The 70,495-nt window shown below is 37.8% G+C and overlaps 8 protein-coding genes and 1 long non-coding RNA gene across 17 annotated transcripts in view; 6 read left to right on the top strand and 3 right to left on the bottom strand.

Annotated features, from left to right (window-relative positions):
- LOC137953245 (pentatricopeptide repeat-containing protein At1g09220, mitochondrial-like) overlaps positions 1-3,342 on the top strand; it is a 7,388-nt gene extending 4,046 nt beyond the window's left edge. For 2 of the 5 annotated variants that reach the window (XM_068800538.1, XM_068800539.1), the window contains exons 6-9: positions 624-901; positions 1,008-1,092; positions 2,359-2,473; positions 2,554-2,817. The gene's annotated coding sequence lies outside the window, so the exon portion shown is untranslated. Of the gene's footprint in view, positions 1-568; positions 902-1,007; positions 1,093-1,231; positions 1,301-2,358; positions 2,474-2,553; positions 2,818-2,915 lie in introns of those variants that run through there. The other 3 variants (XR_011112353.1, XR_011112354.1, XM_068800540.1) reach the window with 3 other exon arrangements.
- Positions 3,343-7,798: 4,456 nt separating this feature from the next.
- LOC137953450 (uncharacterized) lies at positions 7,799-13,420 on the top strand. Its single transcript, XM_068800867.1, has 2 exons — positions 7,799-8,031; positions 12,904-13,420. Exons 1-2 carry the CDS (start codon positions 7,834-7,836, stop codon positions 13,279-13,281), a joined length of 576 nt encoding a protein of 191 aa, XP_068656968.1. The 5' UTR covers positions 7,799-7,833; the 3' UTR covers positions 13,282-13,420.
- Positions 13,421-22,948: 9,528 nt separating this feature from the next.
- LOC137953659 (protein IRX15-LIKE-like) lies at positions 22,949-24,320 on the top strand. Its single transcript, XM_068801117.1, has one exon. The coding sequence runs from the start codon at positions 23,264-23,266 to the stop codon at positions 24,158-24,160; it is 897 nt and encodes a 298-aa protein (XP_068657218.1). The 5' UTR covers positions 22,949-23,263; the 3' UTR covers positions 24,161-24,320.
- Positions 24,321-30,723: 6,403 nt separating this feature from the next.
- On the top strand, positions 30,724-32,156 carry LOC137953658 (uncharacterized protein At4g06744-like). The gene is made up of 2 exons (XM_068801116.1): positions 30,724-30,778; positions 30,848-32,156. The coding sequence occupies exons 1-2, from the start codon at positions 30,724-30,726 to the stop codon at positions 32,059-32,061; spliced, it is 1,269 nt and encodes a 422-aa protein (XP_068657217.1). The 3' UTR covers positions 32,062-32,156.
- A 4,656-nt stretch (positions 32,157-36,812) lies between these two features.
- Positions 36,813-38,266, top strand: LOC137953904 (uncharacterized protein At4g06744-like). The gene has a single exon (XM_068801453.1). It carries the CDS (start codon positions 36,842-36,844, stop codon positions 38,129-38,131), a length of 1,290 nt encoding a protein of 429 aa, XP_068657554.1. The 5' UTR covers positions 36,813-36,841; the 3' UTR covers positions 38,132-38,266.
- A 2,690-nt stretch (positions 38,267-40,956) lies between these two features.
- On the bottom strand, positions 40,957-41,628 carry LOC137952813 (uncharacterized). The gene is made up of 3 exons (XR_011112321.1): positions 41,598-41,628; positions 41,435-41,459; positions 40,957-41,285 (listed from the first exon to the last, which is right to left on the bottom strand). It is a non-coding gene; the product is annotated as an uncharacterized lncRNA (long non-coding RNA).
- A 388-nt stretch (positions 41,629-42,016) lies between these two features.
- Positions 42,017-44,656, bottom strand: LOC137953616 (uncharacterized). The gene is made up of 3 exons (XM_068801058.1): positions 44,241-44,656; positions 44,073-44,156; positions 42,017-43,985 (listed from the first exon to the last, which is right to left on the bottom strand). Exons 1-3 carry the CDS (start codon positions 44,654-44,656, stop codon positions 42,017-42,019), a joined length of 2,469 nt encoding a protein of 822 aa, XP_068657159.1.
- Positions 44,657-48,599: 3,943 nt separating this feature from the next.
- Positions 48,600-51,286, top strand: LOC137953860 (probable inactive receptor kinase At5g67200). Its single transcript, XM_068801391.1, has 2 exons — positions 48,600-50,095; positions 50,473-51,286. Exons 1-2 carry the CDS (start codon positions 48,697-48,699, stop codon positions 50,988-50,990), a joined length of 1,917 nt encoding a protein of 638 aa, XP_068657492.1. The 5' UTR covers positions 48,600-48,696; the 3' UTR covers positions 50,991-51,286.
- Positions 51,287-51,492: 206 nt separating this feature from the next.
- Positions 51,493-59,665, bottom strand: LOC137953862 (probable beta-1,4-xylosyltransferase IRX14H). Of its 5 annotated transcripts, XM_068801392.1 has the most exons (4): positions 58,645-59,665; positions 57,953-58,501; positions 52,046-52,313; positions 51,493-51,968 (listed from the first exon to the last, which is right to left on the bottom strand). In XM_068801392.1, the coding sequence occupies exons 1-3, from the start codon at positions 59,367-59,369 to the stop codon at positions 52,079-52,081; spliced, it is 1,509 nt and encodes a 502-aa protein (XP_068657493.1). In that variant the 5' UTR covers positions 59,370-59,665; the 3' UTR covers positions 51,493-51,968; positions 52,046-52,078. The 5 variants fall into 5 exon arrangements, with proteins under 5 accessions (XP_068657493.1, XP_068657495.1, XP_068657494.1 ...); XM_068801394.1 differs by lacking the exons at positions 51,493-51,968; positions 52,046-52,313 and adding an exon at positions 54,016-54,826; XM_068801393.1 differs by lacking the exons at positions 51,493-51,968; positions 52,046-52,313 and adding an exon at positions 54,879-55,121.
- Positions 59,666-70,495: the final 10,830 nt, after the last annotated feature.

Here is a 70,495-nt window from a genome sequence, read left to right as displayed (position 1 = left end):
TTATCTTTAAACCAGTTTTACAATAAATTGTACATAAAATGCTCTAGTAATATTAAGACATAAATAAGTAGTTGGCTTTCTTTGAGTCATTTGTTCTTTTTTGGTAGTAATCTGTGGAAATAGTAGAACTATTATGATAGGTAATATCTCAATATTCATGTTTTATAAATAGTGCATATGAGATGATTTAGAAATGAAAAATCTGCAATTTTTATTTCTATTTATTTCCCTTTTAGACTGTATCAGTCTAGTGGATATTAATGCAGAGGAACTATTGAATACTTCTAAATATGATAATTGTCCGGGAAATATTTAAATTAGCCTATTGCAAGCTTTCACTTTTGCAATATCTGGCTCCTTTCTTTCTTTTCTTTTCACATGCTTTGTTTTTATAGTTTTGTTTAGTTTTTGTAATTTTTTTTTTACTTTTACTTGTTCATATTTTTCTAACTCCTTTTGCTGTTTGCCCTTGGGCTTTAATGGAAAACACTCTTTCTTCAAACAACTACTCCTTTGAGGTTGAGATTTTTCACATGCTTGGTGCTTTCTTCCTTGTGGTTTTATGTCTTCTCATTTGAATTGAAACCCTATTTAAAATGTCCGAGTAACTTGAGTATTTGCAGGCTGAATTACTTAGTGCTCGAGGGGGAGCTTGATCAGATGAAATACAGGTACTGCAGAGTTGCAGTATTAAAAAATAATGAAACTTGAGCCAGAGGATTGCTGACTTGAGTTTACTTTACGGCTTATTTTTATTACACAAAGTTGGGCTGCTTGTAAACTAGTCAGGTTAACAAAAAGAAAACTTCTTGGATTTTTTCGGTTGATGAAGAAATGGGAGAGACTGCAATCCAATTCCTGATGCAAAGGGAAAAGAATTGGAAAACTATTGTTACTAAAGGTATTGATGTTTAAGTAAATAAGATTCAATTTTGCTTTATTTATGGAGAGGAACTTAGTGAGTTCATATGGTCATGATTAAGTGTCATATGGATGTGGCTGTCTAGGTTCTCAAAAACAGAATGTTTTGGATTTTTACAAGAATACTGCAGAAAAGCTGGTCCAATTGACCAAAGTGATGCAGATTGTGAAGTATGTTAGTTGCCATTCTTCTTTTGATCCTTTTCTGCTACTTTAGTTTCAGTTGTACTATTTAAATACTTATATTAATTTGGTTATGAATATATGGCAAAATGATCCTGAGAAGAACAGTTTACTGTCCATATATCAGGAGGGTAGCCTAAGAGGAATGCATCAAATCATCAAATTGGTTTGTTAAGGAATCATCCCACATGGATTAGTAAGTACAAAGATCTTGAGTTTATTAGTTGGGAAAGAGGTTTCATAAGTTGGCTAGTCATTTTGGGACAGACTTTAGACTCAACTTAACATGGTATCAGAGCAGGTACTCATATGTGGGCCTACACCTAAACTATCCACTTATAGAGCCACAAAAGAGGGCCTACACTTAAAATTATCCACTTGTAGAGCCACAAAAGAGGGCCTACACCTAAACTATCCACTTGTAGAATCACAAAAACGGGTCTGCACGTAAGGGGGAGTGTTAAGGAATTGTCCCACATGGATTAATGAGTACAAAGATCTTGAGTTTATTTGTTGGGAAAGATGTTTCCTAAGTTGGCTAGTCATTTTGGGATGGTCCTTGGACCCAACTTAATATGGTTAATATGTATTCATCAGATCATCAAATTGGTCAAATTGGCACATCGCTATACCGTAAATCTAAATTTGATTTTTTGGAACTGGGCTTTCAATTGATTTCTTGGCTAAATAGGATAAGTCCTACCATGTGAACAGGTATATGTTGCATATTTGTTCAACCTTCTGAAATGAAAAAACAGATCATTTGACCCTCCAAGCGGACTTAACCATTATGGAAAACTATTGCTTGACAAAAATAACACTCGTGGTATTGTGAAAGTTAAAATATCTGAGATTGAGACATCATTATTTCTTAAAGGGTTTTATTTGGTTCAAGGAATAACATTTGATGTGTGGTGTTTACACACTTCCCTGCTGGTGGGATATGTAATCCACTAGACAGGTGCTTAGTTGATAATTTCATTCCTTGAAGTCTTAACTGATTGCAAGAACTACTCAATGAGATTTCAAGGTGTATAGAGTTTCACCTTTTTTTTTTTTTTTGGGATGTTCCCTACATTTTTAATCTTTAGTTGCATGGTAAATGAAGCTGAGTTGTGGTATGCCATTATTTGTATTTTATAACATTTATGCTCTTAACTATAGTAGTTGAAACCTGGAAAAATGATCTTCATGTTGTTCTTGCCTACTTGGTAATTATCTCTTTTTCATTCCTATATTCAAATTACCCATCAGGTGTAATGCATAAGGAAATTGACGAGGAGGTTGCAACAGAGTGAGAGCATGCAAGTTTACAGAACACAATGGACAAAGAGTTGAATGAGCTTAATAAAAAACTTGAGCAAAAGAGGTAAAGGGAACTTGTCAGTTTTGTTCTTCCATGAAGTATTTCATGTTGTCTCAGAAAACATGTCATTTTCAATTCTTCAGACAGAAAAAGCCTTGTTACTGTCGCATTGAACCAGTATTGTGGGAAGAAGATTATGGACGCTTGAGGATGAGAAGAGGATGAAGAAGATTAGTTCTCTACATATGTTTACATACCCAGTTCTCTTCATTTTTTTCAATTGACCAGACAGGAGCAAAAGCTTTACTGCGTGTTAGCTGAAGTTGAAAGCCATGCAGCTACTGATGAGCAAACTACAAAAGATGCAGGAAAGTCACTTACAGGAACTAATAGCCTTAGAAGCCCAGGTAAATTTGCAATCTATATTCAGTATAAGCAGTGAAAAAACATGGTGACCTTGCCTGTATTATAACTTTCTTTTCTTCCTTGGATATTGGACCTCAAGAAGAAACAGGAAAATGGGTTCGACTCCCTAAGCAGAAGCAGAGAAGTGATCAAGCTAGCAAAAGAGCTGCAAGAAGAAATAAACTTATCAAACAGCAGAGCAACGGATCATTTTTGGGTGTACAGTGTTTTACCGTTTTTAATCTCTTTTCTTCACCGGTTCCGGGAACTCTATTGCTATTACAAAAAGTACAGAGGAATTACTGACAGAAAGAAAGAAGAAACTGTATGTTATATACCCCAGAAGTAATTCATTTTTCAGAATTTTCTCTAGTTTGTAAAGCCATCTTGGTCAATTTTACTGACAACCTCAACTATGAGACTTGATGGAATTTAGTCTCTTGCTTCATATGGTCAAACAATGGGAGAACAAATTCGACATTCTTTCTTTAAAAGGGGAGGGCCCTGAACCCTTGTGTTCGGGCTGGTTCCAGTATTTTCTTCTTTAGAAAATTTTTTTTATTTACAAGAAAGTAATTATTTTAATATATTTACAATAATGCTTCTATGACCGTTTTATCATAAAATTGATAGAAATAAGAAAATCTTAAATAAACATCAACATAAATTTCACCCGTCTTTTTTAATATTTTTCATTATTGGATTTTTTAAATTTCATGGACATGGTTAATACTTAATTGTAATAGATTTTTGGCAGATAAACGAGTTGCTAATTTTTCCAGTACGCGGTCAAGTGCGTCTGACCCAGAGCCCCTCGTGTACCTGAACCCCTTGCCTTGAAGTTTTAACCTTACGGTCTCTCCTGCACTGCTGCCGCCATTTGCTGCTATTGTTCATCTGCGTCGCCGCTCGTTTTCTCAATTGTAAGCAATGGTTCTGTAATAGTACTGTTTCTTTCTATCTCTGATTATTGCCCTAACTGGAGATGATCTCTCTTTTGGTTAATGCCATGTCTCCATGGTACAGGTAATGGCTATTTTCTGCCAGTCCATTTCAAGGTCTGTCGCTATTCGATCAAGAATTCTAAGGTCTGAAAACCTAGCTTCTAAATGTACAGCTTTTTCTCTTCCTCATGCGAAGAGATCGACCCCTTGCTTATCTCGGTAATGTAATGAGTATACCTCTTTTATAATTTTCTATTGCGTGTTGTTCTTTCTGACTTTAGTTATTGGAATTTTGTTTTTGCATTTTTAGTATGGCAACTGTGGCTCTCGGACACTTGGAATCGTTGATGCCATTGCACAGTGCCATTGCTTCAGCTCGTCTTAAATCCATCATTGGTGTTAGCTCCACCTCCTGGAGTTGTCTTTCCCAAGGTATTTAGTGACTCTATCGTCCTGAATCTAGATGCATGTTGATGATGTGGTGAGCATATCAGAAATAGTTGCATTTTTACTTTTATTTTTATTTTTATTTATATTTTTAGTGCTCTGGCCACAAGTTTGATGTTAAGGTTTTACTCAAGCTTCGTACTTGACTAAGTGAGGAAAAACCTTATATTTAAGGAACAGATAAAATATTTCCTCCATTAGAAAGAGCCACCGATGTCATCTATATAGAATCTTATATGCTGTTATATTGAAATTGTTGTAACATAGTGGAAAAGTAATGCTTGTTAACTTTCAAAACAAAAAAAATCCTAAACAATCAATTTTCACTGTGGAGGATCAAATAACTAATGCTTGCAAAGACCAGATGAAAATTTTTAATATGTTGGGTTTAGCATGAAGTTTTGAATTTCTGCAGGGAATCCAATAAGGACTTTTTATGGTGAGCTAGTTGTTTGTATCAACATCTATTATTATTACTTAAACATTTCCAATCCATGGGCTCCTTCTGCATTGTTTCAATATAATTGTTCAGTTTTGAGAGCATTTATTTCTAGCAATAACCATTATGTGCATGATGAAGATTAGGTTGGTTTGTCTTTAATTACTTGATGGGGGTGCCTTAACTAAGACATTACACATACCAAATTTTTTGATTAAGGTCGCCATTCCAAAGAGTAATGATTTAGAATGAGTGTGCTTCACTAGGTGAGAGAAATAAATGCATAGCAAGAGATCACCATTTTGTGTTAAGTGGTGTGTTCCATTTGCATCTATTGATTGCATGATGTGTACATACTTGATTCAGGTGCTTTTTTTAGTCAATAATCTGAAAAGAAGAATGAGCCAGATGTGGTGTAGCTTCTTGCTGCCACATACTAGTCCCTGGAGAGGCATAATTTTCTTGTTTTTTATCTCAAGTTTGAGACTGAAGTTAGAATTTGCATTCTGCTCTTGGATTACTCTGCAAATTATTTATGGTTAAAAAATGTTCTATTTAATATTTCAACAAAAAGTTGTTCTATTTTTCTATTTTGTAAAAAGGTCAAGTTAAATTGGTGCCAGAAATGTAGCAAAGCAATCAACAATTTTAAGAAAGTTGGTGCCAGAGAAAAATTGGGGATTTAGAGGAGTTTAGTTTGTTTCTTCTTACTATTTCTTTCTGTAGCTGGATGTGGATTGAGTTTGAAAATTGTTGTATGTAGTAAAAATGGAAAATTAAATTTGGAGTTAGAGAAAAACAGAGGATTTAGTAGGAGTTGGCATTTGCTTTTTAGGCAGGGGATGGATTTCTGTATTTGTCTGGAACCAAGTTAAGCATGATATAAAGTACTGAAAAAAATTGATTATGAGAAGGGCGAATATGTCATTAAAATTCCTGATGAGTATTGGGTGCTGAATCGGTTGAACCAACCAACCCAGCCTGGTCATTCGGGTTTTATGCATTTGTGACCAAACAAGCTACCAGGACCATTTGAATCCGGTTCAACTGGCTGGCATGGTCTAGGTTTTTATAACATTGTGTATATGATATATTTTTCACAGTAGTATTTTTTTTCTTTTGTGGCTTGCACAATGATCTTGGCCTAAAGAGTTGTACAAACTGATTGCTTAAAAGATTAAATCAGTTTGCTTTTTCTTCAGCTGATCACTTTTTTCATGTTGATTCTTGATCTAGAATGAATCTGAATGTATCCTGACCCTTTATGTCCTAAATCCTTATTATTTTCCTACTTCATTATATAGGAGTTGCTATACCATTGTGACGAAGGATTCTGAATCTAGCCAGCACAAGCAACCCTGGGATGTCATTTTCCTGCTTTGGAAAGTAAAAATGGTCTTTTAAGTGAGGAATTCTTGGCCTTTTGGATGAAGTTTTTGTTAGATGTGCTTAACTGATGCCTTTTAACTATTTCCCATTTTCTGGGATTTAAGTGCACCATGGATTCTGTCCACCATGTTGTGATTTCCTTTTCACTGGTGCAAATTCTCTTGACTTTCAAGTTATTGCAGGTGTCATCAGTTTCGCGACCCTGACTGCTATTTTTGTCAGTTTCCGAATTTAGTTTCGTGACCCTAAATTCCTCTTGTTGTACTTACAAAATTAGTTAAATAATTTTTAGCTATATTAAATCCCAACATTCTTATAATACGGAAATTTGTTTAATGTTGCCATTTACTCATTAATAATTGTTTCATATATTTGTCTTGTTTGGAGTAGGGGCTTATGTGGGTCAGGTTAAATAGGAAACACACACTCGACTTGACCGGTATTCCGACCTGATTTTGGTAGGAACAAGGTTTTCTCCTTAGGGATGGGTTAGTGGAAAAATCCATGGATGTTGGGGGCAGGGGTGGAAGTAAAAACCCTGTGGAGCTCAATTTCTTTTTAGTCTTTGTTTCCTCTAGTTCTTAACTGTTTTTGTTGGAACGCTTTGTTAGAGATCCCCACCCATGAACCTACTTTGTTATCTAGTTCTGCATGGACTGTAGGAGAGACTAGATGGAAACTTTCCTGCCCTGAGACTGGGTTGACCATGTAAGACACAGGCCTGCTCCAACAAGGTTACTCTTTCCGCATCCTGGGGTGCTCCCTCTTTTTCAACCATTCCAACTGGGTTGGGATAACTGACGCTGTCCCTGAGGGCCATTGGGGGTCGGGTTGGGGTTAGGTGTCCTTGTAGAAGGACAAGAAAATAGGGAGCAACCCTAGACCCCTCTCCTTCCCTCCGATCATGCAATAGATTCACATTTAAGGAAATACTTTGCATGACTTTCAAAGCCTGGACTCGGAAAATCTGCTTGATGGACTATCTTCCTGCCCCTTTCTTGTTCCCTTTTTAACTACAAGATGAGCGGGCATGATTTCTTTATTAGTATAAAATAAAAATGATAAAAATTGTTGAGTTATTTTGATCTAAGGATATAATTTCATATAAAAGATGTATCAATATCTTTTTTTTTCTTTCATAACATAATGACTTTTATATATGTCACCATGTTTATGAAGTTCCTTTTCCTTTTAATGTCAGAAAAAAGAATTTGGTTGTCTGCCATTTCCTTTGTAAAGAAGCTATGCTGGGCCTCTTGAAATGTTGGGCTTCTTCTAAGATTGTTATTTTTACAATATTCTATTTTGGAGATAACTAGATTTCTAAGATACTCAATTATATAGATGTGACATGGGCCTTGGGCTTGGCCATTTTGTTGAGATCTTCGGTTTAAGTTTAATATGGGGCGTGTGTAATCATTGAAAAAAATATGTAAATAAGTAATTATTCTTTTATTCTAAAAAAAATATTTATAAAAAAATAATTTAAATAATGGATTTTTATTTTAATAACTTATGTCCCATAATTATTAGTTTAAGAGTTTAATTTTTTCTTTATTTTTGGAAAAGAGAAATTTTTTATTAATTATAATAAAGAAAAATAGTAGAATCTAATTATAATTAAATTACTCTTATTTTAATTATACTTAAAATATAATATTTAACGTAAATATAATTAAATATAAATAAAATACTGATATAACTAAAATACATTTTATCTGTAGCAAGAACATTAGTGATTAGTCCCTGGATTGTCCTAGAAGCTAAGAGTCGCAACGAGCCTTCCGTCTATTTAAAAGATGGTGATCGAGAGTGGAGGTGGAGCGATTTCTGGCGCAAGAACTGATGCCATGGAAACCGACTTCGACATGGAAATGGAGAGGGCGAGAGCCCCAACCTCTGTCGACACCGGTGACCCCTTGCAGAATCTCAGAAACTTGCTTGCACTGGCTCGTGAACTGATCGCTCAAGGGAAACCTTCTCTGGCTCTCCAAGCGGTAAATCACACGACTTGTTTACAATCTTCTTGTTCCGATTTTTATTTTTGCGTCTCTTTATGTGGCAATACCGAGTTTGGGTTTCTGGGTCTTCTATTTTTCTCGTGTATTGGAAACTTGGAACTGGGAGTGCTCCTTGGCGGATGAATACGGCCTTTCTTGTCCTTGTGCCGCACATTTCTTGTCTTGATGCTCTATTCATTCGGACAAAATCTTACCTGATCAATCTAGAATTCCTTTCTTGGCCATGCAAAACTGGGGATGATAATGTTGGCTGTGTTACTCGGTTATGGGCGATTCGTTTTGGCTAATCCAGTTTACTCAAGCTGGAGTTTTTCTCTTTCTCCATCTTTTTTCCATTCATTCTCTTATATAGCTTCTAACGGTACAACTGATCTAGATACCACATTCTTACTAGACAATTAACGAACAGGTTATACACTATTTTTTTGTTTATGTGTCCCTCGATAAATCCAAATCATCGGAGCAGAAAGTAATATAATGTCTAACTTTATCTACTTCCTCCTTAGAATGTTTATGTTCGTACTGGTCGGTAAATCTATGGAAATGTGGTGCTGTAGACTGCCTTACACTTTCAGTTTTTTTTTAATCAATGGTGATGCATATCTATCTCCAGAAATTTTCCAAGGAAAGCAAAATACGATTCTTTAGGATAGATCTTACGCTCTCTCCCTAGGAAGTAAGATGTTTTGACTCGTTTTCACCTCATTTCGTGTATACTATCTCTGAAACTCTTTAGTATCTTAGAAGAATTGTAAAGCTATGCATCTCATCTCACTAAGCATTTTTAAAGTTCCTTTTATTAATAAAAGTCATAAAGTGTGATACATCATCACCTCTTCAAATTCTATTGTACCCATTGTGAATGAATTTCAGTTCTTGTAAGAAAGCACATTCTTATTGTTTTGAAACATATTGACTGGTAGATTCTACTTCAATTGTCTTCAGTTCCAAATTTATTGACTCTTTGGTTGGCCTCATATTTCTGGTTATGGAGCAAAAATAAATAAAGGAAACAAATTAGGCAAATACTAAACTCAGTAAGTGGCATGCTCTCATGAAGTGCAGTTCTAAAGTGGTAAGAGTGTTGTTGCTCTTATCAGAACAATTATAGCTTGCAGGAACTCTATTAGGTCCTGAGTGAGACACTTTTAAGTTTTTCTATTCATAGCTTATGTTCTCTTTCTGACAGTTATAAACCTTTGACATTTCGTGTACTAGGTTATTGCGTATCTGCATATTTAATATTCTTCCATCTGATCTCACAAATCCTTTGCCATTATTTCTTGTACAAAACAGCACCATTACTCTGTAAACTCTCTTAAGAATGTTTTTTAATATTAAACATCACCTACTTCTTTAATGGATTGGCTATCTAATAAATAAAAAAAAGATTCCTTCTGGTTTTTCTTTTTTGGTAGTGTTTGCTATTTGACATCAATTTTTTCTACGTCAATATTCCTGCATCTAACAAATAGAGAGAAATTTTTGCTCTTGGACTAGATTCCTTCTTTACCGTAACATCCGTCTTGTGGATATCATGTGGTCTACTTTCCTGTAATCATGTTATAAGTTTGTCATATGATACTTTAGTTTGTTATATAATTTTTTGCTCCCTGAAATTATGAAATTTTTTAGCACGAGAAAAAGAGGTTTGTCAAAAAGAGAATAAATAATCCTAATAGGAAGAAGATTACGAGAGATGAAATACAGAGAGATCATGGGAAAACAACTTGCTATGAAATAGAATGGGTAGCTGCTAATTAAATGTAAACGTGCTCTTGATGTAGTACATCATAATGTGGAAGATCTAGCTAAAGAATATCTAACGACAAAAGATGATTCCAAAACCATCTATGTTTATGACAGAAAAAGGAACAAGGAGACTCGTTTTAAAGAGACTTGAATTTCCTATTTTGGGCTCAAGTTCTAAGAATAGAAAGTCCCTCTAAGTCGATTTCTTATTGACGCTTGCTGAAATTAGATGCTTTAGTAGACAATTAACTTGCAGTTTTTTTATGGGAAGCATCATTCAGATAGCAATTTGTTATTTTGGTTAAAAGTTTCAATCAGTAGATCTAATTTTAAGTAGATGTTTTCTGTTTTAAGCATGGGTCTTTGTTTCTAAACTGGAGAAGTTGTTAGCAAATCTATAGATTAGAAGTTGTTCCTTTTTTTAATTTTATTTTCCAGCTAGTAGAACTCCATTTGGTAAGTTCTAATTGAAATCTATTTCTTAAAATGGACAGTATAGGAGCATCCTGATTTGTTGGTTTGCATGCAAATAGAAGGGTTTCATATGTAACACCCTTTTGCTATTTAATAGAAGAAAAACAAAATTGATTTATCCATGGGAGAACAAAAACTAGAACTTCATGTAGCAACCTGCTTTCTGTCATTCAAGTCCTTTCTCAGTTCCCTTCAGCAAGTTGTTGATGGGAAACTCCGCTTCAAGCTAAGGAATCAAGTAGGTTGTTTGCACTTTCTGTGAGAATAGTGTTGCTAGAACAGGTTTGAACTGGCCGGTTCTACTAGGTGGAAATGGAACCAGGGTCTTTTCTGGTATTTAGATTGTAGATGATCATTTGTAGGCAAAAATCAGAAGAACAGTCTGTCTGAATTGGTTCAACCCTGAACCGAATTGGGTGGACCAGTGCGGTTTGATAGATAAATGCAGTTCAAAGTGCTGACCTCTGGCATGCATGTCTGAATGTGTGGACCTGCTCAAATGCTGTTTGGAGCTTAAATGTAAAAAAATAAAACATTCTATAAACATATTGGTGGTATTTAATTTTTTTGGAAGAAGGATTCGAAGTGCCAACCTCTGATGTACCTGGGCGACTATCTAATTCATCAGCTACATCATTGTTTGGTAGTTAAACATAATGAATTAAAAGAGATATCATAAACTAATAGATGGCATGTTCAACCTCTAGTTGAACCTGATCTAACCAGGTTAACCAGGTTAAACTGAGCCCGACATCAAACTAATAGACAATGTCCTTTTTTGGTTCAACCACTAGTTGAACCTGGTTTAACCAAGTTAAACTGAACCCAGCCATACTTTCAATGTGTAGGCCGTTTCGTTTTTAAAACTATTCTGATTAGGAAATAGGCCCTGGATCTGCATGAACTGCAGGAAGTGACGTGGGCAAGACTTTTTACCTGAATGGAGCTGATCATGACAGCTTGATCTTCGGATCATGATAGAACTCAACGACATGATCTGCTTCAACCCTAGGTCTCTGGGGGCAGGGTTCTCAACTTTACTTACATCATTTTCCACTCTCTTCCCAACTTCTTATTTATTGTCTGTTGAATGCATTGAAGCCAATAGTAGCAGACTGATCAAGATGCACCTTCTGATTAGTCATTTGACTTGTTTTTTATTCAAAAAAGAAGGATAAAACGAAAATAAAAATACTAAATAACATAAATTATCCAGAAAGAAAGAAAAGAAACTTTGTCATCAGGTTGTACCATCCATACAATTGAACATATTTTTTTTTTTTTAAATGAGTTGAACATATTATCAAACTCAAATAATCCAATTGCCAGCAAGTAAATGATTAGCCCTGGTAAGGCAGTGAGCCAGGTTGAGATTAGCTAGTATTTTTTATTTTTTATTTTTTATTTTATCCTCTTTTTGGGAACCACAATGAGTCAGACTGAGAACAAATAGAGACCTCCTTGATCTGTTCCCTGCTTAATATATCCTAGGGCTACTAACCGAGTGAATCTGCAGCCATCTCTGCATCATCAACGTCAAGGCTTTGACCAGTCATGTTGGATCCACCTAGGCAGGGATAATGACTTAATTGAGCTTTCTCTCATCATGATGTCTTCACTTTGAATGACTCGTATGAGAATATGAGTCCCACAAGGAAAGATATGAAGCTAATATGAAATTGGTGCAGTTGTTCATTTATTTGTTTTTAAAATATTTTGAAAAACTATGACTCATTGTCAACCATCTTTTAGCATGTTCTTTCTCTTTCCATTGCTGTACATTTTCTTGATTTAACTGAACAGCATTAGTTGATGGCATGTTATGTGGAGGGATTTTATATCATTGCCCAGAACTGCATAGGTTGACATAAAGCCGAGCTTTGAGTCAATTTTATGTCAACCTAGCATACGAGGCTCTGTTATTTTAACATAGATTTTTATGTACGGTTTAGCTGTACTCTCTGAAAGCTTTTCCCAAAAAGAATTATGTCCTCTGACTCATAAGTAGCTGTCATTTATCGTACTGTGTCCAGTCTTGAATATTAGTACTTGCTAAATAATTATTCCAATACCGGTGGAATGGATTACTGTAGCATGAAGGAAAAACTGTTTTAAAACTGTCTGGTCCTGGCAAAGGTTGATCTTTCTGCGACTGGATGACCCAACCCAGCAGGGTCATATGTTGGTGGTCGAGGACAACAAAAATGTGGGGTGTAGAGATTTGAATCAGTGAACGAGTAGGTTAGATGTGAGAAAACAACCATTAGGCTACAAAAACTCAATGACTATAACTCCTTTTCACTTGCAAGTTGTGTTAATATGGTAGTTCAAATTCTTGAGCTTATACAATTAAGTTTAGCTTTAGAAAATCGGTTACGACATCTTTTTCTTTTATAATGAACATATTTATGGGTGTACACAAGATCTTACAAGGATTACAATGAATATATTTATGGGCTTTTTGAAAATAATGAACATCTTTAGATACTTCATGCAGATTACACTTTGCCAATTGTTCTCCTTTTCTCTGTTTCAATTCTAGTTTTGTTGGTTATCTTATTATAGATCTGTACAGGAAAAAAAAAAAAAAAGTGCAATACTGACAGTCTACTACTAAACCAGGTTCTGATGGCTATGAGGTCTAATGGTGGGGAAACTGCAGTGTTTCAAACCCTGAACCGTGCTCGTGAACTTTATAGAAACAGATTGCAAGCAAATGCTGCAGCAGACGAGCTGGCTTCATTGTTTGCTGAGTGTGCTATAGCTGAAGCACAGCCAATAAAATCTGATCCACTGCCTTCTGTCACTGGAGGGAACGAACCAGAGGTGATGCCTCCTATGCATGAATCTTCTATTCTTGCTGAAAGTGGTAGAACTCAAATAGTGTTGGATGCCTTTTCTGATGGGAGCAGTTTCATCTGTTTACAATGTGGTGGCCTTGTTAGCAACCAACGAAAAGAGGAGCACCTTGCATACTGGTGTTGTGGGAGCAGGTCGTGAGGTGAAAAATCTGGGTGCCTGATGTGATTAACCTGCCTTGTAAATTTCTGCTGTGGACATCGCTTTACTACCATTTGTAATGCTTTTAGCTCATGAGTCCAATAATATAACAAAGGCTATGCAGATTGTACCTATAAAAGGTTTTGTGCTAGAATTGCAGGTTCTTGTGTGTCTATTAGTTTTTGTTGCATGTGTTCCACGATTACCGCATCTTCAGATTTAAGCCATTTGGTGCCAAATATACGGAACGGTTATCTCAGCTTTCTGTCGACGGTTGAGATAGCGTGGTGGGCCATGCCGTCGCTTTTATAAATTGATAATCAGGGAAACGGTAGGTAACCGAGGGGCCACGCCACGAGCCTCTCCACACCGATCCGATCACTGACCGCAGTCCCAGTGATCAGGAGGATGACGATTCTCCTCCTGGCGGCGGCCAAGCTCCCGTTCATACACTTTTTGAGGCTATCGCCGCTGCTGTGGCCGTTAAATCTTTACTTCCCACTGGCGCGGCACCTCCCGAGGCTCTGCAACTTCGTGATCTCCACGAGTTCGGCGCTCTTCGTCTTCCGCCTGCGACAGATTCTTTACGAGCAGCCTCGTGGGGATCCCCGCGGAAGGACGAGATGGGAACGGGCGCTTCTGCTTGTCAACCGGGAGCTCCTCCACGCGAGGACTTCCGCCGCGGACGAGGCCAACCTTCAGAACATGCTCATGAGCATATCTATGTGAGTAAGCAAAATCGCCCAAATTTCTTCCATTTTCAGACGCCTTTGTGTGGCGTTTTTGGTTTAGCTGGTGGAGACTCTGTCGACGGCTGTGAACAATGGACAGGTGCAATTATCAAGATTTTGTACAGTGGAAGCTCAATCCTGTAGGATAAAAGGCGAACTTTGATGGAACCAGTGGATATTTGCACTTATGCTTTTAATACAATAACCAGGTTCGATCATGATATCAGTAAAGGTATATTATTTTTATATAAAAAAAAAAATAAAGGGGGGAGGGGGGCAGAAGTATGAACAAGAGGATAAATAAGGGGAGAGTGCGACGGAAGGGAGGAGACATGGGGCTCCGCCCCCTCCCCCAATTTGGCTGCCACAATAGAGTAGGTAAACAGATGAGTTCGTTCTTTTTTATTTCTCTCTCCTCCCTTTTTCTATGTGTTTTCACTGTCACGGTGGTGTCTCTTGCGTAGCAGCTACGTAAGATGCTATTCACTGACGGCCGTAGTTTGTTTGTATAGAAAATTCCGAGAACGTACTGTGTCAATTTTGCATAAGTAAAAAATGTGTGTTGTACCTCTAATTATGAAAGGCCGCCATTTTTTACGATGGTTGTGCAATCAAATGCTGAAAATAACTATGTAGATTAGTTTGGTAGCAGTTGAAATCAGTTTTAAAAGATCTGGAAGTGATGGACAAAAATGTTGTAGTATTTAGTGGTGCGATCAATTACAGAATTTAAAAAAGCTTGAAGAGAAAAGGATAGATTAGTAGGAGAATTGGCTTATAAATATAATTCTTTTAGTTATTAGATAAGATTTTATTGGATTTATCTCATGTTTATCTTATAAAATTTATTTCAATATTCTATAAAATTTATTTCAATATTCTAATATGATTTTAATTCAATATCTAACCTGGTATCAGAGTAATCAATCTTTTGTATCTATCATCCTTCAATTTTTTTTTTATATTTCCATTGTCTCTGTATTCATAACTCACTCTTGTTACACCTTCCCAAGTTAACCACTAGGACAATTCGCTCTTGATTCTATCCACCTTGCCTTCTCCCCCTTAATTGTTACATTGTTCTTCGTTGATATTGAGAAAAAATCTGCCTCGCCCTCTTCCACCATCGCATAGGGCCCGACTTCTGTCCGTCGCACCTCCAGAATGATAGCAAACCACCAAAAGCGGCAAACTATCTCTCCTCGTTGGGTCTCAACAATGTTGTGTCAGTGCCTCTCCACCTCGCCCTTTCCCACCGCCGTCCCTAGTCCGACTCCTCTCCCGTCACTTGACTCCGCACACTCGTGCCGCATTGATGGTCGTCACCCCACACTTGTGTCGTGTCGATGGCCGTCGCCATTGCGTCTCAAAGGCACCGATCGTGCCTCTCGTTGGCACTGAAGCTACACTCTGCCGTTACGCTGAAAGGGATTGGCTAGAGCCTTTGCCCTTCACTTAGTTCTCTTGTCGTTGATTCCCCTCTACGCAAATGGCAGGAGCTTACATGCTTTTCTCTCCCTCTAATCCATCTCCATCTCTCTCAATCCCTCTTAGTTTTCCATCACCTCCACTCCAGTCATCACAACCGTCCCCTACCACCAGTGTCAGCTTTGCCAACAATCACCCTCGTCGATGCTGCACAAGACCCCTCGGCATTGTCTCAATAGAACCAACACAGGAGACCTAAGTTCAAGGGGAAAATTATTTCCCCCCATGATGCCCCATTTTGTGCACGTACTTATGCAATGTGCGAACTGACATGTGCAAGAGAAAAAAAACTCACTACAAATTACTCCCCTACCCTGACAGCGGTTAGCCAATACACCCAAAAGACCGATCTATTAGGTGTGGAAAGCTACCCCTATAAGAGTGGATGAAACCACTCTGACACCCACCCCGCCCATTCGTGATCGCCTCTCACATGATTCGAATGTGGCATGCCCAGCTCTGATACCATGACAACGGCTAGCCAATACCCCCAAAAGACCAATCTGTTAGGTGCGGAAAGAATGGATGGAACCACTCTGATATACCCTACCCCTACCATTCGCGCATGGGCGAAATCGCACGTGTGAAATTCTCAAATAAGGAAAAAAATGTAGTCAACATTGTTTTTCCACATCTCTTCATCGGATGATGCGATTCTGTTCGCCCCAACCGCTACCAGTGTTGTTACTTTTCTACATCTCTTCACTAGACGATGAGATTTCGTTCGCCCCGGTTGCTACAAGTGCCACTGCTCTTCCTCGGACAATGCGTTCTCTTCGATTACATCCGCCCCAACTGCTACTCGTGCCATTACTCTTCCACATCTCTTCCTCGAATGATGTGTTCTCTTCGATTACCTCCACCCCAGCTGCTACTAGTGTCATTACTCTTCCACATCTCTTCATCAGACGATGTGATTCTGTCTGCCCCAAACGCTATCAATATCGTTGCTCCTCCACATATATTTTCCAGACAATACGATTTAGTCCGCCCCAATCGCTACCAGTGCCACTGCTCTTCCGTATCTCTTCATCGGACGATACGATTATGTCTACCCCAACCGCTACAAGTGCAATTGATCTTCTACATCTCTTCATCGGGCGATGCAATTATGTCTGCCCTAGCCATTACTAGTGTCATTGCTCTTCCGCATTTCTTCACCGGACAATGCATTCTCTTCGATTCCGTCTGCCCCAATCATTGCTCTTCTACATCTCTTCACCGAACAATGCGATTCCGTCCGCCCTACCCATTACCAGTGTTGCTACTCTTCCTTGCTACCAATGCCGCTTCTCTTCCAGTTCTTTTGCTTCCAAGAACTCTCAAAACAAATCTCCTTACATAGGTAGTACCAAGTTTACATTTTCAGTTGCTAAGATGCAAAATTTGCCTTTCAAACCGGCGTATCTTTAGGGAGTATGATAAGGGATAAACATAATCCCTTCAGTTATTAGATAAAATCCTAATAGATTTATATTATGTTGTATTTATCTTATCATATAAAGTTTATCTTATTCTAAAGGTGTGGTTCACTTAATCTTCTAATTCGTTCAGTTCAATATTTAACACAAAGGATTAATAGTACTTTTTCTTCCGTCCCCTACTGCCCTCCGGATTCCTCTCCCGAATAAGCGCCTGCGACAACCTCAAACGGCCAACACTCTGTAAACATAAGATTCCGCAACTCCCGGCATTTGAATGAGAAATCGACAGGCCCCTTAACATTGTCAAGAGATTTCTTCATGCTCGAGGTATCGCTTTTCAAGAAAACGAGAGAGAGAGAGAGAGAGAGACCACAATCAGTTTCTTGATTGTCTCTTCGAAGCTTGATCGAAGGACATTTTCCTCAGTTTCTTCTCCAGATGGTTCAATTTCCGCAACCTTCTCTCCCTTTCATCTGAAATTTGGTTCAACAAAGTGGAACGATTCAACATCTTATGCTGATTATTCCAACAGGCGTGGGAGACAAGGTGAGGGAAATATGCAAGATTATGTCTAATCTCACGCTGACGCTGATTCTTCAACTTTATGTATGCTTTTATTACATAGTATTATATATAGAAATGAAGAGAAGTGTACATCGCTGCCAACAATATAAAATGCTAACTAAGAGGGTTCCTCGTCTCTGCCAGTTTCTTATCACAATGCCTTTGTGCATAGCTCAAGAATCCCATAATAATGATAAAAGCAAGATAAAAAGGAAAAAAAAGGGCCAATGCATGAGAATCATAATCTATTATTTTAGATTTTGTACTTAAAAGTGAAAGGCGACACCTGCTCTTGTAATTATGAAAGAAGTTATACCAATGAGAACTTGTATTTTGTTATGAATTTTAAAATAATTCTAGCCTTGATTTTAATTGAAAGATTTCCAAGCGACAACCCCGCCAAATAGTGTAAATACTAAACCACTAGTGGTGTAACCTTATCAAAATTAGAAATCCAATTAGTATCATTGTACCCTTCTAGTACAGTGGGAAAGTTAGAATATTGTATTTCATAATTAACAATACCTTTCAAATATTTAAGAAATCTTTCGTATACCTACTCAGTCTTCCTACCGCATAGGAAATATTTGGTTGGTACAATTTGATGAACACATGAGACTTCCAATAATTTGAGAGTCCCTCAACTGTGAAACACTATCCTCATCATTTTTCTTTAATTTTATGTTAGGATCATATGGTGTGCTAACTGGCTCATATCCGAATAATTTCTTAACTTGTCCCACATAATGAGATTGACTCAAAGCAATCTCATTTTTATTTTTAATTATTCTAATTCCTAATATCACATTCACATTCATATCAAAATTATCATTGAGGTATTTTTTTACCTCTAATATTTTGATTTTGTCATTTTCAAATATCAAGATGTCATCAATATAAAGACATAAGATAATGAAAGACCTAATCTATGTTTTCAAATATACACATTTATCAAAATCACATATATTGAAACCATATGATAGGATTATCCTATCAATTTTTTTATGCCACTGCCTATGAACTTATTTTAGACCATATAAAGATTTGGCTAGTTTACACACCTTATTCTCATGACCTGGAATTACAAAACCCTCTGGTTATTTCATGTAAATTTCTTCCTCTAATTCACCATTGAGAAAAATTGTTTTAACATTCATCTAAGGTATTTCGAGGTCATATAATGCAGCCACTGCAATAAGCACTCAAATTGTAGTTATCCTAGTGACTAGTGAATAAGTGTTAAAAATATCGATCGCTTTTCTCTGACAAAAACCTTTAGCAAGTAATTTAGCTTTTTATTTTTATATGGACCCATCAAGATTATGTTTCATTTTGAAAATCCATTTTATCTAATTGGTCTAGACCCTAGAGGGGAGTCTATTAATTTCATGTATGGTGTAAAAGAATTGAATCCATTTCACTTTTAACTGTTTCCTCCCACATTGATGCTTCACTAGATTTCAGTGCTTCGGTAAAAGTCATTGGATCATCGACTATGAGAAATGTGTAAAAATCATCTCCTAGGTTCTTTTCTATCCTAGGTTTCTTACTCCGCATAAGTTCAGTTTGTGGCACTATTTCAGTATCCTCATCATGGTATCTAGAAGTCCCTCCTTCTTCTAATTTTCTCTTTTCTTTCATAGGAAACACATTTTCAAAAAAAATACAACACCATTGAATTCTTTAATAGTGTTTAAAGAAATTTCAGGTAAATTTGAATGCAGTACTAAAAACCGATATGCATTGTTGTTTTCTGCATATCCTATGAAAACTGCATTGTAAGTCTTTTGACTCAGCTTTGTTTTGTTCAAGTTAATTTTAACTTTGGCGAGACAACCCATACTTTAAAGTATTTAAGACTAGGTCTTCTACCCCACCATAATTCATATGGTATTTTTTGAGTGTCATTGTATGGAATATGATTGAGTATTTTACATGCCGAAAGTAAAGCTTCTCCCCACATACCATTGGAAGTACTAGAAGTCGACAACATAGAATTTATCATGCCTAAAAACATTTTGTTTTTTTCCTTTTAGCTACTCCATCAGACTGAGGAGAATAAGGAGTCGTGGTCTCATGTATGATATTATGTTACTCACATAATTTTTCAAATTCTATAAAATTATATTCTCCTCTTCTATTCGACCTAAGTCTTTTTATTATTTTTGGGTTTGATTTTCTATTTCTGATTTATAAATTTTAAAATTTTCTAACGCTTCATCCTTATTCCTAATTAGATACACATAGTGTTAGTGTGTCAATGCCCACTTCTGACAAGTTACCGTTAATGTAATATATTCTCTAGCCCCAATTATGAGGAGCGCCAATATCGATAGGGAGTAAATTAATTAGTTGTTCCAGCTTAGACGTTGATGAGGTCAAATTGTGACCGCAATGGTTATTTGTGAAGAAACTGTAAAATGAATAAGGAAGACGGGGGTTTGGGGCGTCAGCCCCGACGGGGGTCCAAGGGGGTTGGCCGCCTGGCGGTGGGGTCTGATGGTATGCCCTTGTCACGATTGCATCACCCAAGTTAGAACTGGGGAAGCTTCATGAAGGTCAATTGGATTGCGTGCAGCAGCCATTGAATGCTGCAATGCTTATAAATAGAGGAGTTCTTCAGCAACATGAGCCATCCAGAATCAGACATTTTCCTTGTTACTTTGTTTTTTTTTAGTTTTTTCTCTTGTATTTCTATTCAGTCCAGAAGCCATTGAAGCTCTTCTAAGAGCATGTGGTGGGACGAAACCTTCTTGTATTTGTGATAAATCAGTGTTGGCTTTCTTCTTAATTATTGTTTAGACGTTCTTGGGTTGAGCTTACTCTGTTTTACACATAGTAGTATTTTGACATATCATCTATAAAGGGAATAAAATACATTTTCCTGCTTTTTTTAAAATATCGTTCATCTCACATATGTCACATGTATAAGCTCTAGAAGGTCAAAACTTCTACACAACTGACTTAAATAGCTTCCTAGGTTGTTTCGATTGGACACATATCTCTCACTTATTTTTTAAACTTTATGTTATTTTTAGGTATTAAATCTAAGTTCATCATTCTTTTAGAATATTCATATTTATATGTCCAAGTTTACTATACCTTAAGTCAAAAGAGTCAACTAGTATGACATAAAATGAATTATTCTCATTGATATTTTGGTAGAAATTGCATTTAATTTGAATAAACCATGAGAAACCTAACTCTTCCCTACAAAGACCCACCCTTGGTAATTACAATTTTATTCAATTCAAACACTAATTTATAGCCTATCTAACTTAGAAGGAAACCGCTAACAAATTTTTTTCATATGTCTGGCACGTACTGCACATTGTCAAAAGTGAAAGTGTTTTCGGATGTGAACTTCAACTTTATTACTCCTCCTATCACTTGAGCAACATTGGATTTGCTCATTGTCACAATTCTCCCTTTGACCTCCTAGAAGGAAGAAAAAGAGGAACTATCAGAACAAATATGGACATTTGCTATTGTGTCAATATATCAATCAGTTGGATTAAATGTCATATTTACTTTCAATTTGGTGATTACTAACCTGTCATGTGTTCCAACCAAGCTATTTTTGATTATCATCTTCACTTGAGGAGTCTACTATCAACTTGCCCTTTATTTTTCTTGTGTCTACACTGCTTAGCCAATTGACCCGATTTTTCTTAGACATAACATGCCCTCTTGTTCTGTTCTTTCTGAATTTTCTGTTTAGGCTTACCAAAGAATTTATTGGGCTTCTTCTTTATGAAGTTAGTCTTCTTTGATTCTATTAAATTTTCTCTTCCACTAACTTCAAATCCGTTGACCAAGTTTTTGTCTGTGTTGTTTTTGTTTTTTCCTTTTATCTAAATCAACACCAACACTTCATCTAATGTGGAAAGTTCTCTTTTATGTTTTATTTGGATTTTGAAGCCTGACCATGATAGAGGAGTTTTTCTATGAGTGCAAATGCTTGTATTCTATCATCAATAGGAATACCCTTGGTGATAATCTTAAGAACAATATTTTGAATTTCATGTGCTTGATCGATTACTGATTTCCCATCTGCCATCTTGTAGGTGAAATACTCTCCTATGAAAAACTTATATTCATACTTTGTTTCTTGCCGGTACTTCAACTCTAAAGTCTTCTATAAACTTTTCACACTTTTTGTATCAGAATACGAGTCATATAAATTGTTGCTTAATGCACTAAAGATCAAACCACGACACAAATAATCATCTTCCTCATATTTGTGTTTAACACCTAATCTTGTCGGTTCATGGTCCTTTGGGTTACTAACTGGTGGGGCACTTGCAACTAAATAGAACAACTTTAGAGTTGTTAACTAGTATTTCATCCTTTTATGCCATTTACTAAATTTTTTCCCATCAAATGGTTTGTGTTTCAATGTTTTGTTGAGTGAGTTTTCTGATTTTTCCATTCTATACGTTTGAATCTCTTTTGAAATTGTTTAGAACTTTAATAAAAACTTTAATATACCAAAATTAAATTTGGTACCGATGCGTACCTTTTGTCTACCCGTTGCACCAATTAGATAGAAAATAATTAAATAACTAATTACTACTTTGCCAGGCCCTAGGCATGTATTAACTATTTTCAAAAGAGATTTGCCTCCCACAATGAGCAGGATGCTAACAATCATTTCCCAAGATACAACAGACATTTTTGCCCTCTTAGAGGTGCACAATGTTAATTGATCCCACGAACTCCACAAGACCTTTTTTTACTACTCGAACCGGATCAAATGGAGGATATTCCCTCCTTATTCTTTCAAGAATGCTCGAATTTCTCTCAGGAACACGACGAAATGATTTCTTCTTTTACAACAATTTTCAGAATTCAGATTTCTTCTCTATGACTCTTTGACTCTTCCAAGAAAAACCACCTATTGATCCTAATCTAACCGTCGTATGTGTAATCGTTTTGATCTAACGGTTTAAATCATTAACAACTTTTGATCGAAGAGGATATACATTGGAGCCAACAATATAATTACTTTGTAAATGGTGATTCCTCGTTTATTGTCCAATTTCTTATGGCAATGCCTTTGTGCTTAACTCAATTTCCAAGATTTTGTACTTAAAGTGAAAGGCCACACCTTCTCTTGTAATTATGAAACAAGTAATAGGAATAAGAACCTGTATTTTAAAAATGGAATATTATATTCAGAATCTTAGTAGGGTGGTGGGTGAGTTAGTTACAACTTAAATATATTCCTTTCAAAGAAATTGGTTTTCACTGGAATATACTAAGCAAAAGAAGAGAGAATCTTGTCAAATGTCAACCTCTTAGTACCCATTTGATGAGAAATGCTTCTATTATCTTATGAAGTCACTATAATGACAAATAACCAAACTTTCTTTATGTATAATCATAAAAACCATAGCCTATTTTTAATATTAGGTGGCAGATTTTCTTCAATTACAAGTCATGCCCCTCCCACGTTTCAGTTCCGGCCAATGAGAGCTCTACTGTTGCCCTTCATTCAGAGGGAGAGGGGCTGCCACCCCCAAACGTAAAGGATCCAGGAACGAGCGAATCGGATGAAGGACACTGACGTCCTATTTGCCCTCGCGTTGGTACTGGGGGCCCCTTCTCCCATGAATCCGGTCTCGCTTTCAAACTAACCTGACCTTTTAAGGTCTCCGCTGTTCTCCCATCTTCAAAAACTCTTTCCTCTCCCATCTTCTTCCCTTGTTCTCAATTTCTTTTTTTTTTTTTTTTTGGCCTTTCTGGGGTTTCGGATTTGCTGAGTCTGGTTCGATGAAGCTTGGCAGCACGCCGAAGCTGATTGTTTTCCACCCGTCGATCCACAAGCAGGGGGGGTCGCACAGGTTATGGCTTCTGGCGTTTGTTTCTTTCTTTACTTTTGTCTTTCTTCTCACCCTGTTGACCATGAGAGAAGCTCCGGGAGCGGCTGCTGCGTCGGGGGTGAGGTACCCGTCTCAGTTGCCTGACCATGTGTTCGACACCCTGGTTCATTACGCCGCCTCTAATGTCACGAACAAGATGCCGGTGGAGGATCTGAAGTCCGTCTCCGATGTCATAAAGAAGCTCGCCCCTTGCAATTTACTGGTCTTCGGGCTGGGCTATGAGACCCTCCTGTGGCGGGCGCTGAATCACAATGGCCGGACTGTCTTTCTCGACGAGAGCGAGTATTACATCGCCAAATTCGAGGAGAAGTACAAGAAAATCGAAGCATACGATGTGCAATACACGACGAAGGTGAACCAGATGTGGGAGCTCCTCGAGTCGACCAAGGAGCAGATCCGAAACGACTGCCGGCCGGTTCAGAATCTTCTCTTCTCCGACTGTCGGCTCGGGATCAACGACCTCCCCAATCAGTTGTACGAGGTGGACTGGGATGTCATCCTTGTGGACGGGCCGCGGGGATACTACCCGTCGGCTCCCGGCCGGATGTCGGCGATATTCACCGCCGGCGTGCTGGCCAGGAGCAAGAAGGGCAAAAAGGGTACCCATGTTTTCGTCCATGATTTTGACAGGGAGGTGGAGAGAATTTTCAGCGACGAATTTCTCTGCGAGGAGAATTTGGTATGGTCGAATAAGGGGATGGCCCATTTCATTGTGAAGACCATGGAGGCTTCTTCCTTTACCTTCTGCGGCAACAGCACCTCTCCATTATCATCTTCGTCCTCGTGAGGATCGTAGTGGCACCGTCACATGTACGTACTGTAGCTGTAATTTTGTTTTTCCTTTCGTTTTACTGTATTTCCAAATAGTACAGTCATGTTCATAAGAAAGAGACAAAGCAAAACGTATTTGCTGTAACATTCAATGAGTTCAACCCAATTTCTCAAAATGCCAGACTCTTTCAAGCTTGAAATTGAAACGGAAAAAAGGGTTTTAATGGTGGCGGAGATTGCGGGGACCAGGCGGATCGAACTGAACCACTGTTGGTGATTGAGATTTGAGTGTCGGTGTCGTGGATTTGGAATTTGAACTGATGGGACTTTCACTGACTTCAACTTTGGTTAAAGCTAATTAGAATTTTTTCAAATGAAGAAATTCGGGCATAAAGAAAGGGGCACAGAGAACACAGAGAAAGATGACAGATGTCGGTGGAGGATAGATCCTGATATCCTCCTCTCACCCATCCCACTGTGAAATCTGTTTTCTTTTTCCTTCTTTCGTATTTAATCTGCAGGATTCACGTGATATTGCCGAGACTAAAGAAAACCAAATCCAGTGGGTAGTAACAGAGCGTGAAGCTCTGCTTTCTGGGCGTGGATATGTTTCACATTCTTTCCTGACATTAATGGACTAGCAAACTTTTCTACCTGAAATTGGATATCTTCACCAAAAATTACATCGCCAGACTCACATTGCTCCGTTTCGAGTTGATTTTCTCTAGTTTCAGCGATCATCTTTCATTCTTTCTTTCCTTTTTTTTTTTTTTGGTGTACTTCTTTCTCTCCCAGTTTCCATACTTACCCAGAAACAGTCTGAGCAGGGGCATGGAAGTACGAACTGGGAAAATTTTCCTGGTAAACGATGACAGCATCCCACCTCTGTAATAAAACAAAAATTTAAAAGATGGCGGTGGCGGGTGGAAGACCGTCAATTAAGGCTTTAGAGACCAACCCATGGAGAACATTGCCTTGTCTTTTTCCATGTAAGCTCCAATTGTCATCTTTCTGGAAAATTTGCTGACTCCCCAAAAGATAAAGGTCTATATGTTAAAAGAAAAGAACTGGGTCCTACTGTCCTTGCATGTGGGACTGGTACCCTAGAGAGGATTGATTGGATAATAAAAACTGTTAAAAAGACCCATAAATCGCTACCGACAAGTTAAAACTATTAAAAGTACCTAAAAGCTGGAGAGGCATCTCCTCTGTCTTCTCTTCCCAGACAACCGTCTTGGATCAACTGTTTAAACCAGTTAGTGAACTAGATAAGTCCTCTTTCACTCTACCAGAAGAGTTAGAAGAAGAAGAATTGCTTGCATCTGGCAATATAATATCACTGGTTACCACAAAGTTGTCTTCTTCTTAAATGTATTCTGGTTGAGCAGGACAAAACCAGTTAATATTTGAGCAAGAAGAAGAAAGGTAGTGATCGTGATCAGACCGTGAAGGCCGCCACGGCCTCTAATGGGTTTGAGATCTTAACTTTGGTTGCTTCTTTACCCTAATCTGCTGTCGCCGTTACCAACAAGAACTGATAATGGCCATACGTGACTCTACTTTGAGCAGTTCTTTGTAGTTTCTTCTGCTCAGTACAAAGAAACCGGGAAGCAAGCACGTCAAGACATTTTTTACAGGAACGGACCACCAACTCGTTCGCAACTATGATTCTGTGTAGGTAAGAAAGTGATGGCTTACCAAAACACATTAAGAAGAGACAAAGCAGCGCATTCCTCCATTAAAAAGGAGATCAGTGGACAAATAACAGTATGTTTGGGAAGACGGGAACTGCTTTTTCCTTTCTTTTTTTTTTCCTTCACAGATTCCTTAACGTGTGTGCGTGGGAGAGATTTTAAAAGCAGCCACACAGCAATTTGAGTATTATTGTAGTCTTCAGTTAGTGAGATTCGCGGCTTATAAAGATCACAAGAGAGATTATTAGTGGAGAATTTTCCTGTCATTTGTCTGTCAATGGAGTTCAAAACCTGCTTCCATGTCGCGCATTAAGATGAACAGGAATCCAGAAAGTGATACTTATCTTAGGATGAACTTGCATCGTGCTGTCCCATATAGGTTCTTTGGGTGATAAAATAGTTTTTTTTTTTCTTTTTCCACCTGAACAATCGAACGGTGCGGTGTAATCTTGCGTTATCGTGGTTTGTCGGCTGGTGTGAATCTCTGTGTTCCGGCCTTACCGAGATTCTCGAGTAAGGGAAGAGTTGGTCTAACCATGGAGGTCCTTCCATGGCTGAATGCATCAATTATGGGAGTGTTTTATCCGGATAGGTCGACCTAAACATGTTGTTCAAGGTGCTCACCTGAACTAGACCCAACCTTAACCCTTCGGGTTTGGGTTAGGGGGTTAACTCACTTACAAATCTTATAAAAATAAACACACCTATAAATAAGACAAAATTGGCTGTGAAGACATAAGATTAAATGAGAAATGTTCTAAAATAAAATAATTTTATTAATTGTTAAATTGTTTTTTAAGTTGTAAAAACTGACAAAAAAAAAAAAAAAAAAACAAAGGGACCTACTTGTGTTTAACTATGTGGAACCTGTTTATTTTGGTCCGACTCTTACACTTTTTGAGCAATTAAATCTTGGAGTTAAACCCGAACCTGACCCGATATTAATCAATTCAAGTATCAATTCAAGTGCCTAAACCCCATGTCCAACTTATTTATAAATAAGGATGTGCATATCACTGATACATATTGGTTTTTCTCCCACCAATATGCTTTATATGTAACAAATTTTACCTATCAGGAATATGATTTACCCATCACCTTTTTTTTGTAACTTTGGTTGCATTTAGGGGTGGCATCGAGTCGAACCTCGTCTCGAACCTAAAATTGTTATCGAGCTCAAGCCCAAAAATTTTAACTGAGTTCCGAGACGAGCTTCGAGCCGAGCTCGAGCTTCAACATACATTTAAAAATTTTAAAAATATATATATAAATAAATTATATATAAAATTATGCATACATTTTACATAAAATTGGGTATGACCTCTACATAAAATTGGGCATAACCTATATATATAATACATTTATAAGATTGGACACGACATCTACTTAAAAATGAGCATAATCTATGTATATAACACCTATATAAAATTCGGCATGACCTCTACTTAAAATTGGACATAATCTATATACATAATACCTGCATAAATACTCCATAAATACTCCATAAAATTGTCTATACATTCCATAAACACTCCATGAAATTTTTTATACACTCCATAAAATAGTCTGAAGACTCCATACACTGCATAACATTATGAATAAACTCCATACAATAATCAAACACAACAAAATTAAATCAAATATCACTATCGATTTACAATCACCCAAATAAAAAACTATAAATCCTTTAAATAAAATCCTATTACTATTAGAGACTTCCTAGAAAATTAAAAGAAATATTTTAAATTTTTCTTAGGAAATTTAAATGGACCTCTTATTGCCTCTTCTAAGGAAATAAATAAAAATTAATAATTAATCTAATATATTACTATACTTATCGATAAATTTTTAATCAAATAAAATGTCAAACACAAAATTGCTATGAAAATAGCCTCATGCTAAAAGTATTATATCATCAACTGTCAAATACTTATTCAAAAATTTTCTATACGGTTTTCTAACCCATCTTGGCAAGAAAATCTTACTTAGAAAATTATATAATTTTTTAATAAGAATTTATAATTAGAAAAATATTTCCAAAAAACATGAGGCACTAATGGTCCCTATATTTCTACTAAAAATGTCTTTTCAATATTTATTGAAAAAACCACTAATAGTCTCTAGAAACGTATTTCTATTAAAATACCTTTTCAATTTATTCAAGAGCCATGAGAAATCGGTTTTATGATCTCACACGTGCGAAATCGACTTCGGGTAAGGCACTAATGGTCCCTATATTTTTACTAAAAATGTCTTTTCAACATTTATTGAAAAAACCACTAATAGTATCTAGAAACTTATTTCTACTAAAATATCTTTTCAATTTCTTCAAGAGTCATGAGGAAGGAACAAAAAATTTTTTTTTTCCTTGTTTATGATCATGCACGTGAAATAGACTTTGCAGGGGGGGGGGGTGAGGATTATTTCTGACTAGTCTCTAATTTTCCGAAGGCACGGTGCCGGCAAGCACTTATTGTTGGCGACGGAAACAGAGGAGGCGAAGAAATCGGAGGGCTTGGCATGCCCCCCCGGCTCTCGATCCCCCGCTCCCGATCCCAATTTTCCGAAGGCGCGGTGCCGGCAAGCACTTATTGTTGGCGACGGAAACAGAGGAGGCGAAGAAATCGGAGGGATTGGCGTCCCCCCCCCCCCCCCCGGCTCTCGATCCCCCGCTCCCGATCCTGATCCTGCGACTCGCTCGTTAATGAGCCTGCTCGCGAGCTTTCGAGCCGAACCTTGATTCGGTCAAGCTCGGCTCGTTAACTCAAACGAGCCAATTTCAGATCTCGAGCTCGAGATATACCGAACTCGAGCCGGCTCGATTCAAAGTCAAATGAATGGGTTGGGCAAAAAATTTGTCACCCCTAAACCCTAGGTCCTAGGTTTACGAAAACTATAAAGTTTGATCAACGAGGATAATGGAGAAGTTGAGGTTTAATTGTTGAATAAAAATAGATCAAATAGATTGTTTGGGGGGGTAGATGTGAATTCCCCTGCTATTTCCATCAATTTCCAATTGAATGAAGTTTCTCTATAATTGTAAAACTACTTATCTTGTATCATGTACTTACATATGCATGACCATAAAGTACGTATAAGAACAGAAAAGTAGAAGAAAAAGAGATTGTGCTGATCATTGTTATAAAAATCAACTCGTTCGAGACCGAAGGTCGATGGGGATTGATCACCAATTGACCAAAGGTAATGTCAACATGATATCAATTTTTTTAAAAAAAAACCATGATTGGTTGAAAAGTTTTCCCCAATCTCCAGAACATAGGAGGGGAGTTGTCTAGCATCCTCCCCCTCTTAGTTGTATCAATGGGGGAAAGACCATGCCCTCCCCAACCTCTAGTGGAAATGTACTGACAATTATTCCATTGGCCATCCTTTATACAGGCTCAACTGTCTGCATTGAATCCCAAGCTCCTATGTCACAACACTTTTAAATTCAATAGGCAATTTAATAAAACAAGTTGAATATACTTTGTAAATAAATTGAAAAACAACAAGTTAAATCATTAAAACATAAATCAACCTCTGCAATTATATAGTTCCAAATGGAAGATTTGATCAATGAACACGAATTCAACTAGAAATCAGTCACCCTTTTAACTCTGATAATACAAATTTAAGACAACTAGACCATTGACAAGGACGAGGTGACCACAAGTGGATGCTGGCCACCACAGCTGCTTGAGGATTGGCAGGGGATCATTTATTCCAATTTCTTTTCCAGCGCTTTGCTCATCCATTTATTTATCAAACAATGGTTAGCTTGCTTTGTGGCTTGACAAAGCTTTTTATTCCTTTGTTCCTTTTACTCAAGTGGAGGTAGGTGAGGCACTCATAGAATCAAAGTGGCCGCTGGTGGCATTCGTTTTCCCAGTAATACTGAACAAGGTGCATTTTCCTGTCCAGAATAACTTCAGCCTTACATATTTATGACCAAATCTTTGATCTCATCATCTCTTGACATTTCTTGAGTTGCGTCTCAGCATTTAAACGGATTCAGGGTTTTTCATTTATAAGAGATCTTCATGAAAAGACAGCCTAAATGTCATCTTCTATTAAGATGCAGCTCAAGAAATCAATGAGGAACAGAGAAAAATACCTAAATGTGATTCACTGTTTACCAACAGGGCTAGCAACTCCCATCTTCACTGGCAGAGCTCAGAGTTGATCCAAAATCTACAGGATCTGTACATGAATCAGTCCGGGTTAGATTTGAAAGAAGATTCACATTGCAATGGCTCATATATTGAGTATCGAATCAGTCCCTTCTCCCTCCATGGGTTGAAGTGCTTCAGTTGAAGCCATGATTTTGAGTTTACTATCTTCCACTATCAAACTTCAGTACAGAGCATCTTACGGAGACACCATTTAAAATGAAAAATGGCTGCGCACTTTCCCAGTTTTCACAACATTCTCCATGATAAATTCCCACCCAATGTTGTTTGATCAACAGCCTGAATTGCACAACCGGCATTTTCAACCACTACTATTAGTGCCATTGTGAAAGCACTTGTTAATGTGGTGGGTAGCTCTCTAAAGCAACCAATCAAAGTGAGTGTGCCCATGTGGCCATTACACTAGCCAAAACACTCCGTGTCCATAAATTATAAGCTATCCATCTATGTTTTATCCAAGGAGTAGAACGAAATTAATCGCTTTTGATGCCCACTCACCTTCTTTGATAGAACCAGCAATGTGACAGTGATGAAGCAGATGGTCAATGGGCTCAAATTCGTTCTTGATATCAAATTTGATATCTCCTTCATTTGAATCTTCTAAATTGCATTGCAAGGCCGCACCAGTCATCACTTCAGCTTGCAGATGCATGATCCATTTGTTTCCTTCAAGGAGAAGACGAAGTAGGAAGAAGATGGGCACCATATTCTGCTACTCACAGAAGCTTCTGGTTCTCATCTCTGTTTTCAGTTTACTATTAAAGTTAGCGGATTCGGTTGGGCACAACGTATCAGAAGTCAGCGCTGAAGAAAGCGCAGCATCATGTATAACGTACAGAATCAATGGAGAGGGTAACTGTGGAGGCCCTGCTCCTCAACCAGAAGCTCCACCTCCATCGCAAGAGCCTGAACCGTCAGATTTCGAGGATATAAAGCTTTTCCGACTCTACCCAGTGATCCAAATACTCAAGAGCAGGATCACTTCGGATCCATTCAACATAACGGGAACATGGGTAGGGCCGGACATCTGCGGGAAATACAAGGGATTCTTCTGCGACAGCCCTCCATACAACCTTTCGGCCAAAACGGTTGCCTCCATCGACTTCAACGGCTTCCAACTGGGCGCTCCTTCAGTGACGGAATTCATCGAACAGTTTATCGACCTGGCCCTGTTCCATGCAAACTCCAACAAGTTCAAAGGAACCATCTCCCCGGGGATCGCCAATCTTCCTTTCCTCTACGAGCTCGACGTGAGTAACAATCTCCTCTCTGGGTCCTTCCCCACCGCTGTATTCGGCATCTCTCGGCTCAGCTTCTTGGACATCCGTTTCAATTTCTTCTCCGGCACCGTCCCTAAACAGCTCTTCACCCTCAACAACGTGGAAGTCATCTTCATCAACAACAACAATTTCATGCAGCGGCTGCCAGACAATCTCGGTAGCTCGACGGTGTCATACCTTACCCTAGCGAACAACAAGTTCACGGGAACCATCCCACGAAGCATCTGCAACGCATCAAGAACCCTGATCGAGGTCCTCTTCCTCAACAACGAGCTCTGCGGCTGCCTTCCATACGAGATAGGCTTCCTCCGCGAAGCGACCGTCTTCGACGTGGGCAACAACCGTCTGACGGGGCCCATTCCCTACTCATTCGGCTGTCTGAGCAAGGTGGAACAGCTCAACCTCGCCGGGAACAGCCTCTACGGTTGCGTGCCAGAGGTGGTGTGCGCGCTGGGGAACCTGCTCAATCTGTCATTGTCCGATAATTACTTCACGCGCTTGGGGCCCAAATGCCGGAGCTTGGTAAAGAGCGGGGTGCTAGACGACAGGAAGAACTGCATTCCGGGACGGCCGTTCCAGAGGCCGGTGGAGGAGTGCGTGGAGTTCATGCTAAAGAAGACACCTTGCCCGTTCATTTCCTCGTATTATTACATTCCCTGCAAGATTACCCACCTCGATTCTGAGCCTCCGAAGGCAGCAACCGATTCGCGGTCGTACTCAGCTCTCACACGCACCCGCACTCTCTCCCCCTAAATGGACAAGTAATGGGCAGTCACGGTGTACCCCGGTCACCAATGTGCCTGTAACTTTTTCAAGTGGCTATGTTTGCCTCGCCAAATTGACTAACTATGAAAAAAAAAAAAAAAAAAAAAAACCACACACTTGTTATCAAAACATTGGGTAATATACTAAAATTCCCTTATTAAAAAAAATCACATTGCAAATCACTCTGTTTTTTTCCTAATGGTAAATGAGTTCTCTTTGTAGCATGGATATTTTTGTGTTCTTCATTGGTCCTCTTTCTCGTTTGTTGCTTAATTTTACAATCGTGCCTCTTATGCCTAAGCTACGTCTTAGTTTGTTTACTAAATGATTTCTTGGAACACAAACCACGGTAGATGATGGACGATTTCAACTTTCAAGATTATAGATTGGGAACTTATATCAAAATTCTATCTTTATAAATGCTTAATCAAATTGTTACTTTTTAATATCTAAATTCTCACTCTTAAAATATTAATTAAATATAATATTTAAAATCATAAAATTATATAAATAAAAAAAAGGTATTTGATTATACAAAATTACTTTTATAGGTTTAATTTTATAATGTAGTTTTGTTTAACTAAACTAAAATATATTTAAATTTTTTAAATTAATAAATAATTTTAAATTAAATAAAAATTATTTATTTAATTAAGAATATAAAAGTAAAATGATTAAAAAATCTTTAATTTTATAATATCCAAATGTTAATCCAATTGTTGCTTTACAATATATAAGTTCTCGCTCTTAAAATAGTCAATAAATATAATAAATAAAAAAGATTATTTTATTATATAAAATTACTTTCATAGATTTAAATTATTTTTTTTGATAGTTTTATTTGACTAAAATAAATTTTAAAATTTTAAAATTTTAAAAATATTTAAAAATAATTATTTTATTCTTAAAATTACTAAATAACTTTACTTATTTTTAAAATTAATTAATATTTTTTAAAAACAATTATTTAATTAATAAAATATATATAGATAAAATGATCGAACAAATACTTACTTTTATAATATCAAAATACGTAATCACATTATTACTTTTGTAATATCTATATTCCCACTCTTAAATTATAAATAAAATAAAATATTAAAATCAAGAATTTATATAAATAAAAAGGGCATTTTAGTTTGTTAATCCTTAAATTTCCTAATCAGGGCATTTAATATTTGAAACAAGTATAAGGTTTTGTTAAGTAGAACAGAGGAAATAAAGCAATTCTCTTCCTCTTTTAGTTGGGGGAATTAATTTGGATTTATGACAATTCGGAGTTAAAAATTATTTCCTCCAAAACAGAGATAATGTTTTTGGAGAAGGTGAACACAGTTTATGATTTTATTGATGAGGATGTCAATGGGACACGAGCCCCCCTCAATGGAGTGAAAAAGAAAATACCGTGGAGGCCATTCTGAAAGATGAGAATTGCTCCAGTTACATGCCTAATTTTCTCACTGTAATCTACAAAAAAAAATGAATGGGTTAGTTTTTGGGTCATTTTATTTCGTTTCCCAATACCAATACAGAGAAAATAAATGCAGAAACTAGGTTCTCCGTTTTCACAGTATGATGTAAGGAAGGAGCATAAACCATTTCTTGCTACAGATTTGATAAGCCCAATTGCATCAAGATTTGATAAGGAGATATCTACGGAACCGGAGCAGAGGATGCCAAGGTGTCCCGCGTTCAAGATACAGAGTCTTTGTCCTCGAACCAATTTCTCCAGAAATGGACAATCAAAATTCTCCAGAATTTATTAAGACATACACTTCAGATTTTGCATTAAAGAAAACCATGGAAATCTTAAAAAGATCTTCAGTTGATAATTTTTTTTCTTTAATTTCGGAGACAGGTACCCAAGAAGAGGAAAATCATCGATGCGAGCATTCAACAGAAATGAAAGAAAAAGAAAATGAAAAAGAGATGAATCTTTACCAAAAGATAGCCAAAATCGCTCTTGCGATACACGCGAAAGCCATTGTTACGGATTCGAAGACGGAATTTAGGCACCGGATAAGACGCTGAAGCGGCGAGGAAAGGGAAAAGACAAACAGGAGCTGTAACGGAAAGGCAAGAAAGAAGAGGCAGAGAGAGACAGAGACAGAGACAGAGATCCTTACCGGTTAGAGAAAGAGTTGAGAGACGAGGAGGCTTTGAGGATGACTTCGAACGGTGAGAACACCACGCCATTACCTCTTCATCTAGCCCTGCCACCTTCTTGGTTAAAACCAAAAGAACGTCGCAGGGAGAGGAAGAGGTAGCGGCGTGGAATTCTTGGCTGGCCTTCTCGGGGCTTCTAGAGGAGACGAAGAATTGATCTCTAGTCTGAGCGCCAACTCCCATGGGCTCCTTTAAAACTGTCGAAACGAATAACGGGGGCATCAAATACATCTTGCGCTACCGTATCCGAACATTTAACATCTGTACGTATTATTGGGCAATGTGTAATATACGTGGCACCGTGACATTTGAATAGAGAGAAGAGAAACTAACATCCATCAGGGAAGAAAGAATAGAAAGGAAAAGGTGGTATAAGAAACCTATCCTTGACCAAAACTTAAAAAAGGTGGAATCAAATGAATTCACACTCTCTGGTTTGTAAAATTCTGGCTTAAGTAAAGATGCAGAAAATAAAATCAAATGAAATGGGAAGAAGAATCGAAAGACCAGACATGAAGAAGATATTGATCAAGAGAGCAATTGTTTCCTATCAAAATTAAAGACTTACCCCAAAGTAATAGTCAGGAACCAAAAATAGGTTCAAAACATTCCTAAAACCGAAACTAATACCTGAATTTATCCCTATCTACCCATGAATAAAGAATGGCAAAATCATTCGCTTCCGAGAGAAGAGAGAGTAGTTTTAAGGAATAGTCTCACATAGATTAGTGAATACAAAGATATTAAATTTATTAGTTGGGAAAGAGCAATGGCACTGGTAGCAGTTGAGAAGAGGAGAGGCACCGGTAGCAGTTAGGAAGAGCAGCTGCACTGGTAGCGGTTCGGGTGAACGAAATCGGAGAGAATGCATCATCCGGGCAGGGCGGATGGAAGTGGAGTCCCCATTGTCCGAATGGGGAGAAAAGGAAGAGAAAGCTGCAGAAGGTAATCGGAGAAGCGGAAGCTCCGACCATTTACGCAAAGAGGATATAGGCGGGGTGACGGGAGACCTGAGCAAAGGGTGGACTGGGTGGAGGCTCTAGCTAATCCTGTTATGTGGAATGGCTTAGTGTAGCTTTAGTGCCTGTGAGAAGCGTGTTCAATGTGGTCGAGACGCAACAGTGACAACCATCAGGGCCGCACAGGTGTGCGAAGAGAGAGGATTCAGACCAGGGATGATGGTGGGAGAGGGTGAGGCGTAGAGGCACCGGTGTGAGGATTTGTTGTGTAGGGGTGGGGGAAAGACTTGCGTAGAACGGCACCAACGAGACCCGACCCGGAGAGAATGAGTCTGGGTGTGAGAAGTGTCATTCTGGAGGTGTGACGGGCACAGGTCGGCCCCGTAGCGGTTGGGAAGAGTAACGACACTAGTAGTGGTTGGGGCAAACAAAATCGGAGAGAATGCATCGTTAAGTAAAGAGATAGGAGTAGGTACTCATATATGAGTTTCCACCAAAATTATCCATTTATAGAGTCACAAAAAGAGGGCCTACACACGAAGGGGAGTTTTAAGGAATAATCTTATATGGATTAGTGAGTGCAAAGATTTTGAATTTTTTTTTGTTGAGAAATAAGTTTCGCTAGTCATTTTGGGATTAACTTTAGACCCAATTTCACAAATAAATGCATCTGATTTTGGATGCTTTCATCCGTGGATCTCTCTGAGTATCCAGAAGCTATTTTTGAATACGTTTGCTTGCCATTTAAGCTTTCTAGTTCAAGAGAAGTAGAATCGAAAAATTAGACATCAGGTAGACATGGATCAAGACACCGATATTTCTATATCAGTGTCAAAGCCTTACTTGAAAGTAATAGCTGCAACGCAAAATTAGGTTCAAAACATTCCTGAAACTGAAAGTAATACCTAAATTTCATCCATGAACGGGACTGGCAAGATCATTCTCACTGAATTCCGTGAGAAGAGAGTAGACAACACCTGCAAATGTTTTACTCAACTGATTCTAATACAACAATACGGAAATTAGATGGTGCAGAGTACTGACTGTGAATAGAAAACAAATACCTGAATCTTGAACCTTAAAGAGAGAAATTACTGTAAATTTTGTGTAAGAGAAGAAGAGAAGAAGAGACGTACATGGATGAATACAAAAGTGGAAGATGTCATTTATGATCAGACAAACGATTTCCTTTATTGTGGTCTTTCTATCCTTTTCTTTATGAAACTTTCCCATTTCTTCAATAATTTGGAAACAGTTTCCCATTTCGTCATCTATTTGGATATATTTTTTTTCTTTAATTTCAAAAACAGGCACCCAAGAAGAGAAGCATCCATGCGAGAAATGTGACAGAAACGAAAGAAAATTGGGAAATTAATACCTATCTACAATGCTGATGATAGAACTGGGAAACCTGCAGCTAGAAATGCCTGATCAGTGGGACCATTTAAAGAAAGAAAGTGGGAATCGTCTGGCAAATTGGGAAGAGACCAAAACTCTCCCTCCGGAGTTGAAAGGATAACCTACTTCCTCATGTCTTAGCTCTCGTGAATCTCTCTGTTTTCCTATATAATTGCGAGTGTACCTTCACACATACCTGGGTGCCATTGCTGCTAATCCAGTTATTGGCTTGGGGGAGAAGGTTCATGGTGAGGGATATGTCTGCATTTCCCTTCAAGCTTGCTCTTATTCTTGGGTACATCTTGATTCTCGAAGCCGCCCGGTATGTAGGGGACGATTCTAGCGGCGGTAGAGAAGCACTAGAAGTGGGCATTTCGATCGGTTCTGGACGGCCGGCAGCTGCTCCGGCACCGGATGAATGCGTGAGCTGTCCTCCGCCGCCACTGCCTCAGCTTAGTGCATCGCTCAAGGCTGCAGTGTCAGTAATTCGCAGGTTCAGGGGCACGGTCACGTGTGACCCCAAGTCAACATTAAAAACTTGGGACGGCGACTCTCCGCTGGATGTATGCGATCGCAACAAGTACAGGGGCTTCTTCTGCGAGAAACCACCGGGGAGAAATGATCTTACGATCGCCTCCATCGACTTCAATGGCTTAGGCATTTGCTCCTCCCGCGCTGACATTTTGCTGGACAGCTTCGTCGATATTGCTCTTTTCCACGCCAACTCCAACAACTTGACCGGGACAATCACCCTCAAGATCGCCAACCTTCCTTACCTTTACGAGCTGGACTTGAGCAACCATAAATTCTCCGGCCAATTTCTCAAGATCAAAATGCTCGACTTCTTGGACCTACGTTTCAATCAGCTGTCTGGGTTGGTCCCCAGAGAACTATTCGTTCGACCCCTCACGGTGCTGTTCATTAACAACAACCAGTTCCTGCAGAAGCTCCCGGACAATCTGGGCGACTCGCCGGTGACTTATCTCACCCTCGCTAACAACAGATTCACGGGGTCTATCCCCGGGAGCATTGGCAACTCCAAGAACACGCTCCAGGAGGTGCTCTTCCTCAATAACCGACTCTCCGGCTGCCTCCCGTACGAGATCGGTTTCCTCCAGAAAGCAACCGTGTTCGACGCCGGCGGCAACTGCCTCGTGGGATCGATACCGGTCTCCTTTGGGTGCTTGAAGAGGGTGGAGCAACTGAACTTGGCGCGAAACATGCTCACCGGAGAGATACCTGAGGTGGTCTGCGCCATTCCTAGCCTCCTCAACCTATCGCTGTCTGACAATTACTTCACGTCGGTCGGTCCTGTATGCAAGAAGTTGATAGAGAAGAAGGTACTAGACATCAGAAAGAACTGCATTCCAGGGTATTCTTCTCAGCGATCCCAGCAGGAATGCTCTAAATTTCTCTGTGAGCCAGTAAATTGCCCTTGTCCTCCCACTGCTCCGTGCATGCTGCCCGTCTTAGAACATGCTGTGCTCGCTTCGTCACCTCCTAAAGCTTCTTACTCGACGCTTCACAGGCCATGAAAAACTCGCAAGCTCAAACAAGCTCTTTTTACTTAATTCACTATTAGCTATCAAAATGCAGTAGATGAATTAATTTTCTGTCTGCTCTTCTGTCGAAAAGTCTCTCAGTTCAAGTGTAAGTGCCAAAATCTTTCGTTTTTCTATGGGAATTTTACCAAAATACCTATTTAAATGAACTTATTTATAATAATAACAACGAAGACCAGAAAATATTTACAAAACTACCGAACTTTGACCGGTCCACTGTATATGTGGACAGTCAAAGTCGACACGTAAGCTTTGACTGCTTACGTGTCGCCCCGTCATCAGAGCGGCAACGTAGATGAACACATAGGCTGCCACGTCATTATTATTGACATGTCATCCGCCACGTCATGATAAAATTTTGAATAAATTTTAAAAAAATTAAAAAATCAAATACACTTTTTATTACCTAATATCTGAAATAAAAAATTAATTTTTTAAATAAACAATTAAAAAAATAACTCTTACTAATTTAACACCATTTAATATCAATAAAAATATTTATTAATTAAAAAAATTATCGTTATACTTTTTATTACTTTATATTTTAAAAAATAAAATAAAAAAAGTAAAATATTAGATTTAAAATATTTATAAAGAAAAAAAATCTTACTCTTAAGTCTTACCACATATTATTGATATAAAATATTTATAAATTAAAAAAATATACAAAAAGTTATTTTAGAGTTTAAAAATACAATTTATTTGTATACTTTTTATCACCTTATTTAAAAAATAATAATGTTTACAAATTTAAATATTTATAAATAGAAAAAATCTAGCTCTTACCCATTTATTATGAATTTAAAATATTTATAAATTTAAAAAATCTTACTCTGAAGTTTTACCCATATATTATCGATTTAAAATATTTATAAATTAAACAAAATATACAAAAAAATTATTTTAGAGTTAAAAAATACAATTTATTTGTATACTTTTATTACCTTATTTAAAAAATAATAATATTTATAAATAGAAAAAATCTACCTCTTACCCATTTATTATGGATTTAAAATATTTATAAATTTAAAAAATCTTACTCTTAAGTTTTACCCATATATTATTGATTTAAAATATTTATAAACTAAAAAAATATACAAAAAATTATTTTAGAGTTTAAAAATACAATTTATTTGTATACTTTTATTACCTTATTTAAAAAATAACAATATTTATAAATTTAAATATTTATAAATAGAAAAAATCTACCTCTTACCCATTTATTATGGATTTAAAATATTTATAAATTTAAAAAATCTTACTCTTAAGTTTTACCCATATATTATTGATTTAAAATATTTATAAACTAAAAAAATATACAAAAAAATTATTTTAGAGTTAAAAAATACAATTTATTTGTATACTTTTATTACCTTATTTAAAAAATAATAATATTTATAAATTTAAATATTTATAAATAGAAAAAATCTACCTCTTACCCATTTATTATGGATTTAAAATATTTATAAATTTAAAAAATCTTACTCTTAAGTTTTACCCATATATTATCGATTTAAAATATTTATAAACTAAAAAAATATACAAAAAAATTATTTTAGAGTTAAAAAATACAATTTATTTGTATACTTTTATTACCTTATTTAAAAAATAATAATATTTATAAATTTAAATATTTATAAATAGAAAAAATCTACCTCTTACCCATTTATTATGGATTTAAAATATTTATAAATTTAAAAAATCTTACTCTTAAGTTTTACCCATATATTATCGATTTAAAATATTTATAAACTAAAAAAATATACAAAAAAATTATTTTAGAGTTAAAAAATACAATTTATTTGTATACTTTTATTACCTTATTTAAAAAATAATAATATTTATAAATTTAAATATTTATAAATAGAAAAAATCTACCTCTTACCCATTTATTATGGATTTAAAATATTTATAAATTTAAAAAATCTTACTCTTAAGTTTTACCCATATATTATCGATTTAAAATATTTATAAACTAAAAAAATATGAATATTTAAAAATATGATAGAAACATTGAAACAAAAAATGTTAAATTGTGGTCAAGGTACAAGAGATTGTTAATGGGAGTCATGGCGTCCCAACATATTTGACATAGTTTCAAAAGACTCAAATTACATTTCTTGAACCAAGTTATAATACACCCAATTTTTCTAACAAACTTCATAGAGGACGAACTAAATAGACTCAAGCTGTTCATTCATCATCATAATGCTCATTTTCCTCATCATCAGAGTCATCCTTCTGCCAAGTAGTTTCATCAATAAGAGGGCCTTGCCTGAAATTTCTTCATTTAGATAAACATATCGGTCTTTGTCAAAACAACTTCCTTCTCTGTTCTGAATAAAGAAAAGCACATTGAGGCATGAAAGTGAGGGACCATGAAACTAGCGCGACTTTCATTACAAAAAAAGTTAAAGAGGGAGAGAGAGTACTCACCTTTTACAGTGTTATCGCAATGAAACTCATCGGCATGTTGAGACTTAATTGTCATTTGAGAAATTCCTTTCATGCCCATCTCCTTGAAGGGCATCAACACCCTGCATAATTCATATACAGCAAAAACAATTTGGCGAACAAAGTGAGACATCTGCATACACAAAATCCTCCCCTTTCTGCAGAGAAGAGATGAAACCCTCCACCAGCATTTATGGCTGCCCACGTTCCTATGTGGGCAGCCATAGAAAAATGGATCAACATTCAACAAGAGCAAGGATGAAATGATTTTACACAACTCAACAACAAACTGAGCTTGTTAAATAATATTAAAAGAGTTCTAAGTCATCTGATCAAGCTTCCAAATAGTAATCCTAGTCTCTTATATCTACAAACCTATTCTAGTAACCTTCTCTCAGATCATTCATGGCATATTCACCAAAATTAAAACAAAAGGTACAAAAGCTAGCATTATTCAAAAGTACTTTACAGATCAAGGGAATAATATTCACAACCATAACATGTGCAATCCTACACCCAGTGGCCCAAAAGGTCAGTACGTATTGTAGTTACCACTAGAAGATCCTCCTCCTCTAAAGCTTCTACTAGTTCCACTATCTTCTTCTTGTCGAAGACACCATATTCCATGAGAAATTGACATATGCGACCCCATTTCGTGAAATCAAATGGATGCCTATGTAAATAATAAAAGCCAAAAGACACAAACAAGGATAAAAGGACAAGTTAGTTCCAACACGGAGAATTAAATAATTTGGACCTATAATTACAATAGAAACCAAAAGGGTTGAAAAGACATTGGATGTAGCTGTTTAAAAGACAAACCTTTCAAGCATTAAGACCACATTTCCTGAAACAAGACAAACCTTACAAGCATTAAGACCACATTTCTTTATAAGCATTTCAAGAAGCAGCTTGACCTGATTTGAAAAGACATTGGATGTAGCTGTTTAAAAGTGAATTATCTCAAAAGTTGACAAGTTCTTACCTGCTGGACAAGTTCTACAAACAAATCCGGAGGACCCATCCAAGTTTTTGATTGATTATTTCTAGATGGGAAGATCAAATCTTGAACCTACATGAAACGAGGAAAAATAAACCTTAATGCATTCAACTAAGTACTCTATATATTGAAATGAAACAAAAAATACAATGGAAACGATAGAATTATTACCAGTCTTTACATGAATGGTGAATCATCAAGAAACTCAACCACTGACGTGCCCTCATCGTCAAACGAGGGTTACCAAATGGGCACTAACCACAACTTCCACCCACTAAGAATGGCTACAAAATATAAAATTTTAAAATGACTGATTAATACATATAAAATACCACAATATAAACGACAGTTATCAATAGTAATACTTAAATTTCATGAGTAATGTAAATGTTCACCTTGGATTGCTACTTCCTGGAGTGTTTATCGGGGCGAGCGTTAATTGGCGGGTTTCGACATTTTCTAGAGTTATGCCCCGATTGTTTACATGTACCACAAAAATAGGTACCACGTTCTCCTTTATCCATTTCTGTACGTATACGAACTGAACGTGGACGACCTGGTTGCTTCCTTGCAATTGGTGGAATAACTCGAACACCCGTATTAGGCCAATAAAGTTTATCTTTATGAGGATAGAATCCAATTGCATATGTTCCTCTATATGCCTCTGTTGTATACCAACGACTACACAATTGATTGAAATCATAATTGATTTTTGCACACACTGCAATGGCATGGGTACAAGGAATTTGTTCCATTTGAAAATGGTTGCACGTACATGTCATATTCACCAAATCAACCTGATACAACCTTCCATCATCCATAGAAATTTCGTACATATTATTCGTATACTGTTGTACACGACATGCTCTTGCTTTATCCCTCTTATTTTTCAGAGAAACATCAACAGAGGGAGTACAAAATGATGTCATCTTTCTTGCAAATTCATGTCTTTCCACAAAATATTTATTCAATCTATGAAAAGTTGCTGCCACCAATGCTTGAATTGGAAGCCTTCTAGCACCTCTTAGAACATTATTAAAGCTCTCAGACATATTGGTGGTCAACACACCAAAGCGAACATTGCCATCGTGTGCCAATGACCAAAACTCAGGTCTCAATGGTCCTTCTGTCAATAATTCTTTTGCTCTCTCACTTTGTTGCTCAATCAACTCCATCGTACGATCAAATTCAATAATATTTGTCTTCCTTGCTGCAGACCATATGAGAGCATTCAATGTATCATTTTTGAACGTCTTCTTGAAATTGGCAACTAAATGATGCACACAAAAACGATGAAAACATTCTGAAGGTAAAAAAAATTTCTGGACCGCCATTAATAAACCCTTTTGACGATCTGAGATCAAAGTAAATGGTTTTTTTCCTTTAATAACAAAACGATCTAGACAAGCTAAAAACCATTCCCAACTTTTTTGATTTTCTGATTCAACAATAGCAAAAGCTAGAGGAAAAAGACCATTGTTCCCATCAAGAGTAGTAGCAATTAACAAACAATGAGGATACTTCCCATATAAATGTGTTCCATCAACACTAATAAGGGATCTACAATATTGGAATCCAGCAATGGAAGGCCCAAATGCCCAAAAAACACACTTAAACATCCTTTCATGGCCAAATTCTTCAGAACACAGTATAAATTCATTAGCTGGATTCGCCTCTTTTATTGCATCTAAAAACCGTGGCAAAAGATTATATGATTCATCCCAATCACCATAAATTGCTTTTATAGCCTTGCATTTTGCTCTCCATGCTTTCGCATACCGGACAGAGATATGATACTTATCTTTCATGATCTGCTGTATATCATTAGGACTCAAAGTAAAATTCGTCCTCACTGTTGGCATAATGACTTTACAAATGAAAGATGATGTACACACTGGATTATCTTCACGAATAATACTATTAACACAAGTGTGATCTCCACCATACTTTCTTATCTTAAATTGACGAATCCTTTGATCACATGATGCAAAAACACTCCAAGGACATCCATCTTCACCACATTCAATTTTATAATCACAACTGCTAGACCTTAATGTCTTATACTTAACATGTCTTTCAATCGAGTATTTTTTCAAAAAATCTACCATTTGGGACTTATCCTCAAATATTTGACCCAACCTGATATTATTGGATGTTGAGTCTAAAACATTTATTATTCTAGAATCATCTTTGATACATCTAGTATTAACCTCCCAGGCATCTTCATATATATCCGGGTACCCAATTGAATCTGTTGTTTCAACTCTATTTCTATGAACCCCGGCTTCGAATATCTCATCCCCATCCCCTTCACTATCTTCTGAACCAATATCATAATCACTAAAACTATCACTATCATCATCATTAACCACCCTAAATAAACACAACAATAAACATAAAAATCCGAGTAGGGATAACATAAATATCACACATTTAACAATGAAAGGGTAAAAAACTTACAAGGGAGAAGACGTTCCACACTCAGACAGTGATGCAATAGACGAGGGGTTCAAAAACCCCACTTCACGCCCTTGTGTATTAAACCTATATAGATAATAGTTTGTACTTAAAAACAAGTCATGTAAACTTAACTATTCATATCATAAATATACGAACATAAATACTTACTCCTGTGTACGTGGTAATTCTTGTTCTTGGGGACAAGATGTTTCACCAATAAAGTTTCGATTCCTCGTACCTTCCCTTCCATGGGCCCTTTGTCTTAAGACCTTTTCTAAGAAAATCTCAACCATAGATCGATTACTTGAAGCCATCTCAAATAATTCAATCAAATCATTATCATTTTCCACCTTTGAGATAACAAAAACCCCGTCAGAAAATGGAATTTTGGCCTTAATAAACATTTGATGAGTATCACCATCCCACCCCGTGAATCTGTACATCATTACTAAGAATTCACTAAACTTAGTCGAAACTGCAATCCTTTTCATTTGTGATTCACCTCCATCATAACTATCAAAATATCCAGACCTCTCCTTCAATTTTCCATTGTATCGACAGAAGAACCCAACAACTGACGCCATATTATCTATAAAAACCATACATTAGTAAGAGTTTATTTATGCAAAAAATTATCTAAGTTTTAATTTTTATGATTAGTCCTAACAATGCAAAAACACACCTAAGTCCAAATTCACCGAACACCCCTGGTAGAACCCCATATGACTTCGCAGTCACTACGAACCGTACCTCGTCAGTGATGGGGGTCGAGCTTCGTTGGCTAATGGATGCCCATGCAGGCAACTCAGCCTAGTTTGAACTGGACCCAACCTACTCTTAATCAGATTCTCTACCCATCCCTAGGGACACGTGGAAACTAAATAAAACATAGACAAAAAAAATACCATGTGGTGGTTATGTATAACACCCGAATCTCCTCACCACATGGCAAAATCATTCCATAACACTTCAAAATTATTCAACAACATTCTACAACATTTAAAAATCAATCGAACTAATTCTATAACAGATGACTAGTCCTAACAATGCAAAAACACACCTAAGTCCAAATTCACCGAACACCCCTGGTAGAGCCCCATATGACTTCGCAGTCACTATGAACTGTACCTCGTCAGTGATGGGGGTCGGGCTTCGTTGGCTAATGGACGCCCGTGCAGGCAACTCAGCCTAGTTTGCATTGGACCCAACCTACTCTTACTTAGATTCTCTACCCATCCCTAGGAACACATGGAAACTCAATAAAACATAGACAACCCACTTTCCATTACCCATCCTAGTAACTAGGGCAAACATAATAAAACAAAAACAAAATAAAAAAACCCATGTGGTGGATATTTATAACACCCAAAGCTCCTCACCACATGGTATGATCATTCCATGACACTTCAAATTTATTTAACAACTAGCAACTAAAAATCCTGCAAATCTTATCTCAATAGAGTAAAATGCAACTTCATAAATCAGAAAATTAAACGAAATTAACTAAAATTAAACTAGCAACTTCAAAAAATACAACAAATTATACAGAAAATCCATAAACTAAAATTAAACTTTGCAATAATTTTAATTTATCTGCAATTGACAAAAATTTCATTAATATAAAATCAGAAATTAAACAATAAATCACAAAAAAATACTGTAATTAAACACCTAAATTCAAATCAATATTATAATTAAACACAGTAATTAGATTCAATTAAAAAACGCCCTAAAAAATCACCCTGATTCGGCTTCTGAAATTCAAATTCGGGTCTTCGGTCTCGAGAGAAGGGGTGGCGAGAGAGTGAAATAATAGGGTATTAAGAGAGGGGACGCAGAGAGGAAATTATTGGGTTCAGTTTTGAGAGAGGGGGCGACGAAGAGATGAAATGATAGTTTTCGGTTTTGAGAGAGGGGGCGACGAAGAGATAGAAATGATAGTTTTCGGTTTTGAAAGAGGGGTGGTGAGAGGATGAACAGAGGGGAACGGAGAAGAAGAATGAGAGTCTAGGTTGAGGCGAAGAGAGAGCGGTTGAGAGGGGGGCGTCATCGAGGCCGAGGCCGAGGCAGCAGCAGCAGCAGGGGAGCGGCCAAGGTCGAGCGGCGGTAGCAGTGGAGCGAGCGGCAACAGGGGAGCGACGAGAGGAGGCGGCAGCAGGGGAGCGAGCGGCAGCAGAGCAGCCGAGACGATAGGCGAGGAGACAGCGCGGAAGAGTTTAGAATGAAAAAATTTGAGACGAGAGGCGAGGAGACAACGCGGAAGAGTTTAGAATGAAAAAATTTGAGGGCTGACATGGCGCGTGCTTACGTGGCCATTGATGGCTAAAAGAAAATAATAAAAATGACATGGTAAACTACGTGGCAGATTACGTGTCAATAATGATGACGTGGCAGACTCTGAATTTTTATTTTGATGACGGGGCGACACGTAAGCTTTGACTGCTTACGTGTCGACTTTGACTGTCCACATATACAGTGGACCGGTCAAAGTTCGGTAGTTTTGTAAATATTTTCTGGTCTTCGTTATTATTATAAATAAGTTAATTTAAATAGGTATTTTGGTAAAATTCCCTTTTTCTATTTAGAATGCAAATTCATTAAAGAACCCCTCGCTATCTCGACCCCTCTTTGGCGATAAACCAGCAAGAATGAACTCCATTCAGGGAATTACAAGTTTCTATTGACAACGTGAATAAACATGTCCAAAGATTATGATTTAATTTGTCGCCGGCTTCCGCTTTTTAATTTTCGTTTCTTCCATTTGGCCCTGTAGCTCTTTCAGAGTCATCTTTCTTCGTGTCTTCTAGCTCCTTTTCATGAAGTTGTAAAGGGGGAACGCTCGTGAAGCTGTCGGTGGCCGTCTCCCGTGAAAGTTTAGTATTTCAGACTTTTCAAGTAGGAATCAGAGCTGTAGTTGTCTTATCTCGCTATTTCTTCACTGGCCTATGAAGCTCGGAGTTGATTTACTCTTGAATTAAACTACGGAAACGTGGAGTGGCTCCAGGTTTTTTGGCCTGCATGTCATGCTCTGGAATTGTAGGGTCTTCAAACAGTACCTTTAAAGAGATCGAGGAAGAAGAAAGTAATGAATGATTGAACCTACACGTCCAAGGTTACTACGTCCATCCAGTAAAAACAGAAAAAGGTTATTCAGTCTTCGCTGTGCTTTGGTGCGAAGATGGATTTTAGGTGGCGGATTCCGTAGCAGCCAGCTCAGGTCGAGATGACTGAAAGTTGGGCGATGCATGAGAGAGCATCTCTGGCACTTGAGATTTCCAGCACTGGAGATGAATTTATTGATGAGAGAGCATCTCTAGCGCTTAATATGTGTCCTAAACCCTAAACCCACCTCCCAAAGCTATGAATTTAATGGAATCAAATAATGCATGCATAAATTAGAGAAAAATGATTCTTAGTAGAGTCAATTAATAGCAAAAATATTACAAGGAACCAATAATAGTGTATATTAATATATTAAATATAAATAAAATCAGATATAAAAAAACTTAATAATTTACAGGAATAACCCTGATCCTACTTATTAAGAGCAGAGGGCCGATCCTGGCGATACGCAGACCACTAGGATGAGGCAGCCCATAGACACTGATAATGCTACTACGTAAGCATATGAAATAATTGGTCAAGTTATCAATTAACAGATTTCCCAGTTTCAGACACGATCTTCTCCAAGGTATTAGATATCATATCGTCAGTGAACTTTTCCGCCGTCTTTTTATGCAAAATTTTCGGTTTGATTGCCAGAGATTCATATTCACCGTTATCTACGGCACCCGACATGACGTTGAATCGACTCATAGACATGGCCGCTGCTTTTTCCGTCCTACGACTCTCCCGTCCACTCTAAGCCACTGCTGCAGGAGACCAACCTGCAGTACCAGGCAGTCGCCTCTCGTTACCGCTACTTAGTCTGCCTTATTCAAAACGAAAATCAGAAGCCTCCTTATTCTAACATCTAACTTGTTGATTTTCTTTTTTCTGAGTCGTTTCCGAGTGGGACGAAGATTTCCGAGGATGCCCTCCATCTGATGTTACAGAAAGCACAGCTTGTTTGATCTTGAAGATTGTCAGCAGTACCCAGCAACTCGACTCCATCAACTACTGCTGTTTGCGTAAGATTAAGACTCAACGAGTATAAACAGTTAGGGAAGGATGAATGCCCATACACGATTGAAGGACTGTGTGACTAAAGATGCAAAGGATCGATTTCATGGTGGGAATAAATGATAAATCCGGCGACATGGAGAGGAGCACAGACAAGCACTGAACTCACCACTGCAGGCTGAGCACTGCTACAAACTTCCGCAACTGGGGCATTTTCTTTTATTTGAATTTGAATTTGCGTTGCTGTTTTTTTTTTTTTTTTTTTGAGAAATTCGGGCACTGCTACGCTTACCCTTTTCACGTGATTCTGAGCTGCAACACTGACAGGACACCTCTCCGAGTTCGCACCACGGACTGTCCCTTTCACTTGCTTTTTCTCCTTCTCTAGGGAGATACAAAGAGCGACAGAGAGATGCAGGGATAGCGAGAGTAAGAGAACGGTACTCTCTCTCTCTCTCTCTCTCTGTTTCTCCCCCCTCTCCCTCTCTTCGTCTGTCTAACAATGCCGGGCCAAAAGCCCCATTTTCGTTCTTCATTCTTAGCGGCAGTCTTTCTCGTCGTGGTTCATCTCCCACTTCGAACTCCCGCCACTAAGCTGCCGCCTTCTGAGGATCTATTTGTGCCCCCGGATCTGGTTGCGCTTATCGCCTTCAAATCATCCGCTGATGAAGGCCGTAAGCTTAACTTCTCTGTGAATGCGCGGTTGGACTATTGCCAGTGGCGGGGAGTGAAGTGCGCGAAAGGGAAAGTTGTTCGTCTCGTCCTCGAAAGCTTGGGCCTCAAGGGGAGATTTGCGGGCGACACGCTCACCCGTCTCGACCAGTTGCGGGTTTTGTCCCTGCAGAATAACTCCCTCTCTGGTCATATTCCCGACCTCTCCGCTCTCCTTAATCTCAAATCACTCTTCCTCGATCATAACTCCTTCGAGGGCTCTTTCCCGCTGTCGATTTTCCCGCTTCACCGTCTCCGTACGCTTGATCTTTCGCACAATGGGCTCGATGGTCCAATTCCCAACCAGCTCGCCGGACTCGACCGGCTCTACTACCTGCGGCTGGAGCTCAACCGGTTTAACGGGACTATTCCCGCCTTCAACCAGTCCTCCTTGCGGGTATTCAATGTCTCCGGCAATAATCTAAGTGGAGCTGTACCGGTCACCGCTGCCCTGTTGCGGTTCGATCTCTCGGCGTTTTCGGACAATATTGGCCTCTGCGGCGAGGTCCTCCACAAGCACTGCGAGACGCATGTCCCCTTCTTTTCATCCTCCATAGTCCCGCAGCCGGCGCAGGGTCAAGACGCCCAAAACCAGGGGATTTTGTCGTCCACTCCTCCAAAGAAGAAGCACATGCGGACTGCCGCCGTCGTGGGCTTAACTGCCGGAATTCTGTTGGTCGCTGCTTTCCTAGTGGGCTTCTCCCTATTATTAAAGAAAACGCACAAGCGGAAAATCACCCGAATCTCCAGCCCAACCGCCGCGTCCGCCTTGGCACCACACCACGTTGAAGAAGAAGAACCCACGTCACCAGCCGCCCCGCAAGCCAGTAACAAAAGTCTGGAAAAACTGCAACTGGCCAAAAGTGGGAATCTGATCTTCTGCGGGGGAGAACCGCAGGTGTACACACTGCAACAGCTGATGAAAGCGTCCGCGGAGCTGCTAGGTAGGGGCACAACTGGGACTACCTACAAGGCGATTCTTGATAACCAGTTGATCGTCTGCGTGAAGCGCCTCGACGCCGGATTGTTGTCGGGCTTAAGCAAAGAGGCATTCGAACACCATATGGGAATTGTCGGCAATCTCCGGCATCCAAATTTGGTGCCTCTCCGGGCGTATTTCCAGGCCAAGGACGAGAGGCTTCTCGTCTACGATTACCAGCCCAATGGTAGTCTGTATTCGCTGATACACGGTACGCTTTATCAACTCATCCGAGTTTACTTAAGTCGATCTTAATGTCTCTCGTCGTCCTGCATGAGCCAAGGTTCGAAATAGCTTACACCAGACTTCGTCCAAAAAAAAAAAAAAAAAATGCTTCCACAATCCAAACTATTTTTATTCTCTGAATCTCTGCTACTAATTTAGGCGATAGATTTCCCTGTCATGTTCAGTTGTAAAGGGGCAATAAGGGGGACAGGAGGAATCGTTTTCACCATTATTGCATCTTCATGGCACATCCACTGCAGATACAGAGTCACCAAACGAATGATGTAGTTATGAATGATTCAATGAGGGTCCCAATCCCACTTTCCTCTTACGGAGATGCTTTTGGTCATCTGCTTCTGTCAGGTTCAAGGTCCGCAAGAGCGAAGCCTCTCCACTGGACATCATGCTTGAAGATAGCAGAAGATGTGGCACAAGGCCTGGCCTACATCCACCAAACTTCAAGACTCGTCCATGGCAACATCATATCCTCCAACGTTCTCCTTGGAGCCGAGTTCGAAGCCTGCCTCACCGACTATTGCCTCAGTGTGCTCGTCGACGTCGACGACGAGACTGGTTACCGGGCACCGGAGGCCCGGAAATCCAGCAGACGGGCTACCCCGAAGTCTGATGTTTTCAGTTTTGGTCTGCTTCTGCTAGAGCTGCTGACGGGCCGGCTTCCGTTTCAGCAACCATTCTTGACTGTGGCGGATTTACCGAATTGGGTCCAATCAGTGAGAGAAGACAAATTTGAGGATGCTAGACTACTGATGCTCCTCAATATTGCCACTGCTTGCGTCCAAGCTTCACAAGAGCAAAGGCCCACTACTTGGCAAATTCTGAAAATGATTCAAGAGATCAAGGACACTGACCACGGGGTTTAGTTCTTGCTGCAAGCGGGATCAAGGATCGCCATTTCTCCCTGCCACCACTGGAGAAGCAGATGAACGAAAAGGTATTTAGAAATCTGCCACTGAGTTATGAGAACTTCCTCCTCGAATATCAGATTTTTTTACTTCAGTATTGCACTGAAGCGGTTATTTCAGAACACTGATGATGTAAAGAGTACTTCCTGCCCTTAAATTAACGCCTAGTAATTGTCTTCAGTGGGTTGTAATAGTTTACCAGCCACCATTGACGAATCAAAAAGGTTGTGCATTATGCCACATTCTCTCCTTTACGTGAGAAGCCTGAGTAAATCTTGCAAACCCTCCAATTCAATCACTCGCTCAAAGAGGTTTAGTGATTGTCACTTGCCCTCCACTTGGTTCTCTTAAAAGTGAGCAGAATTGATAAAGATAACGCGATTGCTTGTGCCGATATTCTCAATCAGCAGAAAAATGGGAGTGCAGAAACAAATCACCAAAAGGCATCAGCCGTACCCTGTAACACGAATTAAGCGGATCCACCCACCCAACATGGATGACTGCTTGGCATCATGACATGAAGTTAATTTCTTATTTACAAATACCACTTTGGAGCGGGTTGCTCTGGTATAATCAGGTACTGAGTACAAAGAATCAAACTTCATAAGCATCCTTCGGTATGTGCAAGGAAACAATTACAGAAATCGAAGATTTCACCTAATTTGTGTTCTTATTTTTATATAAATCACGAAATTCGAAAGCATCCCAAGTTAAGCATGGAGCACGTTTGAACCAGAAACACCTCCCTTATCAGTTCAAACACCTCTAACGTCAACATGCCAAACCCTTGAACTAGGTGAGAAGCAATTCCGAAGGCACAAATATGAGGTTATCCCGGCTTCAGCAAAGCCTGTGTTTAATTTCTTGTTGGATTCAACTGCTTAAGGCCAGAACGAAGAAGGGGATAAACTCCAGTTCACAGCATAGGCCCATTCCCTGATACAGAAACAACAATATTAGTGCCTCAGACAATCTTCAATGGTTCTTGTTGAGAAAGTAGACACATCCAGTACCCTAAGTATTGCAAAAACCCATTCTGTGTGGTTTCATTGTTCTTCTGCATGTTTCCCAGTTACAAGTGGGTCCATCATATGAGATTCCTGCTTCTTCTTACGGGAGCTTGGCCTTGATCTCGAACTCCTCTTTCTAGAGTGATGCTTCTGCTGGTGATCTTCCAGTACTCCAATAGTCTTTTCACTAGACTGAAGTTCAGGAGGTGCATCAGGCCATGGACTTCGTTTTGCTGGGACAGTGATCTCCAATGGAGAATCTACGACCCATCTGCATTCATGAGACCCATTATTAGGGAAAAGTTAGAGAAGTCGAAACACCATCAACAATCTTAGATAGAGCAGAACAGTTATTATATATGGAAGAGAGATATTTATAAGTGACTTGAAGCACCAAGCCTAGGCCCCTGAACAGGTTATGTTACATTAGAACCTCTCACATTGACCGTGGAAGAGGCCTTTATTAAGTGTGTGGTGACCGGATGAAGTACATGTGACATATATTTTTATGAATCAAAGCACATAAAGACCATAAAGATCAGATATCTCAGGCATCCACCAATTGATTGAAATGTGTAGGAAATACATCTGAAAGAGCAGCAAACATATAGCAACCACTGCCAATGAAACCCAAGAAAAAAAAACGAAAGGAAGAAATAAGCAGTTCAGTTGACTTGAAAATTGGCCAAATATAGCAGACCAACTCTTAGAAGTATATCATAGACCTCCCATACTCAGCAGAAAAGGCATGTTACAAATCATGTTGTTAAATGATGTTCTGCTCATGAAAAGCAAATTACATAAAGTCATCCTAGCTGTTCAATTGCAAATGACAATACAGTCATGATGTATAATGGCAATGATTGGCTTGGTGACAAAGTAATCTAAATACCAAATATTGGAGGAGATTGTAACATTTCACACTGGTTGTTTTTGCCATTCACAGATTAGCATGTCTGGCAATAAGAAGCCAGAGTAGAAGGGGGTGTAACATCACAATCCTTGGATTAATGTAGCATAACCATAACTATAAACAAACCAACCAGGAAACTATATGAAAACCCAACACCCAGAGAGAGAGAGAGCTAGATTGAAAAGAGAGAAGAAGAGAAGAAAAAGAGAGGAAAGGTTAAAGAGCAAGAATTGGAGAGAGGGGAGAAATAAGAAATTAAAAATACAATAAAGCCTTTGGGCATTGGCTGATTTGCCCTAGCCCAGTCCCTTCTATTGATAGTTTTTCAAATACATTAAAATAAGAATCTTCAAGTCTAATTATGACTTAAATAACAGTTTGACTAGGACTCTAGGACTTTTCTAACTTTAGAAATTACATCAAATGGGAAAACTAGGAATCCTAAAATGAAACTAATTTTAACCTAAACATGACTTTCTAAACTATGGCTCTTTTTTGACTGACTTTTTGACTTTTCAAATAAGAAAATGACCAAAATACCCTTGGAGGTTCCCCCCCTTGAATTTCCAATTTTGTCCTCCTAGCTTTCCAAAATTGACACTTTTAGCTCTCCCCTTACATGTCTTTGCTTGTTTACAAATTAACCCATGTGCCCTCCTACTCTTATTACAAAATTGGATTCTATCAGTAGGATCAAGTTAAAACAGCTCAATAAAATTTCACTAAGCAATATTTAGTATGTAACTGCATTTTTTAACAAAATAACACTGTCAGCAAATATATTTATGAGAAAAAAGTAAAAAGCTATGGGCACAAGCTTAGGGGCTTGGGTTCAGGGAGGGAAACTGATGACAATATTTACGTTGTTCTCAATTGTTAAACTTTGTCATTGGGATATGTCCAATGGATAGTGTATCCCAATTAGGAGTCTAATAGAAGCAAGGTCAAACAACATAATTTGGAGGGATGCACGCATTATGGCACTATAAGAAGGAAAAGTATTTAGTCCTCCCTAACCTTTCACTAGGAATCATAACATGTATCACACTAAAACCAGTGCCAACCAGTTAAATCCAATACACCAAGTTTAATGAAAAAATGAGAGAAGTGAAACAGTATACAAAAGATAGCAACATCATTGTAAGACAGTGGCCTTCCAAAAACCATGTTCAGTGTTCTGGCTCAGTTGAGTACAAGTGGACCATGCACAATCAAACAGGAATAATATTACAGGCATTGGTCCCATATTGATATGACAATTTGATGTAAAACTATACACAAAAAATTCTGAAATGATTAAACAATGACAGTATCCTCTTCCCTTACTTTTATAATTTAAAAGATGTCCCATATCCTGCTGAAGAAAGAAATCCAACTCAAAAGGTCAAGCTTAGAGTACAGAGACCCTACCCAAGTTCTTATACTTGGTTGTGGATAACTCTAAAACCAACATGAGGTGATTCTCAGCATTCTCCCTCAAGCATTGGTCCTCTTTGTAACTTCAAGCATGTTAGGTGGAGGCTCAACTATCACTGGAAGCCTGTCATACTTGATTTGATACCATGAAGGCATCCAACTTAAAAAGTTCAAGCTCAGTGGAAAGGCCTTACAGGTTTCAGTAGTTTGTCGATCAATTTATACCTCAATGTGAGAATATTTCAACAAAGGTTTGAAGTATGAAAGGCCCCAAGAATACCATGACATACAATAATAATGTTCTCTTTGAACAGTTTCTTAAGCTTTTGCTGATTGTACAGTTTCATCAGTGCTTCAGAAGTGCACTGTGTCCTATTCAGACTTTCAAATAACAAATAGAAAGTCACTTTCACTTTCATCAATTTACCTATCTCATATAATCTCCTGAGATCTGCCTACATAGAAGAAAAGAACAAATCATATTTGGATCCAGAGAGGAACCAACAACCAATAAACTAAGGACAGGGTCATATATTTAAGAGTCCAAATAACAGATCTCAAAGTATTGGCTTGCCAGAAAAAAAGCATGAAAAAATGTCTTCTCTCTGATATTTCTGCTCAAATACCAAACAGTGAGTCAATTTACTGACCAGACCAGTCCATTCAACAAAGGCACTGGTAAACAGGACAGTTTAACCGGCTTCTGCAAAATCCGGGTTTTAACTTGTTAATAAGCGACTAAGGTTCCTGCTGCAATAAAACCCCATTCAATTGGTCAATTGGATGATGAGATTTGGTTTTAACCACATTGATGCTGATGAAAACCTAGAATACCAGGAGAAAATGGAAAGAACGAAAATCATTGCCCCATGAGTGAACACGCAGGGTACCAAGGCATCTCTACAATGGAAGATACTTGCAACAAAAATTGTTTCTAGAACTGCACAGAAAGATAGAGGATGATAGTTATGGTACAATACCCCTATTTACATTAACTTTTCTCATAAAGATTGAATTTTTCTCTTGCTTCAGATCTGCCACCCACGACAGTAGCAATTATACAAACCAAACCAGTTTAGCATCTCTAATAAAAGAGAGAGTTAATGAACTCTACAATGATGCAATGAACCACAATAAAAACATATTGCTCTTTCCGAGAATATGAGAAATTTCGGGAAGGAGGAAAACCATAATACTGTTCACAGGGTCAAACCATATTTACTTTAACTTTTCTCGTTAAGGTTAGCTTTTTGTATTTGCTTCAGATCTGCCAACCATGGCAATAGCAATTATAAATGAAACCAGCTTAGCATCTCTATAAAAGAGGGAGAGATTATGAACTTCACAATGATGAAATGATCCATGATAAAAACATACTGCCCTTTTTTGAAAACCATAATAAAAGGGTCAAACAGCTACTTTATGCAGACCAAATATATTACTTTTGACAATCGAAGTAAACTTGGGGTTTCCCATGAGCACCTTGCTCCGGGAAACTCCCTCCCATTGTAAAAAATAATAAAGAAATAACAATAAAAATAAAAAACTTACTTTTGTTCTATGTCAACAATCGGAAATGCTGACAAATCATAACAGGCTGCATGACGCTTAGTCCCCTTGACAATAACTTTAAGTAAGGCTTACTACCATCTGGTTTCACAGATTCTTCTAGAATGGAAAACAATGGTGCCTGTATATGTCTAATTCTAACATAAAACCAAGTTCTCATACCTAAACACAATGGACAGTCCTTTAGAAGAGCAATAGCTGTTTTCTCCTTGCATATTATTTTTATGGTGCCCTTTTGTTGCTAAACTCATCTTTAATAAAAACAAAAGTATATGTCTACCATGCATAATAGTCTCCAAGCATAATATAAGCTCAATAAAATTTAAAAGAAGAAGAAGGAACCAATTAAATTAAGAATGGGTAAAACTTGTCCAAGCCTGTTGAACATATGAACAGACCCACTAATCTAAAATAAATATTAAAGAGAAAAGCTTTCAGCCTTGGTGATAATTTCTTGCTAGAGGTCCACCACGTGATTTTGTCCATACATGCTTGTGACAAACCAAAATGTTTAACCATACAATATATTTTTTTAAATGTTGTGTGACAATTTCTTTGAAAATCTGATTTCCTCCACAGAACTATGTTGCATATACTGTCCCATATTGAAGCTGAGTAGACATCCCTAAGTATTTGAAGACAATAATTGTATATTTCTTGATACAATAGTAGTTGCCACTAGATACCTCCATTAACCAAGCTCCTGCAGATGTGATCTTTTGTAAGCCACATGAGTTATGTGCATACTTTGTCCCACATTATTATAACTAATGTCTCCAGTAATCTTAGTCTACAAGCTGCTCCACTAACATCTTAGCTTTGAATTCAATTTGTGCCTCACAACTCATTTGCTATATACTGCAACTTTGATGTACTGATAGCAATCCTGTTGAAACTCAATCTAATAGTTCCCAAAGTCACTATCTGCGTTGGCTGCACCCACCATTTATAAAATTGAAACTCAATCCCATCAATAACCACATTGTCTTAGTTGGGACAATTAGGACTCGATAATCTAATTTGAGATGAACAAAAAGTCCAACTACAAATAAGGTACTGGAACTTGAGCAATACAGAGACAAGGCCCCAGATCCTACCTATAATAATAAGTTTCCAATAACCATTTCACAAATAATTAGTTACATTCAAACAGAAAAAGCATCATATCAAGACTCTCATTCACTTTTACAGGCATGAGAACAATTAGCCGTCTAGCATTTCAAATACATCAATCTGTAATGTTGAATCATAAAATTCCCATGCCACAAAAACTCTTTTCTACAATCGAACCGCGTTGTAGCCATCAAGTGAATACGTGTATCACCCAATTGGTCCCAATTCTGAAAACCTAGGTTAGACTTCCCCAAACCCTATTAATGATGTATTACATTCCACAGATGCTCAGAGCACTTTATTATTTCTATTTTGGCTACAATCAAAATTGAATTTATCCTTGGTTTCAACAAAATCCTCAAACCTGTTCTAAAGAGAAATGCCATTAAGCCACCCTACAAGAACCTCCCTAATATGGATTTTTCTGTTCTATGAGGATGCTGACAATCATAAAGAGATAAAAGAAGTCAAATTCCTAACAAAGCTCATAAGCAAACCTTTGTTTAACCATGGGGCACTAATTTCAGATCAATTTATGACTTCCATTTTTTCCATTGTTTCTATTGGTATTGATTGAAAACTTTGGTCCCATGCGGCATGAGTTGCAAAGTTTTTAAGGCTGTACTACACAACCTATCAGTGTTGAAATCTGGTTTCAATGATACAAGTTAACTCCCAACCAGAATTCTATTTTGAGTAAAGTCTAACCACAGCTAATAATAGAGATTTCTAGAGGTTAAGATTCCTTGCACAAAATGAGATAGCAGGTTGGAGATGAAAACATATATAGAGAGAGAAAGCAAACATCATAGAAATACACTTTATCCAAATTACCGTATGATGACCATAACTAATCAGTGGAGATAAGCAAGATAAACATAATTCATAAAAGAACTTACTCAGGAGGAAACTTGCTGTCTGCCCGAGCTTCTACGCGAAACCACCAGAGCAAAATCTTGCGTCCACACTTTCCCAGTGGCTCAACATATGAAGCGTCCTTTAAAAGAGCTAATGGACTCTCAACCTCATCGCCATCCTCAGACAACTTATCAAGATCTAAGACCCATTCTGGTTTATCTTCTGCATCCTTCCACACCAATTTAGAGTAGAAAACAAACCCTGCCCATTCTAATTTTCTAGGTAGAACTGTGGCCCCATCATCAATGTAGGTAGCACTCTTCTCAACGTAAGGCAGAGAATTGAAAGTGTGCCAACCAGCCAACTGCCCTGAAGAGTTACAAGCTGGGCCCTGTACTGGCAGTGGAAAATTCTCTTTCTCTTGCAATGATGATAAAGTGGAATCAGCATTCCCAGAATGTGAAAGAATACCAACGGAAACAGCTCCAACCCACTTCACAGACTGAATCTCATCAAACAATTCCATGCTGTGCATGTTACTATCATCGGCAAACATCACTATTCCGCCCATTTTCTTTTCTCTCACAACTCTATCCATGAAAAGCGGTTACACTATCAATTATTACTAATTTCAAAACTGTTTGTTGTTTTATGAGGAACAGAAAATATTTCGAACCAACTGAAAGTTCAAACTTGACTGACACCAGTTGCAGGAGACAGTAAGAAGGCTTACCTCAAAGCACGGATCCGCATCCGTGACTCCATCTTATGGCGATCCTGCCAAGAGACAGGCATGGGCTCATCGAAGGGGAGATGGATTGTACGCAAACCCGACTTCGCCAGGAGCGATGCAGTTTCGTTGGTCAGCCCGCCGGCTTCAACGACGATCCAGGTGAGATCGTAAGGCACGAGCATGAGCGTGTGCGACAGGCCAGTGAGGTGGAGGGTCTGGAAAGTGCGAACGTAGGTGGGCGTAACCACAATCAACGACCTCGGATTCTTCACTCCGAACTGAGCTCGCTGCTCTAACTGCACTCTCTCAATCAATCGATGCGCCTTCATCACCTCGACCGGGTTGGGGTGAGGCCACGGCCGGATCCGAATCCCATGACGGCCCACGACGACGCGGCTGGCGGTCCGGTTGGGGCGGTCGAGGTTGGAGATCGACGGCAGCGGAGGCGAATGGAAAGTCAGGGAACGCGTGAGGGTATTGGAGTAGAGATTGCTAATGGTACTGGTGGTAGTGGAAGAGGTAGAGACGAAGAGGAACAAAATCAAGCGAGAGAATCTGAAACCAAGGATAAGACTGATTAAGCAGCAAAGCCCATGAAGGATCAGCCAGAACAAGGCCGCTGGTGACTTAAAAACGCCATCAACATTGGGTTCCAACCCCACCCCCGCTCTAAAGCTGTTTGCTCGGCGAGTGTTGCCGTTTTGCGGCAACGAAGAAAGCTTCATATCCCCCTTCTACTCAGCTCTACCAAGGGAGGAGAATGAAAGCAAGGAAACAAGAGCTTTTTTATTTTCTTCTCTGAACTTTTGGGTTCCTTCCGCTTCCTATAATTTGCAGGTTTTAATCAAGAAAAATGGTGATGGGTTGAGGTTGGTGAAGGGTTGGAGAGAGGTTGCTTTGAATCAAAGACTCCGCGAATATGGAGTGAAAGGAGGGAGAAACAGCGATGGCAGCTGGTTACGTTTGGGTCTCCCCGGGTCCCACCCCTAGCCCTGCCCAGTTTCCAGACACGAACCGTCTTCTTCTCCTCACCCATGTTTTTCGCTTTTGGAGAAGAAGGTGAGACTGAGATGAAATCCTGGGAAGACTCCCATCTGATAACACAAGACGTTTTTACCATGCAGCGCTCGTAAGAAGCCGAGATCAACGGCTATGATCGAGTTATTAACGTATGTACGCCCCAGTAAGCTCATTAATTTTCATGCTTTGGCGCGAACCAGATTTTGGATGTTTTTGGAAATTCTATGCCATTTTAATTGCAGTTTGCCTCAGAGAGGACTTATTTTCTGGAACATTAATGTCATGTTAACTCTACCATTAAAGAGAAATTAATGGAAACAGCTGCTTATCTAAGCGTTTTTCAGCCGGGCTTCGGGGCGAAGGTTGAAGAAGGAGATTCTTTTTTTGTTTGTTATCACTTCAATTCCAGCGACGGGGAGTGGGTCGATTTAGAAAAAAAATGGGCTGGATTGGGTTCTTTTCTCCGTGTGACACTAACTAATCACTTGCGAGATTATGTCGAATAATCCCACTCACCAACTTTGATGATCACAGCAGACCTACCGGGGAGACGTTTTCAAGCTGGGGTCGCCGCCGGTTGATTCGCCGGAGAGGAAATTCACTGGGGTAGTACACGCTGCTATACCTTATACCTTCGAAGTGGGCTCGGGACTGTGATATCAAGAACAATGTTTTGCTCGCAGCTTTTGAGAGGCCGGTCATGGAGGACTTTCGGATTTGCCCGTCATTACTCCTGTTATTCTACGTACTCAAGCCAAACTAACCTCGCCGACACGTTTTTATGACTCAACAAGTTGATCTAGGCGAGTTGACCCTACTTTTGAGGGAATTGAGTCAAATCCAGGAGGCGGAATCGCCGCCAATACCTGATCCAACCTAGATTACGAAAGTCAGACAGGTCAGGATGAGAGCCTGGGTGAGTCAGTAGTTCACATACTCAACTTGTCCATCCAACTCGAACCCTGATTATAAAACAGTTACAACAGCAACATAACAAAAAAAACTATAACAACAATTTAGAGTTTTTCCACCATAGCTCTTCTCCATACCCCGGCTCGGTTAGGCTCAACCCATCTTAATCTCAAATCAAATTTGAGATCTGGGTTTTGTTCGTTTAACTAAATGAGCCAAGCTCAACCGAGCCTCGGTTCGGTTCGCGAGATTATGAGCCGGCTTGGTAACTTAAATGCCTTCGGGTCTTCGGAGAGTCTTCAAAAATCAGGTTAGAGCTTCGAGTTTGAGATAGAGTTTCAAAATTCCAAAGACTTTGGGATGGAAAAATTGCCACTCTCACCTCTCGCACTCTCTTCTAGTTCTCCTCTCCAGTCTACTCTCCACTTATCCCGTATTTATCTGTTTCATTTTTTTTTTTTACCTTGCTCCCTTGTATTCTATGATGGAAGTGTGAATCTCTGTCTGATTACGCCCCTACTGACGGTTGTTGATTCGTTCCCAGTCACCTTCTTTCCCCTTCCACTCTATTTGCTTTTGTTATGTGGTTTTGTTATAGTTTATGTGATCTTGTGATAGTTTATGTGAATTTGCTATAGTGTATTTGATTTTGTTATAGTTTTAGTCCTCTCCGATAAGTTGGGTTCAAACAATAATTAAAAATATTTTTTTAATATTATTGCATGTTCTATTCTTAAGTTTGGTTCAAATAGAAATTGAGATTATTTTTTTTCCTAATATTATTGCTTGTTATAAAATTCGACTAGGAGATGTGATGACTGACGAGGCCAAGTTGAACCAAACTATGGTTGTCCCGATGACATTATCAACATAATTTAATGATTTTAATAAATTTTAAATTAGTAAAAAGATAAAATTACTAATCGAGTAAAGATTTTTAGTTCATATCCCATGGCCAAAAGAGAAAGATTTGAGTAAAGAACTCTTAATTATATTTTTAGTTTATAAGGGAGTACAATAAACATTTGGCAGGCATCATTTTATGGTTTGTAAACAAGAAACAACTTCATATCCTTCCTTTTGCATGACTAAAGAAGTAATGTCTAGTATTAATTCACGGCCCCCATGGATGGTCGTACTTGTGTGCAATTCCCATTACCATTTTGTGTTAACTCTTAAATAAAATACATTACCGCCACTGTGGACCCTTAATAAACATATGCCTAAGCTCCGTCATGAGTGTAGTTGTGGACGGTCATTATTTTGTTGATTCGAGGTGTACCCTAAAGGTGTTACTATGTGTGCACACAAACAAGTTGTAGAATTTATGATCACATGATAAGAACTTCAATCAAGGTAAGAAGAAGGAGAAGAGAGAGAGGAGAGATCTACTACCAAAGGGAGAGAGCTTAGATGAGGGAGAGGAGAGAGTGCCTACCAAGGAGGGAGATAGTTTGATGCCCTACCTCTTAGCCAAAGGCCTCTATTTATAACTTTTTACAATGCCTTTAGGGCTACAACATTACAACAAAATAGACATAAAAGAGACAAGTAATTATAACTTCACGTCATCTTTATGAGAAGTCTTTTTTTTTTACCAATATGCTACTTTTTGGATCTGTAGGCTTTTTCACCTTGGACGTGTGGGTTTGAGCCTATCTTCTAACACTCCCCCTCAAGTTGGAGGAGAAAAAATATCATAAGTACCCAGCTTGTCACGTGAAATGATATGATCATAGACATAATTGGTTTAGTAAGAATATCTACTAATTGTTCTTGTGATCAAACATGTTTGAGGGAGATTATACCCGCTTGAAATTTCTCCCTTATAAAGTGGCAATTTACCTCAATGTTTTTGGTCCTTTCATGGAAGACTGGATTCAAAGTAATATGAATAACTGCTTGGTTATTACAATATAGACCCATAAAACCTCCTTGATAAAGTCCTAATTCGGCAAGAAGGAACCTAATTCATAGGAGTTCACTGACTATGTGAGTCACAACCCTGTATTCTACTTTTGCACTAGATCTTGCAACCATATTTTGTTTCATGTTTCCCATGTAATCAAGTTCCATCCAACAATAGTGCAATATCCAGAAGTGGACTTCCTGTCATCAGGTGATCTAGCCCAATCTGCGTCTGAGAAACCTTATATGTTGAGGTGACCATTTTTCTTATAAAGCAGTCCTCTTTCTTGGACTCCTTTTAAGTATTGTAATATCCTTTCCAAGGCCTGCCAATGGGTAAGTTGTGGTTTATGCATGTACTGACTCACCGCACTTACTGCATATGATATGTCTGGTTTAGTTATCGTGAGGTAGATAAGTTTACCCACAAGTATTTGATATTTGCTAATATTAATATCTTCTCCAGAACTTGCACATAATTTAATATTCGCATCTATAGGTGTATCAGTTGGGCGGCACCTCATCATTCATGTTTCTTCGAGGAGGTCCAAAGCATACTTCCTCTTAGATAATATTATCTCATACTTGGACTGAAGAACTTTTATGCCCAAAAAATAATTTAGAAGTTCAAGATCTTTAGTTTTAAATTTATGATATATCATGTTTTTTACTTCATGTATGCGCATCATTACCAGTTAAGACAATATCGTCAACATACAGAGCCAATAATATCTTACTTGTAGGAAGCGGTGCTAAGTTCCATGTCTAATTTTTATATAAGGCTTGCATTTCCTCATCTATAGCTGCCTTCAATCCTCGATGTTTTAGGGCCTCCTGATAGGACTGCGGAATAGAGATGGAAGAAAGAGATGCAGTGGATTGATAACGTGTGGAAGACAAACGATGGTGAGACAGAAAGTTGAAAATAGGATGAGAAGTAGTACAAGTACAACGTTCTTTTCATAGAGCAATGGGTCGAGTATCAAACTGTGGACCAAATGGAACAGGGAAAGGACTTACCTTGGTAGGATCTGAAAACTCCACAAGTGTGATGTCAGCCAATTTAGGGGGCGGAGTGACATCGACATTAAAGGGCACAATTGGACGAGGAGTGGTAGGAGGGAAGGACAAACCCAAGGGAGCATCATTCGAAGAATAGAATGAGGTGTCCTAAAAAAAGGTTATATCCCTAGGCACAAGTAATCATCGACGGGTAGGATTGTAACAGACATAACCTTTTTGGGTGCAAGACTAACCCATGAAAATGCACTTCATAGAATGAGGATCAAGTTTACTTTTCTAAGGAGGTGTGATATGGACAAAATATGCACACCCAAAGACCTTTACGGGAAGAGAAAATGGGTCTTCACTAAGAAATAATACAGAATATGGAGTCTCATGACCAAGTTCAAATGAAGGTAACCTTTTGATAAGGAAACATGTTGTAAGTATGACATAAGGCCAATAAAAGTAGGGTACCTTCATAGAGTAGAAGAGGCCCCGAACAACCTCAAGGAGATGACGATTCTTTCTTTTGGCAACACAACTTTGTTGAAGTGTGTAAGCACAATATATTTGATGTATATGGTCATTACCTTCACAGAAGGACTGAAACTCATTAGACAAGTACTCTTTAGCATTATCAAACCTAAGTACTTAGAATTTTCTTGTTAAATTGAGTTAATACCATAGCATGAAATGCCTTCAAGCTAGTAAATATGTCAGATATTTTTTTAAAGAAATATAACCAAGTAACCTGGGTAAAATCATCAACAAAAGTAACAAAATATTTAACTTGAGAAATATTGGAGACACTCAAGGGTCCCATACATCAGAATGTACTAGAGAAAACGAAGCAACACTTTTATTTTTAGTCCAAGGAGAATATGTGCCCCGTTAGTGTTTACTTAACTGACATACTTCACAATTGAAAGTAGACAAAGACTTTAAAGAAGGAAATAAATACCGAAGAGAAGATGTAGATGGATGGTCAAGTCGATTGTGCTAAAGTTGTGCCTCAGATGGAGAGGATGAAAATGCAGCTAACGGAGGCAGGTCGAAGTAATACAAGTCCCCCCATTCCATGGCATCCACCAATCACCCGCTTCATTGTTAGATCTTGAAATACATAAGAAGAGGGTGAAAAGGTGACAGAGCAATTGAGATGTTTTCTGAGTAGACTTACCGAGAGTAAGTTTAAAGAGAATTGAGGAACAAATAGGACATCTCAAAGTGGGATAGAGGGTGGATACCATTAGCTATAGTAACAAACTTATCAGGAAGACAAGGAGATATAGAATTTAGCATATGTTTGTTACTTGAGAGATGTTCAAAGGCCCTGGAGTCTATTATCCAAGATGAAGAGGAGGAATGGAAAAAAGCATACCTAAAGCAATAGTGGTAGCAATCGTAGGTAAAGATGGAAGGGAAGACTCCAAAAATGAATTCTTTTTTTTGAAATGTTTCATAGTCTTCATGAGTCAGAGTTATCTTCCCGGATTGTGATTCAACCTTTTCTTCCCTTTATCTTTTTTAACGAAGGTTGGAGTAGTTGTGGCCCATTCTGGTTTGCCATGAAGCTTCCAACAACTTTCCACTAGGTGATTTTGACCATCACAATAGGTGCATATGCGAGGCTCTAAGCGAGAGTAGCTAGGACCGGTTCTACCACCTCTTGTTCGGCCTCCTCTAGAATTTTTGTCACGGCCTCGGTTGGAGAATGATATACCTCTATTACCTGAATACATAGCAGAAGGAGCATCATTATTCGAGTTACGAGATGGATCAGGGATTTGCACCAAGGTTGCACTTATTTCATCAAAGGATGGTAATGCAGAGGAGCTAAGGAGTTGAGTTTTAGTAACTTCAAGGTATGACTTGATATTTTTTAAACAAATTGTTGCCGCTAAAGCTTCCCTTTGCCTCTCTTGAACCGAAATATCGATGGAGTATGGTTGAGTGATCTTCCACTCTTGAAGGAGACCCGAAACCGAGACAAAATTTCATGAATATTGTCCCCTTGCTTAGTATTTAGCATGTTTTGCAATACATCAAACAACTTTTCTAAAGAGATCGTACTAGAATATAACTTAACACAAGTGTCCCAAATCTCTTTGGCCGATTCCAAGTAAACAACATTGTTGGCTACATGCTCTTCCATACTATTAATAAGCCAACTAATAACCAAATTGTCATCCTTAACCCACTTGAGATATAATTGACTCTCTTCATCAATCGGTGGAGAAGGTTTGGTTAAGTGACCAAGAAGGTCTCGAGTAATAAGAACCCTTCTTACCGATTGAGACCAACTAAGATAATTTCATAGTCCCCCTTAAGGGAATAGTAGTAATTCACAGTATGCCACTCTTACTACTTGAATTTCCTACATCCATCTTGAATCAAACAAATGCTTGGACCACATTCAAGATCCAATTGTAGAATTTCCAAATTTAAGAGTGAGTAAAATCGAGGTCGGAACTCACTTTAAAAATCAGGCATAGGCTGCCAAATAGGTCAATTTGAATTCCCCAAATAGACCGAATAGGGGAAGATCTTCTAAAAAAAAAAAAAAAAAAAATTCACTAATTCAAACTTGAAGAATCCTTGTACCAAATCAACCACTTTAAAATTGAGATACCACTTTAAAATTATCCACAAAATCTGGTACTAAATCATCAAATAATTTGTGTCGTCAAATGGAATCACCATCCAGTAATGAATCAAATCTTCTTATACCCTTAAAGCAAAAAAAATCTCAAGAGGATAGAGTGAAAACTCGTGCCTTAACCCAAAATTCCAAAATCGTGGCTAATCACTTAAGAACCACATTTTTTTTAACTTTCTTTGAGATCCTTTGTAGCGAATAAGGTCTCTTATAAATCTCATCTCATAGGGGGAAATCCTAACTTCCAAATAACCTATCCTCAATCACTTTAACTCTAAAAATTCAAAGAGAGGACTTGTCTCATGCTTTGTAGATTAATTCGAGTATAAACAACTTGTCTTGAATCCAAGTTACCAAACAAAAGATCTTGAACATTAAGAAATTGAGCAAGTCTCATGTAAGTAACTGAAGCTCAAATCATTTCCATCACATAAACATCCTCTTCTCAAATCATCAATCTTGATAAAAAAAAAACTTGTAACAATCTATCTTGATCAAACTTGTAATTTAGTTACAAGAAGACCTAGGTTATAACATCTTCTAAACACCCAGAATTAACCTTCACAACTTCTCATATGAAGGTCATCTTTTCTTGATGTAATCCAGAGATCAAATGCTCGACATATAGCAAAGAAAATGTGTAAATAATAACCATAAATAATTTATCTCTTCATGGCTGGATTCCTTCCTTCACGAGTAACTTGTATGAGATATACATAAATTTTTTCACGTATACCTTAACATGGGGGATCCTAAACTCTAAGCTATGATACCATGTAGAATTTAGGATCCCATGACAAGAACCTCAACCAAAGTAAGAAGGAGAAGAGAGAGAGGAGAGAGATCTACTACCAAAGGGAGAGAGCTTGGACGATTTTGAGAAAAGGAGGAGAGAGCTAGCCAATGACCTCTATTTATAGCTTCTTACAATGCCCTTGGGGCTACAACATTATAAGAAAAGAGACATGAAAGAGACAAGTAATTACAACTTCATGTCATCTTTATGAGAAGTCTTCTTATTTACCAGTATGCCTCGTCTTGGTTGTGTGGACTTCTCACCTTAGACATATGGGCTTGAGTTCATCTTCTAACACAAGTTATACCACGGAGTTAACCAAACAAGACCCATTCCTCATGGGGACGAGTGCGGATAGGGGTTGACCACAGGATTAAGCTGGTGACAGGGTTTATGTATCATGTTTGGTAGGGTTTCATCACCTTAATATAGGCCCTAATAGTTTTAGAAAATATTTTTGAAATTTTTAATTTTTTTTTTTTTGCTTTTAACAAGGATAGTTAACGAAATAAATATTTTGGCTTGAAAAAGAGGTGGTCTTCCATACGACAAGGGGGGAATTTTTTCCTCATCACCTTCCTATTTTAGTTTTCTATTTTATGCTTCTTTTCTCTTAGTAATCTTTCTACTAAAAGTTTTTGTTACAATTCTTTAAAATTATTTTTTTCTAACATTAATGCCTATTCTATTCTTAAGTTCGGGTTGCTATTTTTTATTTTTGCTTTTATTTTTATTTTTATTTTTATTTTTTGTTGTAGAAGTAAGAGATAGAAATGTCAACATCTTCTACTCATTTGACATCTATAGCTAACACTAGTTCTAGTATGGCCATAGATAATAACTCAATTACATCAAAGTCGTATCCCCCTCAAATGACTAATGCAACGGAAGGCAGTCTAAGATGAAGGTACCCCAAATGAGAAACAAGGTGACTCTATCTAGAGTACAAAAGGACAAAAAAGGTCTCATGTGTGATTGGAATTCAAAGAAATTTCACTTCTAGATGGTACAAAAAAGGCTTAATGTGTTTATTGTAAAAATAATTTGAGTATTATTAATGGTGGAGCAGCCTCACATATGAGTTGACATTTGAAAGGTTGTCTTATTAGAAAAGTGACAATACGAAAGTAAAAAATAATAACTTTCATCTAGTGGGTTCAAATGTTGATTATAATTCATCTGACCTTCATTTGATGGATGGATTTTGGAGGCAAATATGATCAAGCTAAAATAAGAATGTTTATTGCTCATTGGATTCGTATACATGATCATCCGTTCACGATAGTGGAGGGGAGAGATTTTATTTTTTAATGAAGATGCCAAATATGAATTATGAAAAAATATTTGGTATGACCATTAAGGAGTGTATGAGGTAGAAAAAAAATTTGAAAACTTTAGTACAAGAGATTAATAAGATTAGTCTTACCACAAATATTTGGAAGTCTCAAAATTAAAAGATCGAATACATGGTTAATACTGGGCATTTCTTTATAGTAATTGGAAGATACAAAAGTGAGTCTTTGAGTTTTGTGCATGTTACTCTTCCTTATTGTGGTGTTGACATAACAAATTCTATTTACAAGTGTTTGAAAGATTGGAAAATAAAAAATAAAGTATCTAGTATCTCAATTGATAATGCTACATATAATGATGTTTGTTTGAGACTTTTGATAGATGATTTTTTAAGAAATAGAAAATTGGTTTGTGGTGGAAAGTTATTTCATGTGTTGTTGTACTCATATTCTAAACTTATTAGTCCAATATGATCATGTTGAAATTAAGGATATCATTAATAAAGTGCGCAAAAGTGTAAAATTTATTAATCAGTCACAATTTTTTCTCCAAAATTGTGCAACAACTATAGCTAGGAGCTAAAAGGGTAGTTCCGAGATTGTCCAACAACTATGCATTTCCTAGATTTCAAGATAGAGAGTCAACTTGTGATTTTTTGCTAAGTCTTGCTGAATGGGAAAAATGTTGAAATTGTGTGTGAAATTCTAGAAGTCTTTAATGCAGTCACTAATATCATTTTTTGAGATTGACTACTTCTAATTTATACCTTAGTGAGGTATGTAGGGTTAAAGATGTTTTAAATTTTCATTTTAAAAATGAAAATGTTTTCGATGATAGGTAAAATGAAATAGAAATTTGGGAAGTACTTGGGTGAATGCAATTTGTTGATGGTTGTTGTTTCAATTTTGGATTAAGGGTCAAATTAAGATTGATTGAAATGTGTTTTCCAGATATATATATTTTGAGGTGGAAGCTAGAATGAATATAAGCTTAGTTTGACGGACCTTATTTGAGATCTTTGATGAATATATAATCTTGTGTAATGTGAAAATTAGTAATGAAGAGATTGTTTCAAGTATTAGCTCTACAGGTGTTTTCACAAGTTGTAGGTCACATTCTTCATCAAGTTCATGTTGTCAAAAATACTGACTTATGTGAAACAAGTGGAATTAGTGAATTCACCAAAGTCAAAATTAAAAAATTATCTTGAAGAAGGTGTGTATATTTGTTAGAAAACATCACAATATGATTTTGTGTTTAGAATGGTGAAAAGTGAATAATTTAATATTTCGGGTATTATCTAAGATGGCAGTAGTTATTCTTGCAATTCCCATATTTATAGTAGCCTCAGAGTCTACCTCTAGTGCTGGTGGTAGAGTAATAGATCCATATCATTCTTCCCTGGATCCAAATACAGTTCAAAATTTAATTTGTAGCGGTGAATGGATTCGGGCTCTTCACGGTGTCCAGAAAAATCAAAAGGTGAATTATTTTTTATTAATTATTCTTTAGTGAATTTTTTAGTTTTATTTATAAAATTTTTGTTTAATGATTGCATCCTAAGAAGAAGCATATGGAGATAATGCTACCAGTTACTTGATTTTTTTTATTTTTTCTCATCTTAGTAATTTTAATATTTTTCACTACATTAAGTAATTAGTAGTGGAAGAGTATTTTTTTATGAGACAATAATAAGTTTTTTTCTTTTGTTTTTGTCATAGGTAAAGATTTTTCTAATGCAAATGGGGACATAGCATATTGTTTTCTAGCACGAAGAAAAAACTGGAGTTTATAAATTTATACTAAATTTATAGTTTTTGTTTGGGTGATTGTAAATTTGATATTGATATTTCATTTAATTTTTTGTATATGATTATTGCACAAAGTTTATGCATAATTTTATGGGAGTTTATGAACAATTTTATCTAGAGTATATGACCAATTTTAAACTTAGTTTATGTATAGTATTTATATACGATTTTATGCATAGCTCATGTACAATTTTATGTAGAATTTATGCATATTTTTTTGTATAGTTTATTTGATATGTATTTTATGCAAAATTTTAAATGTAGGTTGGAACTCTAGCTTGAATTGGTTAAAATTCTTGGGCTCAAGTTCTATTCCAATTTTAAGCTCGAGCGGTTCAAGTTCAATTCCAATTTTAAGCTCAAGCTCGAGTGTGAAGTATTCAGATCAAGCCAAGTTCGAACATAGATCTTCTTACCGTATCTGTCTCCTGACCACTTCTCTCTCCT

The sequence above is a fragment of the Aristolochia californica genome, unplaced genomic scaffold (genome assembly GCF_029961685.1).
Source record: "Aristolochia californica isolate CCGP_79_NKW_82.1479 unplaced genomic scaffold, dmAriCali1.0.hap1 SCAF_16, whole genome shotgun sequence".
NCBI classification, from domain to species: Eukaryota; Viridiplantae; Streptophyta; class Magnoliopsida; order Piperales; family Aristolochiaceae; genus Aristolochia; species Aristolochia californica.
The sequence above is the reverse complement of the archived record's forward strand: the minus strand, read 5'-3'. Positions and strand labels throughout refer to the sequence as shown.

Excerpts from the sequence above, each read along its gene's own strand:
- LOC137953860 (XM_068801391.1), top strand. The coding sequence starts at position 48,697 with ATGCCGGGCCAAAAGCCCCATTTTCGTTCTTCATTCTTAGCGGCAGTC. Across the intron at positions 50,096-50,472 it reads TCTGTATTCGCTGATACACG|GTTCAAGGTCCGCAAGAGCG; the intron begins GTACGCTTTATC and ends TGCTTCTGTCAG.
- LOC137953659 (XM_068801117.1), top strand. The coding sequence starts at position 23,264 with ATGAAGCTTGGCAGCACGCCGAAGCTGATTGTTTTCCACCCGTCGATC.
- LOC137953616 (XM_068801058.1), bottom strand. The coding sequence starts at position 44,656 with ATGGCGTCAGTTGTTGGGTTCTTCTGTCGATACAATGGAAAATTGAAG. Across the intron at positions 44,157-44,240 it reads GAATTACCACGTACACAGGA|GTTTAATACACAAGGGCGTG; the intron begins GTAAGTATTTAT and ends TTATCTATATAG. Across the intron at positions 43,986-44,072 it reads TGTGGAACGTCTTCTCCCTT|GGTGGTTAATGATGATGATA; the intron begins GTAAGTTTTTTA and ends GTGTTTATTTAG.
- LOC137953862 (XM_068801392.1), bottom strand. The coding sequence starts at position 59,369 with ATGAAGCTTTCTTCGTTGCCGCAAAACGGCAACACTCGCCGAGCAAAC. Across the intron at positions 58,502-58,644 it reads ATGCGGATCCGTGCTTTGAG|AGTTGTGAGAGAAAAGAAAA; the intron begins GTAAGCCTTCTT and ends TTTCATGGATAG. Across the intron at positions 52,314-57,952 it reads GACAGCAAGTTTCCTCCTGA|ATGGGTCGTAGATTCTCCAT; the intron begins GTAAGTTCTTTT and ends TCATGAATGCAG.
- LOC137953904 (XM_068801453.1), top strand. The coding sequence starts at position 36,842 with ATGGTGAGGGATATGTCTGCATTTCCCTTCAAGCTTGCTCTTATTCTT.
- LOC137953658 (XM_068801116.1), top strand. The coding sequence starts at position 30,724 with ATGGGCACCATATTCTGCTACTCACAGAAGCTTCTGGTTCTCATCTCT. Across the intron at positions 30,779-30,847 it reads GGTTCTCATCTCTGTTTTCA|CATCATGTATAACGTACAGA; the intron begins GTTTACTATTAA and ends AAGAAAGCGCAG.
- LOC137953450 (XM_068800867.1), top strand. The coding sequence starts at position 7,834 with ATGGTGATCGAGAGTGGAGGTGGAGCGATTTCTGGCGCAAGAACTGAT. Across the intron at positions 8,032-12,903 it reads CTTCTCTGGCTCTCCAAGCG|GTTCTGATGGCTATGAGGTC; the intron begins GTAAATCACACG and ends CTACTAAACCAG.